General features: G+C 44.7%; 2 protein-coding genes across 13 annotated transcripts in view; one reads left to right on the top strand and one right to left on the bottom strand.

The window, feature by feature from the left end:
* Positions 1-13,546, top strand: part of MTUS2 (microtubule associated scaffold protein 2) — a 249,671-nt gene extending 236,125 nt beyond the window's left edge. For all 9 annotated transcript variants that reach the window (XM_027677805.1, XM_027677803.1, XM_027677802.1 and 6 more), the window contains 6 exons: positions 56-161; positions 1,975-2,048; positions 3,477-3,575; positions 5,025-5,144; positions 7,530-7,627; positions 11,938-13,546. In XM_027677805.1, coding sequence (XP_027533606.1) covers positions 56-161; positions 1,975-2,048; positions 3,477-3,575; positions 5,025-5,144; positions 7,530-7,627; positions 11,938-12,154 — 714 coding nt within the window. In that variant the 3' untranslated portion in view covers positions 12,155-13,546. The remainder of the gene's footprint in view (positions 1-55; positions 162-1,974; positions 2,049-3,476; positions 3,576-5,024; positions 5,145-7,529; positions 7,628-11,937) is intronic.
* A 10,233-nt stretch (positions 13,547-23,779) lies between these two features.
* On the bottom strand, positions 23,780-63,686 carry SLC7A1 (solute carrier family 7 member 1). Of its 4 annotated transcripts, XM_027677795.1 has the most exons (13): positions 63,563-63,686; positions 54,588-54,687; positions 43,041-43,424; positions 38,715-38,873; positions 36,317-36,491; positions 34,270-34,394; positions 32,480-32,702; positions 31,586-31,725; positions 29,821-29,923; positions 27,872-28,083; positions 27,396-27,541; positions 25,101-25,209; positions 23,780-24,534 (listed from the first exon to the last, which is right to left on the bottom strand). In XM_027677795.1, exons 3-13 carry the CDS (start codon positions 43,408-43,410, stop codon positions 24,425-24,427), a joined length of 1,872 nt encoding a protein of 623 aa, XP_027533596.1. In that variant the 5' UTR covers positions 43,411-43,424; positions 54,588-54,687; positions 63,563-63,686; the 3' UTR covers positions 23,780-24,424. The 4 variants fall into 4 exon arrangements, with proteins under 4 accessions (XP_027533596.1, XP_027533597.1, XP_027533598.1 ...); XM_027677796.1 differs by lacking the exon at positions 54,588-54,687 and having other exon boundaries at positions 63,563-63,679; XM_027677797.1 differs by lacking the exon at positions 54,588-54,687 and having other exon boundaries at positions 63,504-63,601.
* Between the last annotated feature and the right edge of the window lie 7,821 nt (positions 63,687-71,507).

Here is a 71,507-nt window from a genome sequence, read left to right as displayed (position 1 = left end):
TGCCACAGTGTGTCTAATCATGTGTCCATGTCTCCACTCACTATTGTTGGAACAGGTGGAAGATATCACAGCTGTACATGAAGCTGCAATGTTACAGTTGGAAAATAACCACATAGTTGCCATTACGGTACTGCAGGATGAGAATGACTGCAAGATTCAAGGTAAGCCAGAGACAACCCAACAGCTACACAGCTATTCCAGAGGAAGAATTAATGCTGTAGTGACACTGTGTAAGCCTGGATTTTCTTCCTCCAGAGCAGATGATACAGAAAAATTTGTGTTGGTCTAGCGCTTTCACATGAGATGGACCGCTGAGTTCGTGCTAGGGCAAAGGGAGAGCTGTCTGCAGTGTGTACAGCATCTAACTTTGACCTGAGATTATCTGAGGGGGATTTCTGGGTCAAAGATAAGACTTTCTCCATAGGTTGCTGAAAGTAGAGTCCAAATTCCACCTCACTTCACACACATACTCTTCTCAAGAGGCTAATCCTTGGGTATTCAGGAGGCTAAAGCCCATTGGATATCTCTGAATTTAGGTGCTTAAATGCTCACACTGCTTCTAAAAACAAGACTCGTCATTTTCAGCAGCAAACGTCTGGCCATGCTGAGCAGACCAAAGCCACACACTCATGCAAATCTGTACCTCAGCATTGTTATCTTTATTCTGTGTTACAGTTTTGACATGGGACTGATGCTGCAGACAGAGCTGTTTCCTCCCTTCCAGTTCAGTCTCAAAACACGTCTTTGTGAATGCTTTGGCTGACATTTAACAGCTATCTGTACAATCTCCCTCTTTTTTTTTTTTTAACAGTCTACTTTTTAAATAACTCTAGTAGGTTTTCCCACATTTTCCAAACCAGACCATATTGCTTAGTTCTGTATTGTGTCAATTAGAGACACAGTCCAGAGCATAACATGAACTGAGAACAGTCTATTCCCCTCTCCCATAGGCAGAGAAGGTGTCTAGCATACCATCTGTAAATTAACATATGCAATTTTGAAAATAATTAGGTAAAAAGCTGTTTCTTGTTTGAGGATATTCTTATCTGTCCTGTTTTGTTGGTATTTTTTGATGATAAAATTTAGTTGTGGTTTATCAAGAGTCTGGTGGCCAAAGTTTGTGCTCCCTGATCCTAGTGCGGATATGAAATGCCCTCCTGTGCCTGGAAAAGGCACTGCAGCAGCTGCGGGATAGTGCGCTGTGCAGTACACAGGAGCACTGGTATTATCGCTGCTGTTACTGTGGCAGGGGTCAGAGGGCAGAATCCCATGGGCTTGGGGGTGAAAACACAACAAATAGAGTGTCTGTAGACTAAAAAGGTAGGTGCTCCTACTGCATTGAATGACATTTTGATTGCATTGCTTTAGAAATTAAACTTTATTTCTCTTTGTTTATTAAACTTCTGGTTATTTGTAAGTCCAGGATTAGTTATTCTAGCGGAGAAACATTTAACCATGTTTTTTGTCTTCTCTGTCAGTCTCACTACTGAAATAAACCTCAAAGCTCATCTGCCACGGCTTGGGGAGAAGCACTATCATTTGCATTTTTGCACCTGAGGTGGTGGCCCTCCTCTCTATCTTCCCCAAAAAATTGCAAGCCAAGATTTTAAATATATCTAATTTAAAAATCTTTGATCTGGGGATACTCACTCTGTGTTGGTAAATGACCCATTGTCAGACTGATCCTTTTCAGAGTACCTGGGAGCTGCGACTTTTGAGCAGTTCTGAAACCACTGAATGACCATAATATGGTCACATAAAAATAGAGGTATCTGCAACCAGTGAGAGATCAGGAAATCCTGATCCTCAAAACAACTCACCTAAGGTCACAGAGTATATTTCTAGCAGTTTCCTACTCCACCTCCATGTCCTAAAACTGCATCCCGAATTGCACTTGGCTCAAGATTTGTGTGCTCTCGGACCCTGGTTTGACAGACTTCACTTAGTAATATCATGTCTGTGCAACTTCCCCAGAACTGAATACTGCTCACAAACTGGAAAAGGAACAACTAGAAGAGACTTTCGAAAAACTGCGACTGTCGCTCCAGGTTAGCAGTTTCTTTGTTTCCCACCCCTGTAATGATGTTGCAGAGCAGCTGATGGGGCAGCCCCAGTCCCTTTGCCGGCTGCCAGCACACCAGGCTCTTGCTTCTTACCAGCTATAGCACCTCTTGTCCTCTGCCTGTCCAAACTGGGATCTACCAGCAAACCCTCAGGATTTTTCCTCCCCCTTGGGTGGTTCAGGAGAGAAGACAAACGTAAAGGGACAAAAGGGCATCTGGATAAAACAAGGAATGTCCTTTTGACCCTGCTGACTGTTGGTAAATTTGAGCTCTTCCCTGCGTGGTGGGCTGGGCTCTGGCATCTGTAGTGGCTGCGAGCATCACCTTGTCTACATGGTACTCTCCAGCAGGCACCCCCAGGGCTCAGAAATGCTGACGTCTCCTTGGCTGGCCCTGTACCTTTGCTTTAAACTCTTCCCTGCTGCCTGAAAGTGGGAAAGCCGTTCCCATGCTGTAGACGCATCTCCAGTCCCACCGGAGGGCAATGTGGTCCCTGATGCGGATTGCCCAAGGCTGGCCCTGCTGTGCAGCTAGGCTATGGCCAGTCACGGTCAGCCCTGCACATCACATCTCCCACATCCCACTATTTAACACCACGCTCTCAAGATGAAGAAATTCCAAGGAATGGAGGGCAGAAGTATGACTGTGACACATGTTAAGTTTGGAATTCTTGTGTGAACAAGTAAAGATGCCACAGCAAATAATGCAAGTCCCGTTTGATTTCACAGGCAGAGATAAATTACAATTTTAAACCCTCTAACTAGCACATATTTTTGCACTGCTGCAACAGCTTGAGGTGTGTCAGCAGTTTTGCAATAAGCGCTGATGTAATTTTGCAGCCAAGAAATCATGACTGTGAAAGATAAGAACACAAATTTCACAGCAACTGTGGATTTTACAGGTGTTGTATAGACAAGGGTACAGATATGCCTTTGATGGTAACAGAAATATGATTGCTTACAATAACGTGTTGTTCCAGTGTATAGCTCTGAGATGAAATGACAATCATTTAAAGTCCACACCACGAATTTATCATTCTTGTTACTGTATTTGAAGCCTAGAAAGGTGAAAGAAGTGGGGGGGCGGTATCTACTGTCTCATTCAGACTTCAGGGACTGCACAATCATCCATATGATGTAAATGCCAGCTCTCCTAAGGAAGAACATATTCATTCTCATCCAGCACAAGGTGATGGGATGATTTAGCATCAGCCACAGGTGTCGCAAGGATTTTGTGATTCTCTGAGGCTTGTCAAACACTCCATTGTATGTTCAAGTGTCCTTACATAAAAAATACTGCTTTGCAGGGGTTTCTAAGCCTTGTTCAGATTTCCTGGTAGTTTCACAATGCAGACTGACTTGGATGAAGGTCAATAAGACAGTTGGTGTATTAATCTGTATGTCTCCTCTCCAGGACCAGATAGACACCCTCACGTTCCAGAATCAATCTCTTAAGGCCAAAGCAGACCGATTTGAAGAGGCTCTGAAGAAAAACACTGAGGAACAACTGAAGGTAGATGACAACTCTAACTATACAGTCATCAAGATACATGTTTCTAAATATGACTCACATGACCCAATTCAATGAATAGCAATGGGATCCTCACCCCAGGGATGAGGTGGCAAGTCTCAACTGAGGCTTCAAATATTGAGCTCTGGGGAAGAGTCAGAAATCTTAGCCTTAGGTCCATCATTTTGTGATTTTGTTTCTTTTTCTTTATTTCACCCAGCATTTGGAAGCTCTGCTTCCAAAACATTTCATTAACTCTATCTAGTATATCCTTTCTGCTGTCTATTCTTCTTTCCCTTTTTCGTCTCTTTCACTTTTTCCTCTTTATCTTTTCACATTTTCTTTTTTTTCTTTTTTTTTGTGCCTTCTGAACCAACTTCTTTGATATTCCTTCTATTCCCTCTTTTTTTTTCTGGATTTGCAGGGGATAGCCCTGTCATATGAAATATTTATTCAACTGTTGCCTACTGAGTCCATGCTGTTTATTTATAGTGTGTAAGTAAACACACACTGCTATTATTTATCTGAAATGAAATAACCCTGAAATGACCCTCCAAAAAGAGTTTTCTTTCACCTTGGGGCATTTCAGGGTGTTCATAGCACAACCTCATGGGCAGCTCTATCAACATGACAGAAAGGACAGAATTAAAATAGTGGGGTGTGCAAGGGGCTCAGTGAATTTTTAGGTAACAGAGCTCCTTAGAAAAGAAGCATAAATGTCTAAAACAGGCTTGGCCATGGGAAACAGGTAGCATCAGTCCTTTTCTGCCTCCAGTGCAGTATTTAATTTATGTGCAAGAACAAATTCTGCTGTGTCACAGTGTTGTTAGAGCCAAGTACCACCAGGCAGTTTACTGGAGTGAGTTACACTGGGAAAAATCCAGAGCAGCGAAAGTCAGGGACAGTATTTCATCAGTATAATTCAGAGCACAAATATTGCCCATGAGCTGAACACTAGTATCCCCTACATACCTACATCTGAAGTTCTTGAGCAGAGGGGGAACTTTTACCCACCAGATCTGACCTTTGCTAACAGGCACTATGATGCATTGTTGCAGTGAAGACAGAACACTGTAGTTTTCACCTCCACCCCACTTGTCCAGTTTCCTCAGTTTCATGTTTGTACTTTTCCCAAGGCAAAATCCCTGCAGAAGCATAAAACACCTCATGTGGTTGCCAAGGTATGATTAGGAATGGGATTGCTGAACAAGCTGGCATCCCATCCTTCTATCCATGAGGCTGGTCAAAAAAAGGGTATTGTTAGCTATCCAGCCAAAGGGGTGTCAAGGGAGACAACATCATAGTGTTCTGGTGTGCTGCAGAAGACCAGAGGTCCAGGTGGTTTTCACACCACTGAGACTCCTAAACCAGTGTGTACACAAAGGAATTTTTCTCTTATAGCTGAAGATGCATTTTTGGCTGACATATCCAAATCTCTGACATATTTCCTAGATTGTGCGAGCTCCATATCTGCACTTAGAAAAAGATTTGAAGAGCTTAAAACATGTTCTTGAAATGAAGAACTTCCAGATTCACCAGCAGGAGAAGATGATTATGGAGCTGGAAAAACAGGTGAGTTATCATTTTTCCTGCAGAGGTAATAAAGTAAAAGTTTGGTTACAGCAGATGAACTTCGGAGAGGTGAGTAAACACAGGAGGTTGGGGCAAGACACAGTCAAAGATTTTCACATCATTGATCTGGTTTGGTTTTTTCAGTCAATACCTGCTCAGTCTGTTAAGTTAGACAATGAGGCGAGTGGTGTAGGAAGAATGGAGGAAGGGAAACTTTGTGGTAGCCCAGGGCCTGCATCATAAGCCCCTACAGGAGTCAGGTAGCCATTTAGGGTTGGGGAGGGCACATGGGGAAGATTGGGCCATGGTGTTTCTTGCTGCTGCTCCTGAAGACATTTTAGGAAGCTATGTATGAATTAGCAATATTCAGCAAGTAACCCCTAGCAAGGCTTACTCTTGGAAAGGTCTCTCCAACCCACCAGTAATGCTTTTCTGCAGCCTACACTGTTTTCTTATCCTTTGCTTGTGGGAATCCCTAACAAAGAACTCCCCAGTTCACTATCAATTACATTTTTTGTTGGAAAGGGGATTCATTTTGTGAATAACCTGCAGTGACAGTAAAAGTGCAGTATGGTGACAGGATGAGGCAATACCTCAGCTGGGAGCTGGGGCAGCTGGCTGAGCACAGCATTCAGCAAGATTTGCTTCCATTTACAGGGAAATTTGAGAACTCCGATGATTATTTTGCTGAGCAGATGCTTGAGTAAGTAGATGTAGAGAAAAGTGCCTCTTTACAATTGAGGCTTGTTATCTGTGCTCCTTCCAATGTGCTGCTCCTGGAGCTAAGCCAGCATCTGGAAGCATGCACTGTAGGGTTATACTAGGAAAAAAAAGAGTCCCAAACAACAGCCTATAATAGTTCCTGGTCATTCAACTGCTTTTGCTGATTAACCACATACAAGCACCCTTTATCACAGTAAAACACTGTGTCTACTGTGGTCCAAAGGCACAACTGCTTTCTGTTTAAAGATATACCTTTGTAAGTACCAGAACATCTACATGGCATCTCCAAATGCTCTGAAAGAAGAGGTGCCTCATGAGGGACCAAGAGGGTATTCAAATACAGGGTCAGGCTTGGCTCCTTGGCTGCTGAAAGGGAGACTGGAAATGAAGGTGGCATAGGTACTTCTTACTTATGAAAACTATTGAGGAAGCAGAGAGGGTGCCCATGACAGTGATTCCTCTCTCAGAGCCAGAAAACTGGGCCAGAATCCACATTGTGCTCTAACAAAATACACTGGGCCAGGCCAGAATATCTGGGAATCAGGAGTATCCTTTGCAATTACCTGCATAGACTGGAAAACACTACATAAAAGTGACATCTCCCCCATTAAGTGAGAGTTATTGGTAACTCCAGTGCACAGTACTTTGGGTCTTTATAAAAGGTTGGGAAATTCAATAACCGAGCTCACACAGAGATAAGGTTACTCTGTGCTATCTTATTTTCTTTCAAAGTTGTTGAATTCAGCAAAATTCCAACTGTTGGAAAACCAAGAGCTAAGGTGATAAAGTATGTCAAATTCAAAGCTTGGGAAAAACGGGGCATCTGAGGCTGTGGAACATGCCTGTAAACATCTTACTGATGTTCTAATACACAGCTATTGATACCCTCAAACTCTGTCCTTGAACTCTCCTGAACACAAGCTGCCTGTGCTTGGGATAGGATTCATTTCAATTAATTACAGCTTGAAGTTAAATGTCTAGTTTAAGCTGGTTATTCAAGCTGACATTGTTAGCAGTAGTGAGAAGAGTCTCCAAATGGCAACCCTCCTCATATGAATGCAGCAGCAATCTAAGGCTGCTGCTGGGCATCCTCTGCCCTGCTGGGTGATGTCGTTCGTTCCCATAACTGAGGAATCATAATCCTAAAGGCTGGATGCCAGACTGTTATGTCTGATGAGACTAGTTGAGCTGGATAATGTGCATCATAGCACCTTGCACTCCTCCTTCATCACATGATGAAGGACCACTTATGCCACAATGTCCTTTCCATGCTGGGCACCCCCATGCTCCCCAAGTGCCACCAGCTTCCTGTCCAAGAACAACAGCCCATAATGCTGGCTCCTTGAGAGATGAAAATTGGGGGGGCACCACAGAGGAAAACCTTTATTTGCACTGAACAAAACTAAGACCTTCCTCCTCTTCAGTTAGAAGTAAAGGCTAGTTCAGCTCTGCCCCTGCTCAGTGCTCTGCTGATGACCCCACTTACTTCACCAGTATGATGTGGTGGTGTGAGTCAGACCTCCAAGTCTTAGCTGCAGTCAAGATGACCACCTTCATCTATCCTCAAATTTTAGAAGTTGCTCTATGGACAAAAAAAGAAAAAATTATCTTGGATCAGGTGTTGGGTGTTCTTCAGACTTAACAAACCTTCTTTTGTTGCAGGTTGAAAAAAATTTAAAACTGGAAGAAAAAATCACCATGCTGCAACAGCAGAACGAAGAACTCAGAGCCAGGATTGAGCAAAATACTGTCATAACAAGGTTTGTGCTGATATTTGCAATCTGTCTTAGCTTGAAAGAAGGCTCCAGATCTTAATTGCACAAGGCTGACACTTATTTCAGAAGGGGAAAAACTTATCTCACCCTGAAAGTGTATTTGTGTCCTTTTCTGCTTGTTTTATTAAAAAATCCTTTTTATATTGGGGTTTGCTTACTTTAACATAAGGAAGGCCACATATCTGTCCATGTATTTTCATGATTTTGATATGCTGCTGAGAGCAAACTTGCTGGTGGTTCTGATCTCAGTATCAGTGCCCTGAAACCCATTAGTCAGTGGGAATGAGGATGGGAATGGGATGTTTTCAGGAAAGACATGCTACAAATGCCACTGTCACCCAGGCAGGGTTATCCATAGGTGGTTTCGTTCATTGCCTCTTTGCACCTTTGTCACAACTTGGCAAAGGTGTCAAGGCTCCTTGTGTTAGTTAGGTGGTATATAAAGAGAAGGGTAGAACAGTCCCTGTCCCAGAGTTCATAGTCTGCTATAAGGCCAGAGACCACAGCTGGAGCCAGACAGAAAGGGTGCCAGAGGGAGACACTAGAGCTGGTCTTGTGCCAACGCCACAGCTGCCTAAGCTGTCATTGCAGCCATTGGCCAAAAATTAAATTTAATTTTTAGCTGACTTTTAAACTGTCAGTGTCTCATCTCTGATTTTAGTTTTTGTCTTTCGAGTGCTTCGTTTGTTAATGATTCAGCCTTTTGAAATTGTCTCCAGCATGCAGATATTTTTAAAAGGCAGCATTACATGCACTAACATTCACATGGGGTGAGGATTATGTTTCCTCTCACCTGATTGTAAATACCTGTAATACACATGTCACTGTCTGAGATGGGTGTCTACAGTGTTTCTGTGCTTGGGGAGGAAAACTAGGAATTTTTAAGGTCTGGTTCATGAGACTAGTTTGAGACACCTGCTTTAGGGCTGGATGAATTGTGGCCTGGAAGTGGCAGTCTCTCTCCACGCCTGACAGCAGCCAGAGTTCCTGGTTCAGTGCTTGGCATCTCTGCATTGCAGCTACCTGTCTCTGGCTGAGTGAATAGCATCCTCCCTCCACTCCCTGCCAGCATCCAGCTGTAGTACTTTGTTTCTTGCCTGTAACTGTGTAGGTACTGGTTTCAAGAACATCTTTTGGGAGAAATTCTGAATTTGAGGTCAGTCTGCAAAGTCATCTTTGAGGACAGTAATTTTCAGCAGTAACTATTTGAGAATAGCTATGGGCCAGCTATAGGGACAGCCAGGGCTTTAAATTTGGAGTTATTAAGACTTGCATTTTCCCGGCAGCAGTAACCACGCAGATGCTCATTTCTGTTGTACTGGCACTGCCTGGGAAGTGCAGCATGAATGAGCTCTGGGAGCTGCCCTCACTGAGGAACAACAAGGATTGGAGCTATTTCTGCCAGTTTGCAGTTTGGGTGCCCAAGCAGCTGTGAGAGCCCAACAGCAGCAAGAGGAGGGAGGGAAGCCAGAGAAAAGCCAGTCTTTGCAGCATGGTCAGGAGGGGTGTTCCAGAGGTACTGGGGGCCTGAGGGGTGCACCACAGAGAAATTTTCAATTATAGCCAAAAGCAGGTACAAAGGACAAGAGCCTTACTATGCCCCAGCTTTGGATGCAGGAGTTTCACAGAGCCTCTGCTGGAACTTCCCCAAGCACTTGAAAAAATCATCTGATTTCCCAGCATTTCAGATCCTCCCTCCAATCAACCAACATTTTTTTGGTCCATTGGACTGGAGATGTTTGAAGAATGGTAACTTCCAGCACCCAAAGCTGAACATGACCAGATCTGGTCTCTGTTGGCATAGCCCGGGAACCCACTGATCTCTGGACCTTTTGGGTCGAGGGCACGACTCAAGCACCTTCTCCCACATCTCTATCATGTTGGTGTGCCCCTCCAGATCTCTATGGGTTTATGGCTGTGATTTGTTACAGCTACTTAAATAGTTGGGAGACTAGGAGAGAAACACATCTGATCATGTCTGCTCCTGTCTAAGTAGTGCCTTTAGCAGAGGAGGGAGTTGAGCCCTTCATTATGCTCTGCAGTCTGTGCTGTTGTGACTAGCCTGTTCCCAATACCCAGATGAGCTTTACCAACCAGTTACACACTAAGAGACACACAAAGGCAGAGAAAGCATGTGCTTTTTTATTTTTTTCTCAGCAAATGCTGTCTGAAATGGATGTACTGGGGCTTTGCATATAATTTTTATGGTTGTCTTGTTTGACATTGCAAAAGAAAGTAATTCCGTGTGTAGCAAGAGTTATTTCTTCAGGGTGAGCTCCCATGTGGACTTTCTCATGACTCTTAGACTGTGAGCTCATGCTACAGCTGGTTCCCCATTAGGACCATGATAGGATTTTTCTTCTCTACCGGGCAAGTAGCTTTCTGAAAACTTCTGTCAACTTGTGTTTTAATATTTCAACTTTGCTAGCTGCTGCTCCATGATTCAGAACTTTCAGGGACTAAGAGAAGAAACATACATATTCTTGATTACCTGAACCACATTTCTGTAGGAATCAAGACGAAAAAAGCAGAAATTCTTAAAAAAAATGGTTTTTAAACAGAATCAGAAATGCCAACCCCACCATCTCAGAGGCTTTTGTTGAGTGCACCAGCAGCCCATGTCATCTGCTATAAGCTTCAGGCTACACCCAGAAAAGAAGTTGTACAGAATTTTTTGTGTGCATCCAAAATCCACACCCAGCTGCTGCTGAATACTAGAAACACCTAGGGGAAGGTCAGGTTCCTCCCTGTTCATTTCTATAAAATCCTAAATTGCCTGTAAATCAGGTTAGGTACCTGCCCAGAGCTGCCCCAGGTTGATCACATCAGAACCTGGCTCCTGCCCAAGCGTAATGGGGCTGCAGAATCCTGGTGCTCCTTCATGCATCCTTCAGTATGTAGTTGTTGTCAGCACATGCCCAAAACACATTTTAATCAGGTCCCATATTCTACTTGCACTGCTCCATTTGTTTCAAAAGCAGTCACCTGGTGCAAACTCACTAAGGCTGGTACCCATAGATAAACCCATTAAGTTACTGGACATTCTGGGAGAACACCTCCCTGGTCCTTGCTGATCAAGTTTCTCTAGCATTGCAGTCAGGAATAGTGGCTTTTTTGGGACCAAGGAGGAAGGAGCTGGAGAAGGACCTATAGCCTCATGAGCTTTTACAAAGGAGAGAGAAGGCCTTGAAGCTGATCTGCATCCTGCATCAGGACTAAGCTAAAGCTGGGAGCATTGAAAGGGCAGAATCCTTTTCCTTTGCATGCAGTAGCAGTGAGTTGAAAAAGTCAATGGATGCAACTGCTTTCTCTCCTCTTTGCACTCTCTCTGACACTCCACAAGTGCTCTCTCACTCATTGCACAACTTTGGCATCTAAGCTGAGAAACAAGGGCAGGGGATTTATTGGCCCATTCCCATGTAGAAACTACTGTGCCAGTGAACAGGTTGTGCAGAAGCCACAACCCCATGCTGTGCACCTGCTTCCTCCATGTGCTGAAAGTGGGGAGAAAACACAGATTGGATTCATTGCATGGTAGCTCTCAGGGAGCCAAAACCAACTCGGCCACAAGCAAATACCAATGCAAGAGGACATCTGAAACTGCTGTGCCTACCTACATCCCCAAGCCAAGTACCTGGGGCCAGCTCTGAAGTCCTCTCTAGACACCAGTGACCAAGGCTGGGCATGCTCTGCAGTCCTAGTTGCCCACTGTGGGACTGATGGTGTTCTCTTCAGCTCCACCCTGTTCACAAACCCACAGCTTCCCAGGGAAGGCCAGCACTTTCAAATATATAAATAAATAAATAAATGCACTACATTCTTCTTTTAGGACTTACTAGTTTTTACTCTGTTGTCTATATGGAAAAATGGCCATTTTTAAAGTGTCTGGAGTGCATGGTCCATGCACAAAGTTCTTGGCACTTTTGCATGCCATACATGATGCTGGCAGTCGCACAAGGCCAGAGAGGAAGGCTGGGGTTCATCCCACCTAAGCTTTGGCAGCTGAGATGCCTCAAAGAGGTAGAGAGCAAAGACACAGGTGCATCTGGAGGCAGAGTCAGACAGTGTGGGAAAGCTGTAACTTGTGGAGATGCCTTTCTCACCCAGCAGTGAAGAGATCTGGTGACAGCTGTGCCCCAGCTTCAGCAGCTCAGGGGCAGGGGGATGAGATGGGATGGGATGTGGCTTGCTGCTCAGTGTTCTGCCTGGTCCTGTCTCTTGTGCAGTGCTGGCTGCATTAATGCAACCATCTTTGCCCTGGTGTGCCTTACATGTTGTCCTGCTTCTCTCTCCAGGCAATTGTCAGAGGAGAATGCTAATCTTCAAGAATACGTTGAGAAAGAAGTGGAGGAGAAGAAGAAGCTCAGCAGGACTAACGAAGAGCTCCTCTGGAAGCTGCAGGAGGGAGATGCCGTAAGCCCTGTCAAACTCCCACCTGCATCATCCACTTCTTTTTATCACTGCTCATCAGAGAACTCCTCTCCAGCAAAAGTCAGAACCTTGCGGCGATGAATCAGCAGCTGTGTGCCGGAGGTTCTCTGCCTTTTATGCATTTCCAATCTGCAAAATGTTACCCTCCAAGGAAGTATAACCATCAACAGGCGCCCAGCGTTCATGGCTGCAAGCATGTTTGGCATAGCTTTACACTAGGCAGGGTACTCTTATAGTCCCCATATAGAAATTCTTGGTTCTGACATGTTGATTAAGGTAGCAAAAAGGATAGCAAAAAGCTAGAACAGCAGAAAGTTAGGATAGCAAAAAGTTGAGTTTGATGTGTGAACATTATAAGTATGGTTAGAGCCAAAAGTTGGAAAATGCTCTAATAATGGTTCATCAGAATGAACTTTTGCTGCAGTATTTCAGGTTAGTTACAAATACAGTTCGAGTTGTGAATATTTCTGTATATGTGTCTGTGTTTATATACATGTATGTATTGTACCTTTATACCTATATATAGACGCACACACATATATATGTAGTTGCAGATGTTCTGAATTGCATTTTTTATATTATTGGATACTACTAAGTGCTGATATATTTTCATGACAGTCAGCAGTTTTATAACTCGTGCCTAAGACTTGTATCTAAACAAAATGCATTTCTGTTTAGACTCCCAGGAATATTTATACCCAACCTAGAAGAAAGTTACACAGAAGTAGAAGCACCTTCCAAATGACCACCAAGTGGTACTCTATGTAACATGAACACCAGCGAATTTGAAATTCTGAGACAGTACTGCCTTTGAAACCATCACCTTTGCATTGAATACCAGATAAGATATGCATACCATCCACTGCTTTTTAACTCTTAGCATTGATATTGTAAGTGGAGATAGGCTAGAGATGAGAAACCTGAGGGGTTTAGCAAATTTGGTAGAGGTTACTGATTAACATGGTTCAATTTTAGTGTCTTTTAATCCTAGTCAGATCTTATCTTGATTTACCTCGGCCTGATTTGGATACAATCAGAATCTCTGGTTGTAGGTTCCTGTCCATTTTGTTTTATTTCAAGTCCCATAAGCAAGAAGGAGAAAAAAAGTTGTTCATCCTTGACCTGTGCTGGGTGAGAGATTTCCAGTATTAGGATGAGATACTGGGCACCAGCTAGGGCTCTAGCCTCCTTCCACCTGAAATGCCAAATAGAGCACAGCCATCTACACAGGCGCATATGAGGTCAGGATTACTTTCCTTCCACATATCTATATTATTTCACATTGCTAAAGCTTACCCAAAGTTACAGAGCACTTTGAAGATTCATGGAAATGAGTGGCTAAACTAACTTTCCCATCTAGAAGCAAAAATGTTGACCCAGGCTTCAGGTGACCCCCCACCCAAGGGAGTGGTGGGGCCGAGAAGTGGCTGTGGTGGGACAGTCTGCAGGGCCCTCATGGGCACTTCTAGCAAGGAAAAAATATCCCTGAGCATAATTTCAAAAACAAAGAGATCTGTGGTATGCTTTTCTACCCAGCTAAGGGCAAAGAGCCTGCATGCAGGCCTGCTTTGTGCACTGGGGTCAAAGTAAGCAGGGAGACAGTACATGAAGCAAACCTCTGAGGTGCAGGAGTGCTGTGGGGAGAGCAGCTCTCCCACCTGGGTGTATGTGGCACTAGCACATCCTGCACCCACAGGGATGAGATTGCACTGCCCTGCAAACTGCTCGAGTGGGAGCTATGCTTCAGCTTTCCTGGGAAGTACTCAGGATTCACAGACTGCAGCTTAGATACAGCTTCAACCACCATCAAAGCACCTGTGGCCTGTTCCACAGTGTTAAAAAAAGGTGATTTTTTGTTCTCCTTTTTAGAGAAATTTATTTTTGTAGCAGCTTTTGCATGATACTGTGATACTGAGTAAATTGAGCATCTTGTTAGAGTAGATCATGCCACACCAGCTACTACTGTTGAAATGCATTACTAGATTTTAGTGTGTCCAGCAAATACAACCTGAAAGTAAGATAGATACCTAGCACATACATGCACACAAAGCCCCTTCTTGCCAAGTACAACTTTGATACTCACTAGCTGCACAGACACCTGCAATACCTACTGCATTGTCATCTTTCATCCCATCAATACAATTCAGGTAAAATGAGATCATAGAAGCATAGGACGATTTGAGTTAGAAGGAGTCTTTAAGATCATCTGGTCCAAGCACCCTGCCATGCACAGGGACACCTTTCACTAGATCAGGTTGCTCAGAGCTTCATCCAACCTGGCCTTGAACAGTACCAGGGACAGGGGGCATCTACAACTTCTCTGGACAACCTGTTCCAGTGTCCTACCACTCTCATTGTAAGAAAATCTCTTCCTTATGTCCATTCTGAACCTATCATTTTCCATTCTAAAACTGTTGTCCTTTGTACTGTCACTAGAGGCCCTGGTAAAAAGTCCATCTCCATCTTTCTTACAGGCCCCCTTTAAATACTGGAAGGTGCTACAAGATCTCCCTGGAGCCTTATCTTCTCCAGGCTGAAGAACCCAAACTCTCAGCCTGTCTTCATAGGAGAGATGCTCCAGCCCTCTGGTTCATCTTTGTGGCCCTATTCTAGACTTGCTCCAGCAGGTCGATGTCCTTCCTGTGCCGAGGAACCCAGAGCTGGATGCAGCACTGCAGAGTGGAGTAGAGGGGAAGAATGCCCTCCCTCGACCTGCTGGTCATGTTTCTTCTGATGCAGCCCAGGATATGATTGGCTTCCTGGGCTTCGAACACTCACATCCAGCCTCTCATCCACCAGTATCCCCAAGTCTTTCTCCTCAGGGTTGCTCTTGATCCATTCATCCCCCAGCCTGTATTGATACCAGGGGTTGCCCCGATCCAGGTGCAGCACCTTGCACTTGACCTTACTGAACCTCATGATTTTCACATGGACCCACCTCTCAAGCCTGTCAAGGTCCCTCTGAATGGCATCCTTTTCCTCCAATGTATCAACTGCATCACTCAGCTTGGTGTCATCCGCAAACTTGTTGAGGGTATACCTGATCCCACTGTCCATGTCATTGATGAAGATATTAAACAGTTCTGGCTTTAATATGGACCCCTGAGGGCCACAACTTGTTACTGATTTCCATTTGGACATGGAAATCAATGCAACCATCCAGCCAATTCCGTATCTAACTTCCATCCATCAAACCCATATCTCCCTAATTTGGTGACAAGGATGTTGTGTGGAACTGTGTCAAAGACCTTACGGAGTCCAGGTAGATGACATCAGTTGCTCATCCCTCATCCACCAGTGCAGTCACACCATTGCAGAAGGCCACCAGATTAGTCAGACTTGTTGATAGTTTCTAGAATCCTCCTTTTTACCCTTTGTAAATTGGTTGAGATGATACAACCAGAGTTGTTACCATGATGCTCCTCTAAACTTTTCTGTGGTAAACACACTAAAGCATACTATTGGCCCAGGACAGTCTGGCTGAGCCTGTTTTAATTTATTAATCCTTTCCCTCTTTTTCTGGTGCTTTCTTTATCACTTTGTTGTTTTAAAGTCATAGCAAGAGATGCTTCCAGCAGTGAATTGGGAGTGGGACTTTTACAGTGGGAAAACTGGTATTGAACTCAGCTCCACCATCATTTGGTATCATTGCCAATCCCTTTCCCATCTAATTTTTGTGTCCCAAACCTGCCTCTCACTGGATTCTTCCTTGGCACGGGCTCTGGGGTCTGCCCAATCACTAGTAAAGCTGCAGGAAATTTTGCCTGACCAGAAGGGACCCAGCAACCCATCCCTGTGGGGGGTGTTAAGGGTGGCTCCTCCTGATGCGAGCCCAGAAACACGGACTTTTTTCCCCTAAAAAAGGTTAATCCTTTCTCCTGTTTTTCCTGTCCTGTCCCTGTTTGCCTCTACATGCTGGAATAGGTGTGAAACAAAAGCCGAGGTCACTCAGACAGTGGGAGGAAGGGAGCAGCCCCTGAGTGGGGCACTCATTCCTGGGGAATGAACACCCCCAAGTGCATGGCCAAGCCTGTAACCTCTGCTCTTGCCATAGAGGTGTGACCATGAAATGTGAGCTTGGCATTCCCAGTGGTGTAGGGGCCATATCTCTAGTCTGTGCTCACTGGCTGTCCCTGCTCAAAGGCAAGCAATGGGAAGTAATTGCTTTTGCAAGGCTGGAGACTTCCCGAATGCCATGGCCACTGCAGGGACTTTCCCATTTGGTAGGGTAGGGCAGCCTTTGGCAGGAGAGGGAACGTAGCCAGGACTAAGCAGGAAATGGTTTTATCGCCTCTGTCTTTAAAAAGAAGCTGTTTGATTTGGTTAATCTTTAATCAATGCAGAAGGGTGCAGCGGCAATAAAACTAGCCTACAGCTGCTCTGGAGGGGCTCAAGAGACAGGCACTGGGAGCAGGTATCAGCCATGGGATGGCAGGAGAGCCAGCAGCAAGTGGGGGCCACAGAATTTTCTGTGGAAAGATACCATTTGGCCCTGTTGGGATGGGACCTTCTGAAGCTGCCAGCAGAGATATGTTAACTCGGTCAATGCACAGCAGCAAAGGCTTGTGGTGGTGGTGGGCAGGGGAAGGAAAGGAGAAACTATCAAGTGCAAAATCAGGTATTTTACGTCTCTGCACTGATGGTGGTTGTGTCCCATGGACACGCTGAGGAGCCTCTGTACAGTTTCCCGCGCAGCAGGAGTTCTGTGGTCCTGTTTACTATGTGGCTAATGATTACAGGAAGAGTTTGTATAATTTCAGTTACGATGTACAGATAAGTGTAATATATTCCTGATTAATAAATACATGCGCCAGTGCACCTATGGGCTGACGCATACAGACCAGCACGTCCTGCCATGTTTTCTCTGCACACAGAAACTGAGATGAATGGAAAACAAAGCAAAACTCCATTATAGGGTTATCCCATTAAGGTAAAGACTGAAGCTAGACAGTCACTTAGCCTCTGGGCAGCGGGGCTGGTCGGCTTGGTTTCCTAACTGTGGCTCACATGCTATTAAGTTCCCATGGATTCATTTTCTAAAGGTGCTTCCAGTATGACTGGGGCTCCCAGATCAGGGATTGTGGTCTGCAATGTTTCTATTAAGGTGTCACGCTGCAGCATGTGGTAACAGGAACATTTCTGCTGGTGGTTCAGGCACAGCGGCAAAAACCTGCACTCTCTATTAGAGTGCCAGTTCACTAACTTTCAACACCCCATCCCCTGTGCCCTCACCCTGCCCTCCCGCTGAGAGCCACAGAACTGCTTGGGCTTTGCCACAAGGATTAAAAAGGGACCAGGACACATCCCACCTCAGAAACGTGCCTGATAACATCCTCCTGAAAGATTTTTCACCAGGCCCCTGGCTTGCTTAGCACACAGGAAGCTGTGGCAAGGACCAGGACTAAAGGAAGAAGCAAAGCGGTGTTCGGGGGCCACTGGCTCATCTGCCACAGGACACAAGTGGTGGAGGCAGAGGCACGCAGCAGACAAGCCTTCTCCTGCTTGGTGGTTTCTGTGTTGTCCTGCAGGCCCTATCCTGGAAAACCCCACAAGCAGTACTCTTCATTCACTACACAGTCCTAATTTCCTGAGGCAACCAAACTTTGTAATGTGAGCAAAATTTATATCACCTGGGTCAATTTTAAGTTACCTCTGCAGGTTCTTGAAGTCCCACCTAATACCTGAACTGGTAGTACAAGACAGGGGCTGAGTCACCTTACTGTCAGCAGCAACAACCTGCTCAGCACTGAGCACAGACCCAGTCTGCAGCAAATTCCCCAAATTATGTAGTGTCCCACCTATCTCAGCAAATCCAAAAGACAGGGCAGAGTTACCACAAGCAGCTCCCTGAGTAAGTGCTCTCCTGCAGACATTGAAACAAGGTGGAAAACAGAGGCAGGCTTGCAAATGAGGGCAAACAATAGGCATAATTTCTTTGGATATTAAGAAATATGTTTTAATGCTGTACCAGATAATTACAAGTGAATTTCCAAATTCCAAAAGCATTGCTGAGGGGAGAAGTATTTACAGTGTTGCCAGGATTAGAAGTAGCCACACACCTGCGCTGTGCTCTAGGGGCAAGGTTCACATTTTAAAACTTAAGGCTTTAATTGCTACATGAACTTGGTAAAAAAGGCAAAACAAAAAAAAGCAAACCGAAACAAAGATAAAGAAGACAAAAAATAGATTTGATTACTGAACAAGCATTAAAACTACTTATCACACCCATAAAAAGTTCTGAGAAAATCATTAGGAAAATAGACCATCAGACAACGGAAAGGTATTTACATTTTGCTTAATAATTTTAATAATTGAAAAATAAAAATATACACTCTTCCATGGCTTCAGTCAGAAAAATTGCTTTACCAGCTCCTCCTGCTCCTTGCACCCAGCACAGCTGGAACACACAAATGTTTCCCACTGTTGTCCCGAAAATAGGAGTCACTTTGCCAAAGCCACTGTCCCACACAGCACTGGGATGAAAAGGTGCTTCTTGCTGGTTGGAGCCTGCCAGGTCTCAGATGAACCCCATGTTTTGCAGTGTGAGCCAAGAGCAAATACCCTGAGAAAAATCGAGGTCTGGCTCTTGCTAGCAGAGACATTCCAGGATCATCTGTTTTCCAGTTGGGTGTCAGACTCCCAGTGGGACCTCAGCTGCAACTGTAAGGTAGAGCATAAGGCAGCCCAGGGGGGTTATGGCAAAGGCATTGCTGCTGGAATGGGAAATGAATGATAAACCACAAGACGAGTGGCAACAGGCAGCACAACTGATATGGCACCATCGAGGCAGCCTTGCCTTCAGCTTGCTTTTGGGATGCAGGCAGGCTGGCATCCCACATCAGGCTGGCAGCCCTGCATAAAGGTGAGGTGGCTATGAGGAGAAAGCATCAGTTCACTGTGTATGTATAGATTTAGCCTTGAACAAGTGCAAATTTTTCACAAAGAGAAGGAAGAAATAAGACCTGCTTGGAAAGTCAATCCCAGCAAACATCGCAAGGTTATCCAAGGCTTTAGGAAGAGATGCTTTTTTTGCCATAGGGAAGAGGTTTGCTTTGAAAGGGGAGGGTGTTGAGATGCATGTAGGGAAGGGATTTCAGGGGAGCCTGCTGCATGAAAACCAGCCTCGTTCCTGCTCCTCCCTGTCAATGCAAGCCCCTCACACCTGCCAGACCTGCCTGTCGCTCTTCCTTCATTTGGGCAGATGACAGCAATGTTTACTTGTACGTGGCTTTCCTCAGCGGTGGATTTAAGAATTTTCACTGGAATTCATTAGTATATAAAATGCAATCACTAAAGAAGCAGATTTTACAAATATAAACATAATATTCTATCATATCACTTTCTGGTCTCTGAATAAGTAGGAACGGAGGCAGCAGGCAGTAACAGGCACTCTCTGTACACCAGGAATAGTATGGCCAGTCTTCGCGAACGAAGATTTTGGGAAAGGTCTTTTACCTTTCAAGCCTGCGCAATGGATTTTTTAGGTGAGACACAGCATGTGCTGAACTGAGCCCACCCTTTAATCCTAAGGTTCATCTGCCAGGGCCAAGCGAGCTTGGACAATGGCAGTGAGGTCCTCAGGACGTAGGTTTGTTTAGTGACCTTCCCGGGGGAGTATCCCTGACCGGGAATCGAACCTGGGCCACGGTGAACAGCCCCTCTGCAGTGCTTGCCAACACACCTGGGGCTGAGCTGGTGGTCCCTGCTACATTCCTTATCATTTACCACAGTGGCTGTTTTCTTCTTGATAAACCCTTCCCAGCTGCAGAACAGATCTTTCACTTCACTGAGACGTATCTCTGATAGGTTGCATTTTAAAATGTGACTTCTAATATATTAAATTTAGCCAGATTTTTTACACCAGGAATAGGAGCTTGTTTTTGTGGAATGGACGAAGAGTAAGACCATCTATGGCAGGCACTGCCAGCTAAAACTTTACCCTTCTAAAACCCTGGCAGTAAACAGCAGTGTGTGGTGTCAGTACCAGCAGCAGTTCCACCAGTGTGTTTCCTTTCAGCCCCCTCTCCCCTGCTGTGACCAAGCACATATGGCTCTGAACCAGAAGCAGTCTGCTTGCAGCACACCCCAGCCCCCACGATGGCCAAACATTACGGGGGGGGGGGCAGCCCCATACCCCCTCAGGCAGCAAAGCTGTTCGACTCCCAGCACAGGCACACTCTGCCCAGAAAAGCATCAAACTCCACCCTGAGGGATGAGAAAAGGGTAAAGTGAAGTTGAAAACCAGTCAGTAATGACTTTCAGTGACAAAAGAATGAAAATTGTAAGCAAGTAATCAAAAGCTAGTCATTTTTGAACCAAAAAAATTTCTTTGTTTTGGGGGGGGGAAGGAAAACTGTTTTGACAGTAATTTTCCATTGAGAAGGGCTGGCTGGCTACATACTCAGACTTGCTATATAACTGCGAGTTGCAGCCTCAGTGCTGCCAACCTCTGCCCACCATGCACCAGCAGTCAGTAGGACCCTTCCAACAGCTTTCCCAGAAGGAAACTTCAAGTGAGCAGACTGGGAGCAACCAAATATGCTGAAACAAGGTCACTCTTTTGGGCCAGAGCCTGCCCCTAAATATCAAGCATGCCAGGATCTATTTTTGTGCCAAGCAAAGGCATTGCTTCTCCATTCCCAACTCTTCATGCAACAAAATGCTCTACAAAATATTTGCATCATAAAATTATGATTAAACTATTCACAAAGGAAAGCTCAAATGAATGAAAATGTATCATCCACAACAGCAAGGTTATAGCAGCAGTTGCATGACTCCAAAGATACTTGGCTTGATCTATGTTACATGCACACATTAGCAGGGAGGCAGAAGATGGCAAAACCCCATAAAATAGTAAAAAACCCTCTATTCAGCAAAGTCCTTGACTTTGTCCTGGAAAGAGGCAGTCAGACTTGCCTTTTAGCTTAAAAAAATGAACAAGCAAGGGGTAGATGCAGGCAGGAGAAGATGAGGCAGAAGTATGCAGCTGTGTCAAACTCATCACCTCCTCACCAGTCCACTCCCTGGGTCAAAACATGTGAAGAGGAGGCCAGGAGGTCCCCGTGTCCAGCTGGACACAGGAGAAGCAGGTACACAGAGAGCCAGAGAGACACCTGCACTTCCCAGTCACTCTGCAGGGCTGCAGATTCCCTCCACCTCCTTGTATCTGATGAGTAGCAACAACAAACAAGAGCAACAGCAGCACTCACCACCAGGGAACTGATGGGTTGAAGAAGTCATGATGGAGCAGTGGGAGACAGAGCTAAAGACTCTCACCTCTACCAGCAAATTTATGGCATGTGACTCTGGGGCTGGTACAATTAAGGACACATTTAAATATCAAATCTGTTGACACAGAATGGTTTTCCTATGAACCTTCTCAGAGAAACAGCAACTGAAGAAAAATGGCCCCCATCAGGACTTTCTCTTCTTCTACGTGTTGCTATTATATGTTACAAAAGCTGAAACAAAGTAATGGAATATAAAAACCAGAACAGATCTCTAAGCAGACAACACAAATAAGTTAACACTTACATAAAAAAATTTTACATACAGCAAGAAATCTGTATATGTTAAAATAATTTTCTTTGGAAACACACTTCCAGTCAGAATTCACCCCTAAATGGTCATTGCTTAATGCTATAATTGTTTAGAAGCTGGTACCCAGGTACAGAAAAACATCCTTACATTTTTAGTACAATAGGAAACTTTGCTCCCCTCTGAGTTTTCATCTTCTTGCCTCTCACCACATCTTCAGTGTCTTTGGGAGGCTGTGGAGTGCGTTGACCTTGCCTGTGTTTAAACAAAATAGATTTCAACATAGTGGCTTCTAATTTCTATATTCATCTCTCCCTGCTTGAGTAAGACTTTGTATATGCATAAGGTGCAAAGGCTTGGCAGATGGTCAAGACCCACTGACTGGAGCAGACCCCAACTTCATTTTTGGGGGGAAACTGCACTCAAAACACACCCTGAAGTGCACCTGGGAAGCAATGAACACATTGCCTTCACTCCCTCAAATTCCAATCCTGCCAAGAAGAGCCTCCCAGTGCACTAGAAAGAAGCCAAGATTAAAACTCCTCAGTGGACAGAAAGGCTACAAAGTCTTTCTTGGAAACGTGAGAGATGGTCCACAGTCTGGCCACATAATCCAGGAAGTTGTCTGATTCTCCTTTCTACTGCACCAGATGCCCGGTGAGACCCTGGGCAAGTCATGCAGGGGTCCGTTCTTCAGTTCTCCAACTGAATGATGGGGACAAGAGCCTGTCGCTTCATCAGCAAGAGCCATGCTGACAAACAGATTAAAGATTGTCCAGTGTTCAGAGACAGTAGTACGGAGGCCACCTAGGAAAGCATCCACTCAGTCAGGAAAGGGGGTTTCCGCAGTATCTGTTTGGGATGCTCCATCCCTGGAAGCATTTGAGGTCTGGGTTTTGAGCAATCTCATCTAGTGAAATATGTCCTTGCCCACAGAAGGGAGGTTGGACTAATAATAATAATGGCCCATCTTCGCGAACGAAGATTTGGGGAAAGGTCTTTTTACCTTTCCAGCCTGCGCAATGGATTTTTTTAGGTGAGACACAGCCTGCGCTGAACTGAGCCCACCCTTTAATCCTAAGGTTCATCTGCCGGGGCCAAGCAAGCTTGGACAATGGCAGTGAGGTCCTCAGGACGTAGGTTTGTTTAGAGTGTCCTTCTCATAGATGGATGGCCACACAGGGCTAACGACCTCCATCAGGCCAGGAGACCGGGGAATCGAACCCGTGGTCGCAGCAGTGAAAGTCCTGCACGCTAACCACTAGGCCACCAGGGGTCTCATGAGGTTGGACTAGATGATCTTCAAAAGGTCCCTTCCAACCCAAACCATTCCATGATTCTATGATTTGTTTTTCAGTACAAGTTGAAGCATGAATTTAAATCAGTGGCATTACATGGGCATGGCCCACCTTCATGATGCTTTAACAAGCCTTTTTTAGGGTAGTGGATGAATTTGGCTGGGGAAAGCTATTAGAGAGAATTTTAAAAAACAAACACCATCTTGCAGCAAAACCAAGGCATTGCCAATGAAACACAGCCCCTGGTCTCAACTCCAAATTTCCAACCTTTCACAGCCAGGCTCTGGAGATGATCTCCAGCCCCAAATGGAAAGTTCCCCTCAAGCAAGTCAGACCCTAGAGCTTAGCGGTGTTTTCTGGGCTGCATGCTCTGCTGGGACTTGAGAAGCCCCTGCACCTCCCCACAGCCTCCCCTGGGCAGGGGGCAGACACCACCACTGCTCATGAATGAACTCCATGACCCTGAGGATTCTTCTGTGCTTCCCTTCCCAAGGCAGAAACGTGTTCCTCCCACCAACACCAAATGGAAGTATCACAGCCAAATCCTTTGCTAATGCCACGTGGCCAGCACACAGAACTGATGCAGGGAGAGGAAAACAGGACTCCACTTGCTGTCAGAGCTGGACTTACTTCTGCCAGCCACCCCACCACTGCAGCCACACCGGTGATTTCCAAGGCAAAGAGGTAGGACGTCTCTTTGGAGGCACCCATTCCTTTCAAGCCTTTCAAGTACTTGCACCACACAGTTTCCTCACTAAACCTGGCAATCCTTCTGTGGAGTGTACAGGCAGCAGCAATATATACTGGCATTCCCTGTGTGCTGGCAAGTGACCGTTCACCTGACAAACAGCAACCACAAACCTTCCCAACATTTCACAGCAGTGGTGTGCTTTAAATCATATGAGTAAGTAGTTAAAAGAACAAGTTAAATACAACAAAAACTATGAGACCTAATAATTTAAAGAATTAAAATCTTGCAGGTGCTTTCTTAACCCAGTGAAATCTGGTGTTTGGCGAAAGCCTTTTTTTGTGCGTACACGTGGGGTAGGGGTCACATAGGGTGAAGGATGGATCTGGTCTACACTTGACAGTAGCACTGCAAAATCTGCTCCATGTATAATCAGGTAGAGTATCTGTGGGGAGGTAATTCTCAGGGCTACTGAGAAAGACCTTTGTGAGGCTTGGTTTCATAGCAGCATTTAAGGTTAACTGGCACACAGAAGCAGTTCTCTTTCTACATACTAGGGAAAAAAACAAAACAGGAGAGAGGGAAGCACATAGCCCCAGGTGAGCTGACAGTGCCGCCAGGAGTATTCCAGAGATATGTCTTTTTTCCTTGTGATCCCTTTTAACTGTGCTACTAAACAAACCGCAAGCTGCAGCAAAAGGGTTGGGGAGGCCTGCATTAGGCTTTCTTATTCCTGCATTACTGATTGATCAGGTGCAATCTGATTCAGGATCCCCACCACAAAGCTTCTTTCACTGCAGCTACCAGTTGCCCGTAAGCCAAACACAGTCATTTACAGCTGCCTGAGCCAGCATCTGTGTTTCTCTCCACATCTCCTGACGCTGCGTAGGTGGCTTCCACGCTATGCCGTATTCCATAGGCAAAGTAGATGATAAAGCCTGTGGAAGCCAAGGGGAGAGGTTACCATTAGCTCTGTAAGGAAACAGAAAACCCTACTCACACCCACTGACACAAGTTACACCAGTGTAAGCCCAGTCATCCTGATCGTTAGCTTCTCGTGGACAGCTACTACCATCCTTAGGGAAAAAAAAGCCCAATTTATCCCAGCCCCAAATGGGGTGCTCATTTGAGCATTTCAGGCAATTCAGCCTTATCCACATGGCTACTGGGAACATCTTGGGATATAGCTCAGCTTCTTCAGCTCCAAAACCATAAGCCCCACCACGTGGACAGCATGTGGCCAGCCAACAAAAAATGCTCTATGGTTTCTTGTTGGCAATAAGACCCATAAGATGGTTCATGGGTCGTTATGCTGTCCTCACAAAGGCTTCAAGACCCTTGAATTTGAAACAAAGCTTGAGACTGCCTAAATGGCTTTAGTGAAGTCACCAGGGTTGCCCAGGGATGATCAGAATTCAGAATCCCTCCCTGGAATGCTACAATAAATTTCTGGTTAACAAAACCCAGTAACTTTGAACACAGCATTTTTTACTCTCTAACTCACCTAGGAGCATCCAGACTGCAAACCGTATCCATGTGCCTACGTCTAGCTGCATCATGAGGTAAACATTCACAAAAATACTCACAACAGGAAGAAAGGGCAAAAGAGGTACCTGAAAAAGAATGAGGGATACGTTACATCCACAGGGACGGAACAGTGGGCAGGAAAGAACATCACATTCTTTGTAAATGGGAAGTGATGGTTGTTACCAAATCTTCAGCTGCCAAATCTGAGAAAAAGCAAGGTTAAACCCAAAAGGAGGACATCAGTCCACCATGGAAGCGGGATGTAAACAATGCTGTTCATCTGTTTTAAGAAGCTTGTTTTGTCATCTGTAAGGAGGCAAGAGGTGAATTTTAGCAAGGAGGAGAATTTTGTGGGGTGAAGGAGAGAAGAGGAAAAACCAAGGAGAGGCACCTATTGAAGAGCAAGAGAGGAAGGTAAGGGGAATGTCAGAGGAGGGATCTAAGGAACTTCATTCAACAGATACCAAGGTAATTTAGCAATAGAGAGAAAATTATCCCAAAGCAGAAGAAAATCAGCAAATATTGCAAGAGATGACTGCAGCTGTGCCAAGAATGCCTTAGTGGTCTGAGAGTCAAAGAAGAATGAGATAGTAAAGCCAAAATGCCAAATAAGAATATAAAAAAAATAGCACTGGCATGTAAAGATAAAATCAAACAAGAGAAATTATAACAATAGAAAGCTTTGTGAATATGGTGGAACTAAGAGGACAGTGAACTTCGCTTCTAAGGGAAAAGATTTACAAAAAGAAACAGGCTGAAATGTTGTGGGCCTTTCTTGATCTAAGCATTGCCAAAAAGAAAGAACTTACGGTAAGCAGCTGCTCACATCACTAAAGAAAGGAGATAGGCACACAAATCAGAAAAGAAAAGAAGAATATTTTTCTAAATTTGGCTTTGTCAAGTCAGTAAGGACAAATAAAATTTCCCTAGGTGGGTGAGTTATGTACCCAGATATTGCAGTAGTGATCTCTGTACTATTAATAACCATCTCTGAGAGCTCTTGGTAGAATTGTAAGGTGTCTAAAGACTGGAGAAGGGAGAAAAACTATCTATTAAAAAATACAGAAAAACAACTGGGGAACAAACAGGTCAGCCTTGGATTTCCAGAGTGACTTAGGAGAAAAATCATAGTTGGGTTGTGAATGTCTAAAGAACAGCAAGGAGATAAGTAACAGGGTTGTCAGGCTACCCAGGGAAGTGGTGGAATCACCATCCCTGGAGGTATTTAAAAGACGTGTAGATGTGGCACTGAGGGACACGGTTTAGTGGTGGACTTGGCAGTGCTGGGTTAATGGTTGGACTTGACGAACTTAAAGTTCTTTTCCAACCTAAATGATTCTATGATTACAGATTTAGCAGTGATAGGTCTAATTTTCTTTTTTCTTGGACAGGGTAGTTAGTGGCTGAGGGGAAAAAAAGGAGGTAAAATACCTTCAGTGAAAGGTGAAGAGACCTCCTCAGAAGCAAGTTTAGAAAATACAGCCTAGATAAGAGTTCCTGAGTTTTCTGCTCATGGACATTTCTGTTTCTACTTCTGGGACCATAACACTCAAATGAGCTGGAAACACTACCTTGGAAAACTCTGGCTGGATTAAGTTATTAAAATCAGTGAATTTACTGAAAAACTGTATTTGAAAAGCAGTCACAATGAAAGCAGTTTAGAGGATGGAATTAGAATCCAAAATTAATTTAATAAATTGGGGAACTAGCCTGAAATCAACACAATAAAACACGACTTGCAGGATTATACTGGAGGGAAAAAAACATCCCAGTGTTGGTTTAATATTGAAAAGATGGTGTACTTGTACAGGGCAGGAAAACAACAGTTTCTCACACTTAAGGTGGTTAAAGAGAGAATGGTCATCCCTTAGCCTCCATGGGGACTAAGGAGGACATGAAAGTTCACTTTCTTAGAGTTTTTTAGTGAGTACTCCTCTGATCCTCACACACAAGTTTGCTTCTTGGGTTCTTTCTCCTTCTGTATCCATGATCTGATGTGGCCCTTCACAACTATCCCCTTTCCTCCAGTCTCTGTCTCTACCCTATCTTATAACCATCTGCTTTCAAAAGCAGAGTCTGCCCTTCCCTTCCCTTTCAGCCACACCTCTCTAGCAGGTTCTGCCCTTCCAGCTTCTCCTGGATAGAAAAGTTCATTCACATCATGCCTATATTTGGCTCGGTCCACCCTTCTGACCACAGGCCAACACGCACTTCCTCCTCCAAGCACCTCCCAGAACAGCTCTTTTTTAGCTACACGTCCCAGGACACTCACCTTAAAGGAGAGTTTAGTTTTGCTTTCAGGTTGTTTCCATATAATGCAGCTGACAATGAGAACAAGGATGACACCAATAATCCATACATATATTGCAATATTTGTTATAAGGGCAGTCAGGATACAGCTGCACACAATAAAGAAACCTGTGAACAGATACCAAAGGTTACTGAATTTTTTTTTTAGATACAGGAGAAAACCAACAACAAACCACAAGCAGAATCTGAGAGGTCGGTAAACAAAACAGCAACTCATTACAAAACTAACCATAACAGATATGTCTTTCCCCCTATACACCCCCACAAACCCCATCTGTGCATTTCTCTTCAAGTCAGAAATTTAATCTGTAGATCTTCAGTTATTTTGGCCATTACAAGAGCTCATGAAAATCACAGCAAGGAGGTGAGTTTTCCCACCACAGTGAGTACAAAGACCTACCAGCTCTGTGCTCCAGAGACACACTGCCCAGTGCTTACCAATGATGAAGGCTGAGATGTTCACCACTGAGCCGGATAATTTGGAAGGGTCCGAATTTGGGGGAAACAGTACAGCTTTGAAGGAGCACTTCTCCTCTTCCTCTGGCAAAAATCCAGTCTGTGACTCACTGGTGCTCACAGACTCATTGTTATCTGTCTCCTCTGTTGACCTAGCCATTTGGTATGCCAAATTAGGCTGCTCTGGCTGGTACCTAGGAAAAAGGAAATGACACAAAGAGCCACTCAGTTTGGCACAGGTTCATTTAAAAGCCACACGCATAGTCATGGCTGCTCCCCAGATCACTACAGCACCAGAACAGGCCCATGTAAGTCTACACCCTTCTCTTTCAGAGGGATATTTGATAAATAACATCATAATGATGTAAGCAAATATGGTCAGCTCTTATCACCTACAGCTTGGTTGTAACGTCAAGTGTTTTAAAGAGGACAGTGCTCTTTCATAAACACTGTCAACACTGTCATCCTTGTCACCGAAACATGATGAGTTGATAGGACTGGAGAAGAAAGTGACAGAGGGACAGATAGATAGTCATAACCAGGCTGTTGTGTTATCAGTGGCAGTTCAGCTCTTGCCTTTTGGAAAGGAGGTGGTTGAGCTAACAGTTCAGCAGATATCACACCCAGCAGAGACATTCCTGGTGCCTCATACTCCTCCATCCCAGTCTCTTCTGCTACCTTGTCTGCTGCCACACAGGGAAGGAAGAGATGGTTGTTGCCTGTGTGAACAGCACATTCAAAAGGGCTGTGACACACAACCATGTGGATCCATAAAGAAAAACCACTCTTCCAGCCTCGGCTCTCTTGTTACAGAATGTTTTGTGTTGTGACTCACCTAAAATTCTAACTAAAGGATTGGGCCATTTTGAAAGACCTTAAAACTGCTCCCATGGGGGCGTGTGTACAACGAGGACATTTGTGAAACACTGCAAATTGAGAAATGCAGTGAAATCCTTGGGTCCAATCACAGCAAGAAACTAGTAGCAGGATCTTATAGCTTTGAAAACAATTCACCTGCTACATCATTAGGCAGTCAACAGGGCAGACAAATCAGCTGCCTGAGCCACTACAAGACAGGCTGTCAGCTCTGCCAATCCGTGATGGGGGAAATGTCATGCAATAGGTACCGCAACTGGCAAAAAAAAATTAAAAAGCTATTTCTAGCTCTGAGGAAAAGACTGGGCTGGGAAATCAGGAAAAGTAACAAGGGCAAGGAAAATTGGCAAGAGTTTTTAAGGGGCAGGGAGGAGAGTACAAACATGAAGCAATGATACTACAGTACAGCACTGGTCCTTCACCTGCTGCAAGACTCTTCTTAGTTCAGTGCATATGCTGTGTGCTTGTAGAAAGCCTCCAACTGACTTTGAATAAGTCATTGAACACACAAAGGTATTTTTCAGTAACATGATCTTCATAGTACAGTTTTCATTGGTAGAGTGCTGTCATCTGTGAGGTGCCAAGCACTGAAGACACTCAATTTTCAGCTTAGGTTTGGGAAGCTATGGGAGCTCAGCACTTCTAAAAGACACAGAGGCACTGATCTTGTAAACACACGCTCAGCTTTTTTGCTGCTGCTGCTGTTAGACTTTACCTTGAACCCCCTTTCAAAAATAAGACAACCTGAAAGTATATCCCCAGTGAGAACAAGAGTGGTAACAAGGACCACACATCTCTCATCCCTATCCATTGGCATATTTCCCAGGGCATTCAGAGTTGACCGCAGCAGGAGTGGCATGGACCAAGGGTTAACCAAGTTCAGAGGACCCCACTGTAGATACAACTAACACAGCCCCCCATGAGCTCAGAGAAACAAGCTCTTCATATGCTTATAGCTGGAGATGTTTTAGTAGGCCTATAGAAAGTATGAGGGCATCTGATCACTGTGTGGATTTCTGCCAGTGTGACAAGAAAGGCAGCTTCTACATTCTTACCTCAGTACCAACACACAGGCTGCTACCAAAGAGTAAGCCAGGAGGGTCCCGATGGACATGAGGTCCACAAGATCTTTCAAGTCAAAAAGAAAGGCCATAACAGCTGTAGGAGAAGAAGGTGAGAGAGAAGAAAAACGAGTAACACAGCAGAACACGCAAATCTCAGGAGTGCTAACAACGACGCAGCACACGTGTGACTGTTGCTCAGGACTTGGCAGGGGAGCTCAAGATGTCCTGAGATGAGGAGAGGCAGGCCTCAGCACATGAATACCCCAAGCCCCCGCATGCTGTCCCAGCCCAGTCTCGCTAGCTGAAACAAGAGGAACCACTTACTACAGTAAATACCAGCCTGTTTGTCTCATACGGGTATGTTCACCCAAGCACCAACAATGAGCAGCAGTTTAAGCCACAACCTCATTGCTGGAGTCCCCCAGTGGGCTAAAGCCACCCCTAAAGCCACAATTATTTCCTGGAAGTAGCTACAGGGGAGAGAGGATAAGCAGTACATTGCTGCCTTGTGTCTCAGCTCAGCTTGTGCACACAATGGGACCAAGCATCAAGGAGGGCATCTTGAAGGTAGCATGTCTTGTCATGGGGGTTTCCAGAAAAAGTTATAGACTGCCATCCCTTAGGGATTACCCTGCTTACACACCCTCACCAGGCAACCCTGGTTGTACAGAATTTTGTATAGGGGCCTTCAGAAGGCAAGTAAGCAGAGAAGGCATAGTCAGACATCAGGTAACGCAAACAGTCATATGAGAGTGCAGGGACCTCAGAGCTGAGCCTGGCCCAGCCTGTCCTTAATGCATAACTCAGCTGGCAAGTGCTGTCCCTGGATCTTCATGTGGGGTTTGGTCCTAGGCACTATGGACCATTCAGATAAGACCGGAAGGGACTGCAAAGCACTTTTTTATACTTTATATGGCTCTTTTTCCTATCCCACCACAGTATGGACCCAAGAATACCTGAAGAGAAAGGTGTGGGAGAAGCAGCTGTGAGGAGGCTCTGCGAGTCTCAGCAACAGGAGCTAAGCCCTTTCATAGGAGCTCAGAGCCCAGAGCAGCAGTCTGGCAGCAACTCCCCACCAAAGGTGGCACATTCTTGTACCAATGGCTCATCCCAGCAGAATGCTCATTGCAGCAGCAGGTAAAGAAGAAGCAGCAAGGCTCCCCTCTTTGCTAGGCATTGTGAGGAAGGGGGAGGCTGCAAGAACAGGGTAAGCCGCTCATCCTTGCTGTTTGGGAGGTTTAATTCTGATATTTCTGGGGGGCCAGGAGAAAGAAGAGAACAGGATGGCTGCCAGCTGTGACTAACTGATTAACAAATGCCAGTGCCACAGGGGCCATCTGCCTGTCTCCAGCTGCTCTGGCATCTTCCGCAGACCTGCTACCCACAGGTGGTGAGGTGTCTTCAGCCAAGCCGGACCAGCAGCCACAAGGACGCTGGGGCACCACTGGCTTCCACCTTGCGGGGAGTTAATTATTTTTAAGGCCTGCAGAGCACCCAGGGAGCAGATAAAGGCAATTCCTGGCATGAGACAGGATGGTAGCAATGAGCTCTAAGAAAGAGGGACAAGCACACAGCAAGCTACTCATGCTCACCCAGACCCTCCAAGGCATGCCCTGGAAACCCAGGGCACCCTCTGGGATGTCGTGCTGTGCAACAGATCCGATTAGTAAGTGGGCTAGAGTCAGGCGGACTTATCTGCCCCAAGGATGAGCTTATGTCTCCTTTCCTCAGATTCATGCAAGTCTTTTGATCCTACCTGCAACAGCTCCTGATGTCATTGTTGCAATTCTTGGAGTTTTTCTCTTCTCGTCAACTTTAGCCAAGAATTTAAAGAGAAGTCCATCTTCTGCCATAGCGTAAATTATTCGAGGCATCGGAAACATGGAGCCAAGGAGACTACAGACATAGGAGGGAGAAATAATCTACTTATATCACTTCCTGCTGAGCACAGGCACACAAACAAAAGCAAGTTTATGGCAGTATGAACACAGGTGGCTTTCGCTCACTTCAGCTTCTCCTTCATGGGCCCCCTTCAAACACCCATGTTACTGATAGTTGGCAAACGAGGCGCAGCTCTCTGATTTCAGATGCCTAAACTTAGCCATGGGGCATGAAACCAGCCTGACTTTCAGGTAGTAAAAGAGCTGTAACTTCTATGAGACTCTAGAGTTGCTCACCTAATTGAATATGTCTAAGTTGATCTGAAATGGGCCTCCCGAGTGCAGGAGAAGATGACATATTCTGCCTCCAGCCTGCCCTGCCTCCCATGCAGATGGTTGTCCTGCAGATAATCTGCAGACAGATGGCTTGGATATGGTAAGCCCCACATGCTGCTGAAGATGCACCCTGCACTACCTGACACAAGTCTGCTCTCCATCCAGCATGCCAGGATGTCCACTGCGTAGTTGCCTCCATGACTTAGTCACTCAATCCATATTTATATTCCTGAAATGCACCTGCTGGGTCTTCTGTTAAGATGGGAATTTCTGAAGTGATACTGGTTACGTGCATCTCTGATATCTATCACAGGGTGAAATCCTGGTCCTTTTGAAGTCAATAGCTCTGAATTTCATGCCTGATCTCTGCTCCATGTTTTATAGGAGTTGGAGATTTGCCTTGAGAGATGCAAAAAGGAAGAGCAGTGTCTTACCTTGTAGAAAGGGCACACAAGGAACCGACAGCCACTGCATAATTGGCTCCATCCCAACCCACATATTTAAAGGCATTGGGTAAAGGGCTATTGGTATCCAGCTGGTAGTAAGGCATCATGAGAGTCAGGGCAGCCGACACACCAAAATAAGCCACAAAGCAAATGAGCAGAGATGCCACGATGCCAATAGGAATGGCCTTCTGAGGGTTTTTTACCTCCTCGCCTAAAAGAAAGAAATTTAAATATCAGCTACATGACAAGCAAGAACTTTATCCCAATCTAGGGCATGCTGGCTGGGGCCTTCAAAGGTTTTGTGGGCACTGAGGTGCTCTTTGACCATAATGCTGTCAACAGACTGCTCCATCCACTTGGCCTACCACAGCTGTTTGCTCCCATTTCTGCTGCTCCTGTCAATCCTTCTGATAGACACTTGTGGAAGCCTTGTAAATGCAGTCACAGAAACAGGCTGGATTGAAAACAGTCCTTTCCCCAAAACAGATTATCCTTGTATACTCCTTCTATCCCACTGATGGTGCAGACCCAAGAAGAGTTCAATGATCACAAATGATGGAACAAGAAATTATTGTGCAGTTGTAGGACAAATCCTTGGATGACCTTTCAGTAGCATCTCCACCAGAATTAATATACCATGAACATGGCACCATAGGTGCCCAGTTCCGGGAAAAGGCGGAGAATCTGAAAATCATATGGGGTCTTCAAAAATCCCTCCTGAAAAAAGGACCCCCCCATAGTTTTTATGGAAAATTTTCAACAACCAAGTAGGCATAAATGTGTAAAAAACCAAAATTCATCAAAATTCAGGCACTGATTAATTATGAAACAGATTTGTGCCATCCCTGTCCTAAAAAGCTGCTCTGAAAGCAAGTGCTCTTGAGGTTTAACATTTCAGGAGAATGAACTAATAAACACAGATCCATACACCCAGAAGTCAAAGGCAGATGAACATGTTTCTCCTACAAGGAGAGACTCTAGGGCTGGCTGGAGTAATGGAGCCAGCACTTCTGAAATTCCTTGCTTGGAACAACAAGCAGTATTGCTTTATCTGTCTTTGTCATGATTTCCTTCTTCCTCTGCTCCAACTTTGAAGCAACTCAATTCATGTCTAACGCGAAATCAAGGATCACCTCCTTTCTCCAGGGAACTGAGATTCTTCTTAGCCAGAAGAAATACGACAATGCTGATGGCTTCTCTCTCTAAATGAGGTATCCTAACCTTTAGAGATTAAAACTCCCCCTGATCCTGAGGGTGCAGATGACTCCTCAGAGGCTTCCTCTTTCTTTGGCTCTTTAAATACTCCAAGCCATCAGAGCTTTTTCAGCTGAAGGCCCTGAAGAACCCTATTCTAAAATAACCTCTTGATTAAAACATCAGTTAGAGTTAGAGGCTCAAACTTCCCCAGTCGTACCAAGTATCTGAATCTGGGCCTTCCCTGTTTGCCTAACTGATAAAACTGGACATGATGGATCATCAGTGACCATCCACAAGAGTGGGCCCTACAGGCAAAGAAGGAGGGAGGAAGCTTGTGGGTTACACGGTCTATTGGCCTGCCACAGCAGCTAGAAGTCAGCACTCAGGCACCCAGGGACTTGGACAAACCCAGCACTTTCACTGTTAGGAGGAGATGAGCCAAAAATCTACTTTGATCTGAGGTTCAGAGAGACAACGAATGTGGTGCCCTGAATTTCCTATTATCTGTACTCTGCAACATTACTGAAAGCCAATCTACCAGCAACCAGGTTCATAACCACAAAGAACATCTTCCCTCTTACCTGTAGTAGCAATACAGTCAAATCCCACAAAAGCATAAAAACATGTGGCTGCCCCTGAGAGGACTCCATTCCATCCATAAGGCATAAACCCTCCAACACCGTAGAGCTTTTCTTCCTGTGTTTGACTAAAAGGCATGGCACTGGATTAGAAGTGATCCTGCCCTGGTGGGAGTAACAAAGCTATTCACATAGCTCATAACAAAATTCAAAGCTGAAGTTTGAAGGAACAGGCTCTCCCTTTCACATGCTAGCGTACAAATACCAGGCAAAATGCTAAGCCCTACCCACTGCTGAGCTCTGGACTGGCCTGCAACAGGCTAGGGAATGCACAGAATAAAAATGGTTTGTGGTTTGTTCCGACCACCCATTTTGTGGGGTGGATAAAAATGTCTTGCTAAGACGAGGAGAAAATTGCATGAATCTTAAAAATTCTCTCCTAATATTACTGTATGTGTGTAGATATATATATTCATTTGAACAGAAGCTTTTGAAAAAGCACAAGATGTAATTCTAAAAGCTGAAGACTGAGAAACATGTAAACCATACACTTTTCACTTAAGAAGAATTCAGGATAAAGTGTAGGTGAGTAGACATAAGAGAGGAATGCAAGGTGCCACGACTGTCTAAAAGCCATCCAATCCTCTATTCTCAACTTCAAAATTCCTTATGCCAAGCTAATACTAAAACCATGCTTGCAGCCCTAAGGGAGAAGTGGAGCCTGCATCCCTGACACACCAAATGCTTTGCTGAGCCTTATTCAAAGTTAATTTAAGTCAACATACAGACGCATGCTGATCCCAGTGCACTCTGGATTGGGAGCCCAGATCCATGCGCCTGTGTTGAGTGACAAATACAAAACATATCCTTCAGTTCAAGTGACTTAAGTCACCTTTTTCAGTGAAAAGCCTTGGTAAGGATGAATTAAGGAAATTAAACTAAAGCAAATGCCAAATCTGCAAGTCTTATCAGGTGTAAGCATTTGAACTCTCTCAAAGAAACTCTGTTGAGACTTAGATGAAAATTGGCCCACAGAAACAGCACAACCCAAACATGGATTACTCTGGAAATAGTGATAAAGTAAAGTAAAGTAAAGTAAACCCCAGACAGATTTTACAAAAATATGAAATGCTACAGGTCAAAGAGCTACACTTTGAAACTACTTCACTAATTGCTCCTTGCATGGGAATAACAGCAGGAAAGGAGGGGGGACCTGTCCTATAGAAGCAATTTGTTTGCAGCAGGTTGAGTTTTGCAGAGGCTCAAGAAGTGGTTTTTACACAAGCTAAATTTGATTCACACAACATTTATGAATCTTGACAGACTGTGCCAAACTTTGCTTCTTGCAGGCCAGCATAAAGGGTTACATAGCAAGCCAGGACTGAGCTGATGTATATGGAGATATTTAAAGGCCCTCATTCTGTGTTGCAGAGTCTCAAGCAAAAACGAATAGCTTTGTCTAACTAGTAAGCTAACTAAATTGTAAGCTCCTTAATTTTAATCTCGTATAGGATGACAGAATTTTGGCCAAGAAGAAAAATGTCATTAAAAACAGATTTGTGATATGCTTACTGCAATGCATTAAAATTATCTGCAACTTGCCTTCATTTTATTGAGGCATTTGGAACAAAGTCTGCAAGAGGTACAACAATGCCCCAAGGATATTGCCCAAGCATCCAAAGAAAGTACACAGTATACTCAGACATGGCTTCATACAGGCACCAGAGCCAGCCTGGCAAAGCCTTGAGTAGGAGGTTGTCTAAAGAGCTCTTTTCTCTCAAATTTGGATGTCATATTGGTCACGAGGCTAGAAACGGTCAGTTCTGCAGCAGGGCCCACGTTGACACAGCCTATTCCTAGCAGTTTCAGCCCATCAGTACAGACCACTTTCAGCAAGCACCCACCAAAGCCAGCTTTGCCTCCAAGGTATTTGGCAAAGGAGGCAGCAATCCCATTCACTGGTTTTCTAATTCACCCCACAACCCCCCCCTACAAACTTCCTATTGAAAATGCACCAGCTTCTGAGATAAGAAGAAAAGATCCAACCTACTTGTCTCCATAAACGCTGTGGCTGGTGTTGTAAATGTCCTGTTCAGTCAGATGCCAGTTTTTAACAGATCCTTTCACGAAACCAGAGATCACGACGAAGCCAAGGACAAGGACGTTGATACAGGTGAACACTTTGTTCACCAGGGCAGATTCTTTCACGCCAAATATTAAAAGCCCTGGGGAAAACACAGCAGTCAGGTATTTTGCCACCAGCAGCAGGCGTTGGGGACTCACAGACATAGCCAACTCTGTTCATGCTGTGCTCTGCCCAACTTACCACACCTCATTTCTCCATAAAGCCAAGTAGCCCAGGTGTAACTCATCCAGAAGTAGGATGAGGACTCCAGCCCAGACATTACTACTGCAGAACGTGACACATCTTCCCACCCAGCACGCCCATGTGGCACGTGCCGCTGGTAAAGTGCTTTGCTAACACAGCTAAACTTCCAGCACATTCAACGCCAGCTCTGGTCACCTCATGCTGCTACACTCTGCCACCTAGACACAGCCTGGAACTCTACCCAGAGACACAGAGAAAGCACCACAGGTGGTTTTTTATGAAGGAACATTGTCTTAGAGTTCTTGGCCAAATGCAGAAGTTATGAACAACAGTCAACTTTCCTTAGAAACAGGGGGAAATACGAGCAAGGACCAAATCCAGGAGGATTCTACTTTTAGCAGCCATTTCTAGTGCTGAAGACACAGAAGAAGGTGGCATCTTGGGAATTCTGCTCCCATTTAAATCAGCAGGAGCTTTGCCAGTGAGTTCAGCAAGAGCATGATTTCAGCCTGGTCTTAAGACAATCTATCTGAAGAAGAGCATGGTCACAGGCTTTGGCAAACACAATCTCACTGAGGCATAGCTTGGCTCCTCAGAACGACAAGCTCTCATAACTTGCATTTACTCTTCAGGTGCCCAATTTTTAAGAATTGAAACCTTTAATCCAAATGTAAGGCTAGGGGAGAAGGTAACAAAACTTCACACAGGCTTCAGGGAGAAGACAAGAACAACACGGTTTTTTCCTTTTACTGCTACTCCAAAGGACTTCAAGGAGAGGGGAGCATCCTGCGCACTCACCTTTCCTTCTTTTAAGACAGGAAATAAGCTGACACAGCCATATCAGGGAAGCATTTCAAAAGATTGCATACCTGCCCATGAAAACTTGTAAGGTGCCTAGTAGAACTCTGAAGCTCAAGATAGTGCAAGTAAAAATAAACTTGTGGTGCTTATATTTGAGATTAAAGCTGCTCATTCAGCAGCTTTTTTGAGAGAAGACTGGCTTGCATTTTTTATTAAAATCAAGGGAATTTGCTTCATGCAGAGGCATAAAGCCATCAGTAATCTGTATAATTTTACACCTTGGTATTGTTAAAGTAAGAAGTCCTAAATTTTCTAAATTGTATCTGAGATGAAAGACCAGAATCTAACTTGAAATTAGAGCAATTATATATAAATGAACAATGAGGAAAATCTTTTCTCCCATTCAAATGTAATCCTGAAAACAAAGGGCTACTACTGACTTCAGCAGCCCTTGATCCAAATGCAAATCCAGATCTCAAAGCATCCCTTGCTTATGAGGCCTGTGCTCACGAGCACAGCTCAGGCTGTGAAAAGGCCATTCTGATCAGTGGGAAACGTCAGGATAACCTTGCCAGTGTGGCACTGCAGCTTCTGTGTTCTGGAAACCACAAAGGAGTACGTAAGAAGCATAATCTTTCAAATTTGCCTAAACTTGGTAACGCTTTGCAAGATCCAGTTGGAGCAGAAGTAAACACTCAGAATGATTTTGATCTTACAAGTTTTCAAAACTTTTCCAAATTATGATCAAAGCCTTGGCACAACAGACATCTTGACTGTTTATTACACATTTATTTCTCTGGAGACTTGTATTCACTTCTGCAAACTGAAGCCCATATATATTTTTAAAAAAACAAAACAGTAGTATATGAGACTGTAACTGAGTTTGTGGGGTTTTTTCCTCACTTTTCTATCTCAAGGCAGCAAAAACTGGCAGATTATTGTAGGGGGAATAAGGTTAATAGACCAACTGTATGAAATTCTTGTGTAATAGGATTTGTGGAGGGAAGGATTAAACTTCCATACCTGATTGAGGATAACAAGTCACCTTTTCTTTTCCTCCTTATATAAAATTTGATTGAAGGTTTTGAAAGTGGCTCAAAAATATTGAGAATGCTCCCCTCTAATTAAAAATCTTGTAAACAGGCTATGTCCTGTGCTAACTCCATAGCAGCTATATAGGTCAATCCAAAACTTGTAGGAAAGAAAGAGTCTCTAATATGTTGTCCAAAATAAATCAGGACTTCGTGCTCATTCCAAAAGCAAACAATGAAATTACAGGAGAAGGAGGTCCAAAACTCACAACCCCCCAGTGTTTCACCTGTTAGAATGATGATTATCACCACGGCAAAGATGTCTGGGTATTTTGCTAGCACTCCAGGAGCATCCATCGTCATGTACTTTTTACAAAATTCTTCAATGTGCTTCCCTATGATTTCATCAAATGTTGCGCTCCAGGCTCTGGCCACGCTTGAGGTTCCTGCCAGAGGACAGAAAGGACAGAGATCACCCTTTGTGGCTGGCACATATTCCAAACTAGGGGCATCTTGCAAGGCTTTTTGGCATGGAGGGCCTCAAAGCAACATTACGTGTGCTCCCACGTGCTGGGAGTAGCCTTTCCTCCGCATACCCAGCTCACAGCCTGTGTTCATGCCTGGCATCTGCTCTGATGGTAACACACACAGGTGGTGGCTCTCAGACTGATGCCCAGCTGACAAGATGAAAAATATCCTTTTAGTTTGACTTCTTCATAAACCTCAACTTTGCCTTAGATACTGCCCAGACCGACCTTTTCCTTACACCCCCAGCAGCCTCACTTTCCCCCATACTTGGTAATTTCTGTTACCAGAGAGGTCCAAGTGTTGTGCTGGCAGAGGACCCTGGTAGCCCCAGTGGGGTGACTGCAGGCCAGGCAGAGGGACCTCACAGAAGCCAGCTGCCCTCCAGCAGCGCAGTGCTGGAGCACCAGAGCCTGGACCACACCACTTGCCCAGCTCTGCATGCTCTGCTCTCTGGTGACTTGCAGGTCTGCTCTGACCTCCAGTGCTAGAGCATCCAAGCAAGATAAAGACTCAGATACAATTTACAGGTTATCTGAGCATAAGTCAGCCTACTGCAGGATGCTGGTGATGATCCCAGCAAGTGCCATGACTCCTGCCTGCAGCAAGTGCTCAGACTTTGCCCTCTGGGTTCGCTGTTTGCTGCAGTTCCGAGAGCACCCAACCACGTGCAGCTTGCTGGCATGAGGAGTGAATCTGCAGTCTTAAGACAATCAAGTTAGGGACATTGTCTGGGCCATAAGAGTCAGTTCAGAGAACTGAAATAGTAACAATGAAGAGCTACCACCAGACAGGGACAGCATTTTGTAAAATAAGTAGGTTTGGGTAAAAGCCAATTTCTCCATCTCCTGTGTTAAAGTTACCATCATACTCCCCATGTCTCATACAGTACACTATATATAACTGCACCTAATTGCATGATATAATTACTACTGTACATAATTACCTAATTAAAAAAAGAGGTTGGCTTGGTTTTGGTTTGCAGAGCAGTTCCTCAGAGGATGCCATCAGGGGCCCCCTTCCACCCAGAACAGTTTGTTCTGAGACACTCACCTGTGTGTGGGTGTTCAGGTCCCAACTCCGGCACCTGCAATCATGTCAAACAATGTCCGTGCTCACCTACAGCTAAATCCTCTGCAGCGGCGGCGGGCAGCACCTGCAGCACAGCTGGGAACACTCACCGCCCCAATCCAGCTTTGCAACAGCATAAAAATAAGCTGCAGAACAGACCTGTTCGGAGACTCTTCTGTTCACTGAGACAGCAAAGTGCACAGTGTGAACACCTTTAATGAGGTGGGACATCATTGCCATCAATTTAATCTTGAAAAATTCCAAAAGTTAGTGTATACCACATTACAATTTTTTGGCTTAACTTTGGCACTATTTGAGGAAAAAGACCATTTTAACGCTAATTTTTTTGTCCTAGCTCTAATATTTCATGTTCTAGGACAGGAACAACCAGCTCCTGCATGTGTTATATTAGATGCCAGTTGCTTGGATGCCAGTTCCATGTAGTTATCAGCTGTTTACCATGAACTCTCTGTAACCAACAGCCTTGAGGGAGCAGGGGGAATCTGACATTCTTCCAACATCGCAGACACCTGGATAATCTCTTGCTGTTTCTAAGAGAGCACAGTGCAAAGACATTCAACTTGTACCCAGGAGGACTGGGTCAGCATAACCTTGCCAGATTTGATCTTGTTCCTGCCTGCAGCTCACCACCCCCAGGAGAACTGCTGAGCGCAGGTGTCAGACTCACAGCAGGAACAGGTACAGGCTAGAAGGTCACCAAGTGCCAGAAACCCAGCAGCAGCCATTCACCAAGGATGCTGTTACTCATCATACTCATTATACTACCAGCTTCCACCAGCTTCCAGTTCCTGAAATGCCTCCCACAATCTGGCATGGTTCCCCAAACTCACATCATCCCAGAAGAAAGGTCACAGCAGATCCTGGTCCTGGACACCTTCTTCCTTCTCTCTAGACCTTAACTGATCAGTTACACACCCATTTTTTCCTCATCACCCACCTCCAGGACCTCACATCAGCCTTCCCCCAAGCCAAGTCACTTCAATTAATTAAAAGCTATTGGCCACCCAACCCGGGACCCCAGGATTTCTTTTTCCACCCCCACAATACTTTCTGAATAGATGCCTGAGAACTTCAGCATGAAAACATCAAGTAGACTGAGCCCCTTAGAGATGCAAGCTCAGTTTCAGTGGCACTGCTTGGCATTTTCTCAGCACAAATGAGAAAAAAATTGGCTTTCTGCCTCTCTCAACCCCTGGCTCTGAAGTGCAGCATGTGCCTGCCAATACATCTTTCTCCTCCACACCCTTGAAGCTGCTGGGAGTTGTCCTTGCTCACAGGAGGGGCAATTAGCACTGGGAAAAAGGCTGGATAAGACAAAGAAACAGCGACCTTCTATACCTCATATCCTCCCCCAGTTGTTTTTCCTCCTTAGCCACCCTTCCTCACAAATTATGAGGAAGCCAGTTTGCAAACACACATTTTTGACACAGGAATGAAATAAAAGCAAAAAAGTTGTGTTTGAACACATTAATAGATTGTATCTACTTATTTTTTACAGAATTTTCTGCCTTGTGACAATACACTGAGCAGCCAACTCTGAAATAAAAACTGAGGCAGTCATTCAAAAGCCATTATGACAGGGCAAAAAAAAAAGTCTCAGAAATACCACTCTGAGCCCAGATCCTGAGCATATAACATTCAGTAGGCAAATCTTTTCATCGTGCATTTGCAGAATCAGGTTTTGGGACAGCATCCACAGTTATGTCAGTCATTTTGGTCGTCCAGTATCATGGTGGGAAGGGACCCAAAACCAATTAGATGAGGAGCACGAAGGAGACGATTTATCATTACCTTTCTGGAACAGAAGAAAAATCACCAAGAAGTCTGTTCAAATTTTCTATATGTAGCCTAAGCAGAGTCCATTTTAGAATTCTGGAGGAAATTACATGCTCACTTTTTAAAAAAATTATTTTTATCCCCTCCTTGCAGTGAATATTATTCACAAAAAAACAGCAGGACTCAGATTTCCTAAGGAGATGAGTTTAATGACTCTGGCTTTTCATCTCATTTCTTTCTTTTTTTTTCTTTTTTTTTTACAAAAAAAAAAAAGAAAAAAAGAGGAGGAGGAAAGGAGGAAAATGTTTCAGGTAACACACAGAGCAGAGCCAACATGACCTCAGACAAACAGCTGCTAAGCCACTATGTTGTTCTTGATATGATCTTACCCTCCATGGGAAGGTGAATTCCATGGAAACTAAATTCCAAAGTAATACTTACATATCCCATAAAATGCACTAAAAAAACCGCCCATTCCTTTAATAATTTAGCATACAATCAGTTTTCACTTCAACTAGTAAGCTTTCACTCTCAACTGGCAAGTTGGTTGCAGACTTAATTACAGGCATGATGACAAGCAGCCTGCCCAGAATGTGCTTGAAAAGACATGAATCCTTAATTAGCAAAGTGTGGCTTAGTTTTAATGTACCAGCTGAGTTGTATAGCACATGCTCTGAGCTTCATCCAGGGCCTCTCCTAGTGGGAGTCAAGGGCTTAGAAGGGATTTGGTTTGTACTTTCCAGAGACTGTGAATCTGCAGATCATCCTCAGCTTAATTCTGCAGGCATTCACAAGGCAAAACTCTGATCTCCAGATACTTTAAATAGATCCCAAAGGGACCAGAATTAATCCTTGATCAGCTGTGAGTACAAATGCTCTGTATAAAAGCATCTTTCCATCAGCAATTCCTTTCTCAGCAGAGGGAACACTCTTTTGCATCCTGGCAAGTGTGCAGCAGCTAGGGGATGCCAAAGGGATGAGATTCAGAAGTCACAACAGCAATAAGCCTGCATCAGGACAAACCCTCAGCCAGCAGCACACCACTCACGTAGCTGACTGACAGGAGCCAGCAACAACACACTCCACAGATGAGTCCTGAAATCCTCTCTGAGTGCAAGAGTGAACCATCTATTTTGTAACAGTAGCACAGGCTGACCTTACAAACCAGGCTGCCACCCTGAACTAAATCTAGGGTGTCACAGCCCACCCACCATACTTACCAATAATATAGGAGAGGATTAGATTCCAACCTGTGATGAAGGCCCACAGCTCGCCCACAGTCACGTAGCTGTAGAGATAAGCTGATCCTGTCTTAGGAACTCGAGCACCGAATTCTCCATAGCAGAGTCCGGCCAGCACTGAAGCCAAGGCAGCAATCAAGAAGGAGATAACGATGGCAGGTCCCGCATTTTCCCGTGCCACAGCTCCAGCCAGTACATAGACACCGGCACCCAAAGTGCTGCCTACACCCAGAGCCACCAAGTCAAACGTGTTGAGGCACCGTGAAAGCCGACTGTCTTCTCGAGTGCAGTCAACATTCTTCCGGCGAAGAAGCTGGTTTCCAAAATCGGTAATTTTCTGACACTCCATCTTTGTGTTTGAGCCTGCAAGAAAGATGCTGCCATCATTATCTAGCTCAGAATACCCTCCCAAAACAGCATCGCTGCACAGGTACAATGCTATGGCACTGTTATATTTCACCAAATGAAACTGCCCACTTTCTACCTTTTGACATGGCAAAGTGTCTCCTTTCCCATTTTACCTACACTTAGCACAGGCAATTAAAACAAACAAACCCAAAGTATTTTCTGCTTCCAGCTCCCAGTCATGCTGCAAAGCCTGTGTGATTCCAGGGGAGAGGCAGCACTTTAGTCTAGCTCCCACCCAGTCAACACACAAGTGGGCAAGCCAAAAATGCAAAGTCCACCTTTCAGATTTCAGAGGGGTTTTCCTGTTCTAGGCATAAGAGTACTTTAAAAGTGAATGTCCCAGTTGCCCCATTTACCACACTTTGGGTCACACTGCAGAGAGCTTGTGAAGTGCACAAAACAGATACTACTGGGATGAACTTGAACCTGAGGATGTTGTAGGGGTATACATAACATATCCCAACCTGATGGGTGCTCAGTCTGCAGGAAGAGCTACTCCAGGATAAATTCCCCTATCAGATGTATTATGCAGACATCAGATTCTCAGAAACAACTGCTTTGCTCTACAAATTTACAGACTGTGTGGACACAGCCTACAAGGATGAACCTCATCTTCCATCTTAGACAGCATCCTGTAGCTCTGAGAGCCCAACCCCAATATCCACACCGCACCATTAGGCCTGGCTTCAGCAACAAGGCTTTAAAAATGTTTCTTCATTTATTACGGAAAAGGAAAAGGTTCTTTTATTTTGATGCAATGCTGGACTGCGGTGTACACTTTCCAGAAGTACACATTGCGCATTAACATCAATACTATGATGAGAATAATGTGTAGGCAAAAATATTGCTAAATGCAATTTATAACACGATTCAGTGAGATTGGTACTTCATCAGCTCCACAAAAAACCCAGTGTAAAAGGTGGGAAAATACATGCTAAGAAACTTAATAAACTGTTAAATCCGTACTTCAGTTTTGTCACCATAACATCAACTACAAAACCAAAAATCCTCTTCCCTTTTCCAAGACATCAGTCCTAAGTCCTGGCTTAAATCCCTTTCTCGTGGCTTTATGCTAACTCCCCAACTACGAGAAAGTAATTACAACTGCAGGAACAGGGCTGAGGATTTACAAGTCCCACTGTGTCAGGAATTGTCTCCCACCAATATGCTCCCAACAGACATGGATTTAGACAAATGGAGAAAGGCAGGTTTGAGGCCAATCAGAAAAATCTCATTTCACTAACCATGGGAGTTCCCAGTGCATACAGAGGGAAAACTATCTTCTCCCTTCAGTATGAAGACAGACCTAAGTTTTTAAGTAAGTGCATTCATATGTCAGATTGTTCATGCAGCCCACTTGAACCTTACACAAATTTGTATCAGCCAGGATTGCTTTTGGCTGGACACCTGCCCACCCCCCCAAGTCTAGGAAAGGACAGTTCTGAACTCTGAACTGGATTAAACAGACAAGAAGAGTGTAGCACTGGAGCATTCCCTAGGAATTTTGTTGGTTTCTAGGACAACACAAGTCCTAGGTTTTGCCTAACTCTCATCAGAGTGATGCAGAGATCCCACTGATCCCTCTATCCTATGAAGACCACAGCAATAGGGCTAACTCATCCACTCTGCTCAGCAGTGGTTCTGGTTTACATTCAGCCTGGAGCTCCAGGAAACGGGAAGAATCCCAGTGCCATCCACCAAGAAGAAAATGCTGCAGAAGATACAAAAAAACCCCTCCAAATGAAAACAAAGAAATCCCTGTCATAAACTACAGCCAACTGTGAGAAAGATACACACAGAAGATGTGCTAATGAATTTATTTTCCAAAGTCAGTGTCAAAGGCAAGACCAGTTTGACTCAGAATCAAACTCAGGATTTCAGGACAAACATGGGTTTATTCTGAGGTATACAGAAACATCAAGACATGCCAAAGGACTGCTGAAAAACAGTTTACTTCTTGCTAAGTCAATATTTATGACAAGGTTTAGACATTCAATGGCCCGAACAGAAGAGTTAGAAGCAGCATAGAAGACTACAGGGAAGTCCCAGCTGAGGCTATTAATAAAGACAGAAAAAGGAAAGAAGGTAAAGAGATGATCCAGCTCAGGGAGAAGCTGAGCAATGCGCCAGAGAGGTCTACAGAGACGCAGTGTAGGTGGGCGGGGCTCACATACCCTTTGCACAGAGCCCTGGTCAGGCCTGGATGGACCCCTGTGGCTGAGCTGGACAAACAATAGGGAGAAAACTCAGAGATTTTCCTGAGACATTTAATTCTTGGTGAGGCTACAAGTCCAGGCCTCCCCAGATCTCAGCAATTTATGCAATGTTTCATATTCCTTGGGATTTGCACCTCCAAGTTGACATCAACCTTGCTGAGGACACTGGGTTTCATCCTACAAGGTGCTGAACACTTCTCACACGGAAAAGCAAGATGAGGGAGGAGGGTTGGACCATGTAACGTGCAGAAGGAAAAGGTTTGTGATATGCACTCTTTCAACAACACATGGGTTTCTATGATCCTCACGCAATGGGAACAGGGCTGAACGTAATTGCTAAATGGCACTAATAATATGCTTGCTTGCAGAGTGTAAGTGACCTACTGTCCCCACACAGTGCACAAAGCTCCAAGGAGGACATGCTCTGTGGTGGACAAAAGAAAAAGGCAGAGGTCAGGCTGTGCAGTCTGACATTATCTTTGTCTAGGCAAGTGCCTTTAGGTGGAGGTGGACCAAAGTTCCCTGCAGGTGAGAGCCACTCTTCTTCCTCCTTCCACCACCACTGACACCCAAGGAGCTGTGCATGCTAAGCCTCTTTCAGGATTTGGCTCAAGGACTTTCTGGCTTCAAAAACAGGCCACTTAATAATAATGGTAGACCTTTTATTTCTTACATAGCCATTTACCTTAACTAAATCTGGTGTCTTGCAAAATAAACATGACTTAGTGATCCCGAATCAATGGGAGTTTTAGCTCTGCATTGAAAATGGAGGTGTATCTGATACCCAATGCCCTCCCGTCACACACATCATAAGAAATCACTTCCTTGGCAACAACAGGGCTGGAGAGGGGCAACGGCCCCAGGAGAAAAACAGCCCTTTAGTGCAGGGATGGAGGATCAGGGCATGAACTTGGCAGGGTTTTTGGGGGCAGAGTGATGAACAATTTATTCTTTAAAAAAAATAAAAAAATCTAGTGATTTACTTCAAGTTTATGTATCACTCGAGTATCCCACAAGAAACTTATTTCAAAATTATTTCATTTTGAAGCTCCCTCTGGCATATCTACAAGTATTCACAGATGTACTACAGCTATCAAGAATAAAGCAGAACTGCCTCTTATGGATAATTTGTTTAGAAGAGGAGCTATTTAATTACGACAGACCTGGAAATTAAGATCAGCATCCTGCAATTGGCTTAATTCCAGTGGACAACATTGTTCTAGCTCATCTCCAGATCAAGATATCAACTTGCTCCTGCTCCAAAAGCCTCTCAAAATCTGAGCATCTCTGTTATGCATAAAATGCTTCCTACAGCTGCAGGTAACAGCCAGGGAGCTGCGTGCAGGGTATGGTACCCACACTGCAGCCATGTTCTGCGGCCCTTGAACACAGAACTGTCGTTCATCTCACAGGCAACTGATCACCATCCTACGCACCTCTTACATGTTTTCACTGCTTTTGAAACAGCAGGTACCAAATCAACCTTTCACTTTCAATTATATTCACTGTAGCCTGACAAAGAGATCTTCAATAAAGACAAGTAGGATTTTTTTCAGGAGAACAATCTTTTCCTTTGCAGGATGCAGTACGGGGGTCATTACACCTTTGCCCAAAACCCTTCCTCTGTATCATTTGTTATCTTTGCAACTGTATCAAAGGGTGACTTTGGCAGAGATTATTATTTTTCCCTTCTTAGAAGTTGGATCCAGCTGTGATCTGACTGTTTCAGACAGCGATCCTTGCCTTTGAAGTGAGGAAACATGTTCTGGGCTGGTTCCTCTCACTCCCACTCCCAACCCCACTCGACACGATGAGACATTTTTTGAATGTACAGTCAGTATTCCCATGGTATAATGCAGTCCTAGTAACATAAAACAATATAAATTATTCCAGAAATGTGACCTGATGGTACATAACCACCTTCCGATTGAGGAAACTTGATCTGAATGAACGGCGATCAGCTTTCTTCTGCACACGCCTAGCTCTCACCCCTGCTTTAGCTTTGGTTTCTCCAATGAGAAACAACAAGCTGCAAGCCTCGACCACTCAGACCCTGGGTAGGAAATGCCTTCACCCCAAGGCTCTGGGCACCTCCATGTTTCAGCAGGAGCCAAGGTCTTTGAGAGCACTGGGAAGCAATGACACACTTGGATAACTTAGCAAGGCGCACCCTGGGGCAGGGGCCACATCCTCAGGTGAAATCCTGTCCCACTGAAGTCAATGGCAAAGCTTCCACCAACTTCAATAGCAGCCAAATTCCACCCAGTGCTACTGGTCCTTGTCTTTTATTTACAATGCATTTTATGTTTGTTACTCTTGTTCCCTGTCCAAATTCTTGCGCCTTGACTGTATTGTATTTTCAAATAAAATAAGATATTCTTCCTCCTCTTATCTAGTGGTTAACATACTTATTATATCAGGTCGATAGATTTCCTTCCCCATTAACAACATTTTTAAAAACAACATTCTTCAAAACAAACCCATAAGAAAATAAGCAATCTTGCATGTGGTTAACAGCAAAAAGTAAACCATAACAAACATCTGTCCAGCTAAACATAAAACACCGTGTATAAAAATAAGCTGACAGGGCACCATTTTACATAAGCCGTACTATCACTTCCCCAACAATTACAATTTGTTTCAGCTCCTGAAAAACCAGTCCTTATCTTTTTCAAGGCATTGCTGCTCCTGAGAATTTTCTTCTCCGTGTTGCAGAAGAGCATAAAATTAAAGCTGATTAGGCAGAACAAGGAGTTTTCTACTAAGGAAAAAAGAAAACCTAAGCCTAACCCTGCTGCATGTCTAATGAACTCCTCAGGCACCTCCTTGGAGGAGGCATGAGCAGAAATCCCCATTCAACATTGTCCCACATATGCTTATTTTGAAACATGGAAAATGTGGAAACGTGGAAAATGTCTACTGCCATCAGTATTCTTCTCTCACAGCAAAGTCATGTCCTGTGGACAGTCTCAGATTTGTTGAAGGCCAAAAAGATGCTGAGGAAAAATATCACCCATATAGCTGTATCATCACTGCTACTCGTCTGCAGAACAAAGAGCTTGTGCTCGCACCGTGTTGGTATATTTGCAATGTGGAATGCTTTTAGTTTAAACTAAAAACTGTATTTTCAGTTTAAACACAGTCAGCTCCTTGATCAGGCATGTAGTGATGACATCTTTTTGATCAACACATGGGTAACAAACCCACTTGGGAGCCCTTTCCAAAAGGCTGATTTTGCTACTTCCATCCCCAAGGTAGCATCATTCACAGAGAAGTCCTATGCAGAAAAAGAAGAGGTGGAAAATCTCAATTCCTACTACTGCTGCGAGCATTACAGATATTTTGGGGGTGTCAGATCTGACTGCAGACTCCTAAATGCAAAGAGATCATGTTGTAAGGGATGAAACTAGAACCACTGAATGTTTTTTGAAGCATTATTCAGACAGTCAAAAGTCACCAAGGCACGTAAGTCCTGGGTGCAATACTTTACAGTATAAAGCAGGAATTGTGTCAGATACGTCCTTCCAAAATGTCTTGCCTTGAAAATCTCCAATATTTTGTTATATTACTCTGCAACAAACAACAGAGAGGAGACAAGATGGCTACAGAAGATGCTGAACTTTCCCAGCAGACATTTGAATACCTACCTCAAGACTTTTAGAAACAGAAGCAAAGGATGTGGCATCAGCCCCCAAGGTGCATCTGGCTGTGTCCCTGAAGCTGTTGCAAGTGTCTCCACCACCTGTGCTGAGCAGGGCAGGCAGTTTAGAGAAGACATGCTTGGGACAAGTGCTGAGAACTGACTCAGAGGCCGGGACCATAGCCATTTGCAGATGCCAGCCACCAGCAAAAAGGTTGACGAAAGTAAAGGCATGACCAAGCGTTCACATTATGCAAAACTGGAAGGCATCTCACCACAGCAGCAGCAATGATAAGGAGTCCAAGCCAAAAGCCACCAAAGTAGCTGTAATTCTTTGCATTTGTTTCACTGTGCGTAGAGAGATGCTGTCTTGACGAACTATTTTAACCAGACAAGGAATGTATTGTCCATGTGCTGTTAAACTGTTCCCTCCTTGATTATAATAATTTTATATTTTTTCTTTTTCACACTGTGCATATGTATGACTATATCTCAATATACATTAATCTAGATTACATCACAATATATATATATATATATATATATGGACATTATTGTTATATTCTTTGCCAACTCTGTCATTAAAAATTAAGATCAACCACTAGCAAGGCATTTGCTACTCAAAAGAAGGAAGCCATCCAGTTAAATATAAACTCACACTAAATTAAGAAAAGGGCACACACATGTGGGGGTGTGAAGTGTATACAACATGCAGTCTTATTCACCTGCTTAATGGCACGCTGCCCATATGAAGGAGACCCTATTACTCTGCTGAGTGCAGATCTTTAACACCACAGCAGAGATGGTACTGGGGGACCAGCACACTGTCACAGAAGGTTGGGCATGGTGCAGGTTCTGTTACTCAAGCTCCTGAGTGTTAGGGACATTTCTGAGGCAGTATCTCCCAGTCCTCTCCAAGTGTCTCATAGACCTGGAGGATTTCTTCATTGGAAAAGGAACAGTGAGGTGCTCTCTCTAATCCCTACACCACCCACTTACTGGCAATCAGTTACTGAAGTGAACAACAAGTCCCACTGGACATGAAGTAGGTGTTGATGCTCTGGTACCACCTTGGGAGAATGTCAGGGTGCTGCAGCTTACCCATCTGCTTTCCATACTGTTACAGCTACCAACTGTATCAAGGTCAAAAAATCCACTCCCATCCCAAGATAACTTTCAAGATGGCAAAGACAATCCTTTTCCCCAAGTCCAGGCAAGAAGTCTCAACTTCCCCAAAATTTCAAAGCAGGCAAACTTCAATGTTTTGTCTCAACACCTGCAGAAAACTCCATCCGGGTTATTTGTGATGATACACAAAATCCATTTTGAAGAGAGCAGCCATTTTTGACCAAAACAAAGGAGAGAGGTTCCTGCTGTGAAAGTCATTGTAAGAATGCTTCAAACTCTCAGAATTCAACCTTCAAAATCTCCAAAATGGAAGCTGTGATGCCCAAAGCTCCAGCTGTGATTAACATCAAAAGTGGCCCATAGTAAGCCATTCAACAGATAAAAGGTTGGGTAGACATTAATTCCCCTGCTTAGCTACTGCAGAAATACACATCCTATCATGCTTAAATTGCAGTGAGGAATTCGATGTTACAACTGCTTTCCAGCTGCGGACACGATGAAAGGCTAGGACAGGATACCACCCAAGTGTTGCAAGAACATGTTAGAGAAAAACCTTTTAGACACAAACTGGATATAGTGCACCCTGCCTCAAAGCAGGAAAGACTCAGGTGCAGCAAGAGAGCATGTTTGCTTTGGCAGGGTTAAATCATGAAATCAGACCTTCCTCTCCCCAGGCTACTGCGCATCACCCCGTAGCTGTACCACAATAACCACTGGGGAATTGTTCTGAAAACAGCACCACTGAAACAAACTCAACCCTCTGTCTACAGCTGACTGGGTAGCAAGCCACTGCAGACAGCAGCCAGGGCAGAGGAGAGGGATGCAACTTTCCAAGATGGATTCCCACCCAAGAAGTACCATCCAGCAAAAAGTGCCTTCAGTGCTCTCAGCCCTTTCAGTCCACACTTCAAATTTCAGCTACTGAGGATCCTCTGTCAGCTCAAAACAACACCCAGATGTTTGGAGAAGGACAACATCGCATTTGCCATCCACAGCTCCTCAGCGATCAGTAAGTTGAAAAAATGTCTTCCTGCCTAGCCAAAGGGCATCACACCTCTCCAACTGCATGAATCAGTATTTTCTGATGAAAAAGCGTCTAATTGAAAAGTCTCCCACCAGGTCTAGAACAGTCTCCTCAAACAGTTCCTCAGCATGACTTCAAATTACACTTTGTAAGAAAATTGCTTGATTTAACTCCCTCAATTTGTCATAAAACCCAAGGGGATCTCCACCAATAATTAAACTTCCCAAACGAGAGCCTGAGACAGACTGCCAGGAATTCAAGTGAGGTGACCCATAGTCTGCCAGGGACTCAGCCTACATATCGAGCAGAAAGAAACTTATGCTCTGGGAAACAATATCAAATAAGTGAGTTTCTCTCTCCTTAAAACCAGATAAAATGAAGACAAATCTTTGCTTAGCCAGAAGTCATTCAGCTGTGTCATTCAGCATGCTCCAGTTGTGGTTCTTGGACAAGAGTCCTTGGAAAAAGGTGGAAGAATGTCCCTTAGAGGATGAGGAAGCAAGTCAGACAGAGACAGAAGTTGGCTGTTATTAAAACAATAGTGGGGAAACAAACAAAACATTAAGAGCCCCAACCTTCATATAGAACAAAAATATTATCCTGCACAGTCATGGGACACATCCAATGACTCTGACAGATGGAAGGAAGGAAAAGACTTCTCCAAACACCGCCATTTCACCAGGACAAAGGGCAGAGCTGCGTAGGGATTTTCAGGTGTAGACAAGGGGCAAATCAAAATGGGTATAAATCAGTGTATTTTGCTATGTCTCTGAGCAGTGGGGAGCAGGTGGAGGCCAGCACGTAGGTTACAGTGAGCAGTGGCAGCTCTAGCTGGAGGCAGGGCCACGTGGCAGCAACAGACCTTGGTCACCCTTGCCAAGCAACCCATGAGCATCCTGCCAAGTGACAGGCTGGACCATGGACCTGGGTTTGGCCACCCCCATGGACCAGCATGTCTGCAGGTCAGTGTTCAGTGTTTCTCTAACAGGCACACTCCAGCACTGTTGCACCTGTGCTGCTGTTCCAATTAAAAGCTTCCTCCATTCCCATAACAGATACCGACTTGAAATAAAGGATCTCTTTACTGGGAAAGCAGGAACATTGTTTCTGTGCATAAGGTGGAAGTGTTTGAAGAGCTTTTTCAGAGGAAATGCTCTGTAACAGACCTCAGTAACAGACCTCAGAGGAACTGCTCACACAAGGGAGACCTCAGCCTGTGCTGCACACACACTTGTTCGGGGAGGAAGGAGAGCAGAAATCCTATGTGGCCAAGTCACGGGGCTCCCTTGCCTTATGCCCAGATGATTCCAGGCTTCTGGAATCTGGAGAGAAAGGTTTCGCTATCCTTGGTAACTGTGTATGCAATTTAAGTATTCAGAGTCAGCATGGACGGAGCTTTGAGTAAATCCATGGCAGGATTGGGTTATATGGATCTTCAAAGGTCCCTTCCAATCCAAACCATTCTAAGATTCTATGAAACATCAAAGTATGCCACACCATTCCTTTAGGCTTATGCAATCAAAACAAAGTCATTAGAAAGTAATTAGAATACATTTATTAATTTAGGAGTTTTTCCAATGATTTGCAGGCTATTGAAGGGCTTGCCCTAGGCAGAACTGCCAGCCCTGCACTCTCATGTGGCTTTTGGATAGTGACTCAACATAGTGGAAGAATTAAGAAAAACTTCCCTGTTCTGAAGAAGCCAAAATTAATTTCTCATTGAAAATGCCAGATGAATTCAAAATATTATAACCTTCTGAGGGCACTTGCATGACTACAGATCAAATACTAAAGCTTTCTGCGAACATGATTTACACCATATGAAAGAGAAGCCTAGTGTGAAAGGAGCTAAAGTTTTTGCTTTTAGTCTCAGTATTCCCACATTCCAGCCATAACTCAAGGGCTGAGGAGGGATCAGCTTCTTCCAAGCCTTACATGTTCATCATTGCAGGCACAGACAAGCACTTCACACCCTCCTTGGCTGGTATGTGCAGCCACCTACTCTCCTGCAGCAGAGAGGGTGCTGCGGGACTGCAGTTTCAGGGGTGGTTCTTCCAAGTAACTCCCACTAGAGAGTTCCTCAGAAGGGCCTTTCCCTGAGAGACAGTGGCCTGAGCACACTGGAATAAAAGCAATGACTGAATGCTGATCAAACTAGTACTGCCCTTTGACCAGACATACCCCACTAACCAAGGTCACTCACTGCTGAAGGAGAAAACAGTGCATGACTTGGATGTGCCACTGATGCCCCAGCAGTCTGGAAATAGCATGAGGAGCTCTGCCAGGAGGAAGCTCTAACTGAGGCAGTTTGGGCAGCCCAATCCAAGGCAGAGGGGCATGCTGAGCACCAATGGTGTGGCCACACTCCCAGTGTAGCTGGGATATGGCAACTTGCTGATGGTTAACAACCCCCTTTCCCTGCCAGTCCATGACACATGCCTCACTGGGGACTGTTGTTTTGGGATGGGAATTGGGTTGGGCAGGGCAGTCATGGAGCCTGGCTGCCAGGACTACAGGATATGTCCACATCAATGTAGTCTAGACATACACCGACAGAAAAATGGGAGCTGAGGATGGTGCAAGGCAGTAGAGAAGAGGAGATAAAGTATGGGTCTGTGTGAGGGACAAAGAGAGGGCAGGTGACAAAAGCCACCTGGCACCCCCCACCCCATTCCCTCCAGCAACGCAGCCAGCACGTGCAGGGATGACGGACACCAAGCTTACCTCCCAGGCTGCAACAAAGCACAGCTTGTTCAGCCATCCCTCACCACGGCAAGGTTGGAGGGCAGACACTCCTGGCCTGAGATCAAACCATCCCAGCCATGACTGCCCACCCTGGCTCTCCCAGCCTGGCCAACACCGCTACCTGTCATCAGGCTTACAACAAGGTGCTCACATTGCATCATCTTCCCACCTTCCTCCCCTTTCCCGGCAGCTACTCTCCCACCATCAAGAGCAGAGAGGGTGGCTAAAAATGCACTAGTGTTTAGGAGTAGCAGTGATTCAGAGTTTGTGGGGTTTCTGAAAGCACTACACTCAGTTTCCATGGCAGCTTCGCCCACGCTCTTTCCTGCTGTTAGAACTTCACGCTCCATGAATCACCCACTTATGTTTCAGTGTTTGACCCAATCCTGCCTGTCTTCTACAGTTGCTCAGTGCCACACTCCACCACTAGTAAAATCCCTTATTCAGAAGGACAGGAGCATCCAACTAGTAAAAAAAAAAAAAAAAAAAAAAAAAGGAAGGCTTATAAAATGGGATTACTAGTCTGACTGTGAGGAAGAAAACACAGTCTCAGAAGTGTTTTGCCAATAATCCCACAACCCATCATGGTAAAGACTTCACAGCTCCTAAACTGATGGATTTACAAAAAAATGCCTTAGAAAACTGCATCGATTTTAGGCATTTAAGTCTAAAATAAGTAGAGTATAGTAAATGATACAAGCACGATGTTTGATCAGTATGTCAATGGGGTAACCAACCCCTGTTTGCACACACAGATAGAGACCAGTTTTGATATATTCTACCTAAATAAATCTTACCAGAAAAGAGGTAAAACGCTGACGTGCAATTAAATTTTACAGTGAGGTAGGCATGGAGGTTCTTTTGCTTTGGGTAAATATTCTTTTCTTAGCCATGAGTTTACCATTCAGCTACTTCCTCCTCCCTGACAGGAGAGCTATTGTCTAGGGAGAGTTCTGCCTCCACCTAACCCAAATGCTCAAGGCTGCAAGGCTGCTGACAGGGAAGGGCTGGAGAAAAGAGGTGTCCGAGGCACAGCGTTTTTCATATTTCTCTCAGAACTTTTATCAAAAGCACGATAAAAGGCTTCCCACTCCTGTCTGGGATCAAATCAAGACTTGCTGAAGTTTGTGGGGGTTTGGGGTTCCCCCACCAAAAAAGCAAGGATGACACTGACCAGCCAAACTGTGAGCCAGACCACAAGCCACATGTTTCAGGTCTCACCGGTGCCAATGCCATGCAGAGGGATCCTGCAGCCCCTCAACACAGGGCTCCACACTGGCCAGCCCAAAGAGGGAATTGGGCAGAAAGCTCATGGATGTGAGAGCTGAAGGAGCAGTGAGAGCAGGGATGATGCAAAGATACCAGGAAGTAAGAAATGCAAAAAGTTGGCAGGTTTGGCCTAAGCCTAGCCATCAGGCTGCTGCAAAATACAGTGCAGACTCAGCCCTATTTTGCACAAGGAGAGGCATTACCTTGTAGTCAGCCTTACACTTTATTGTGCTGTCTGTGTGGTAGAAAGCCAGCTCTCGCAACCCACATTTCTCCATGAAGAGAGCTTGTTCTGGTTCCCTGGGAAGCACAAGTCAATTTACAGACGAGATTACTCCCGTGAGCAAAAAAACCAGATTTGACATCTACTTTTTATTTAACCCCATCAGCCTAGTACTTGCCCGATTGGTAGGCTAAAATCTCACTCACATTTCTGAATTTACTGGAATTGCCACTTGCACCTCCCTGCCCTTCATGCAGAAGCCTGGTCTGCCCCAAAACCTGCACCCAGAGCCCAGTGACAGAGATATGAGAAGCCATCCAGCACATAGCCCTGTCAAGAGAAGCTATATTGCTATACTTAAAAATAATTGTGTCCCTATCGGCAAATTACAGTATTTGGAGTAAGTACGCACTTTTTATTGGGAGAAAAATTACTAATATCATCCAGTCTGCTAAACTTTTTCAAAACATTATTATATTTTTCCACACCATCATTCTGGCATCAAAGGAAATCGCTCCTAATTATATTTATGGGAGTACACAGAGAGACCTAAATATGACAGTCTCAGAGAAGTATGTCGAAATGTATAATGCAACATCTCTCAGAACACGTACACAGTGTCATCTCTCCCCATGTCACTTACCTAGAACAAGAAACTTTGAAGTATAATAAGTTCTGCTGCTGCTAGGCATTTTAACTGACGGCAAGAAGGAAACAAACTACTGGCTGTAAATATTCTGATTAGCTCCACTGTGCTGGGACTTGCAAAGGAAAATAGGTGGTTTTAAAACAAAATATGTGAAACAAATGATAAATAGCATTTCCCCCCCAAGAGTCTGAACAGGAGCATGAAAAGCAAGGAGCTGCTGTTGTGCTTTTGATGGTGCCCTGCCCCGTGCTGTTCTGCTCTCTAGGTATTTCCTTCAAAGGAAAAAACAGGTTCAAAAGTACTCTAACATCTGTGATGGTTTATTTGGAGCAGCCAAAGCACATCAGAGTGGCTTCATTACTTACACAAGTTTCTTTGGGGGACATCCTTGTATTTCTTCACATGCCAACCAGGTTATGAGGGGTAGGATTCCTCCTGACCAGCTTCAGCCCACTCCAAAGCAGACATTTGGACTTAGGGTATCACCTCATCCCCCTCTGTAACCAGCTGGCAAAGACAGGCACTTCCAGGTATAAACTTATCTCTTTGAATGAGAGATGGGAGCTATGGCCCTCCAGAGTCACCTGCTTTCCCTAGCTACTGCAGGGCTCTAGCAGATATCTACAAAAACTTCACCAGACTGATGCTTGAGAGAGAAGGCAGGACCATACCTAAGGCCAGCTGAAGCAAAAACACCTCAACAAATTTCAACTACTCTTTCTGTGGACGGTTAATAAAAAGATGTGAACTCTCTGAATTGTCTTTCAAACTTTAGCAATTCAGACGTGTACTTCTTTCACAAGAGCAACAACTCTTCCTTACACTTGTGTTACTCAAAAATAAGAGTGCTTTCTGGACAAAACTTTGCATTTCAGGACTGTCCAAGCACTGATCCTAGACCCTTCAGAGCAAAGCATAAATATTTTGCTTCTCTTCTTCTCCAGTTACTTAGTTGTTACATTTTTCACTCTATTGCTTGTGTTGGTACCTTTCCTGAACTGAAAAGCTGCTAGAGGCCAAATTTCCGCTCCAATCTCACAGAAATTCTCACTTCCAAAATCCCAACAAACACCTATTGTATTTCTCCTCCAAGATGTAGCACCTCCACCCTGATCCATCATCCAGCTGATGACTTCTGGGTGTTGTGCCGCCTTCTCACTGAGAACACGAGAACATTTTGCTCCTTTCTTCCAGCTGATTGCACAGCCTAATGCACCTGGAGTCAGCATAGACAGATATACAACAGTACAGCACCTTTGCGCTGCAAACCTGTATCAGCCAAGTGCTGTATTTTTCTCAGTGCTCTCAGCTTTTGGAAGTTATAAGCACACAAACCAGCCTGATGCACAGACTGTCCCTGCAACGTGAGACAAAGAATAAAAATCTTCACATGTATACAGGTCACCCTGTTTTGTGAACTTTTTGGAGGGAAGAAAAATAAAGCAGCATGCAGCAGCATCCTTTGCTTGAGAATGATTTCACACAGGTCATCAAACAGCTGTCAGGCAGTGTGCAACCCCAAGGAGAGTTTAATCAGCAACCTAAGGATGAAAGACTATATTCTAGTTACCTGAGCCAACTAATCCCCTCTGGAATATTTTCTAAAGATACAACACCTTATTTACTTTGCTAGCTGAAACTGCATTATAAAAGAGTCACTTCAATAAAACAACATAATTCTACAAACTCAACGCATTTTTTCCAACCAGTTTAGTTCAAGAATTTTCACCTGACAAAAGCAAGCTCTTCTTCAGCTTAATGAAACAGTTCATTTATCAAATCACAGTAATTTCTTGTACAGTACCATTACTCTTGCTGCATACACATCCAAATAAACCTCCCACGTCAGCTGGGACTGAATGAAACTGTGACTAGTATTAACAGTGAACTGATTTTGTTATGGTTTAAAGCTTGTACTTTATCCCTTCCTTTCTTATTTTTCAGAATTGGTTTTGCTTACTGACTCCAGATTTCATAGTAAGCAATTTGGGGAAGCAGACCCTTTGGAAGCAAGTTCTCCCAAGCCCTGATCTCAGCATGCTTTACCCATAAAATTAAAAGGTGATTTTGCACGGTATTTCTTTTATAGCAATGGAAAGCAGCACTAAACCACACCCCACAAACACCCCACAAACTCAAAGCAAACTCACCTTTGGCTTAATCAAACCACTGAACCAATGTGGTCCACTGCCAACATTCAGAGCAGCACCTTTACCAGTGCAGACTGCTTTTCTTACAGTTCCAAGTGCACCAGCTGCAGAGGTAAATGCTCTGTGCACTGAGCTATCTGTACAGCACCCTGAATCACTTCACTCAAACACTGCTAACCCGAGTTAAAAATATTTTCTAGAGAAACACCATACTATTTACTTTGCCAGCTGAAACTTCAAAGCTATAACCTAGTTGCTAACTCAAGTTAGCAAAGACCTACCAGTGAGGCAGCCTGTGCTTCCAAGCCTCACCTGAGCTGACACAAATTTGAGGGGAGCTCTCTCAAGTGTATCAGCCAGAAAACTGAAGCAGCGATTGCCTCTGCAGCTGGGATGCCAGCGAGCAGCTGCCAGAAGCAAACTTCTCTGTAGGCACAACTGCAGCCAGAGATGGTGTGCATCTGCCCTACACTGTGGTTCTTCTCACTTATACTAAACTATCTGGTAATGATTTATAGTCAGGCCCACATACGTCCATCTTAATCATAGCATACACTTCTCTTTGAACAGAATGAGTTCCAGGAATACATAAATTACCTGAATCAGAACCAGGGACAAACTCAGTTAAACAAAAAGCTCATTGTTAATTTTCATTTTTTTAAACTCTAGAGTGGCTTATAATAAACTTTCAGAAGTGGATGACTGAAATAGGCACTAAATTTCAATAAAAGCATAGCTTGCTCAGTAACTAAGGATAGTAATTAATTGCTAGTCCTCAAATCCAATATAACAAGTGAAATCCTTATCCTTGTAATTTTAAAATTAAATGGGCCAGTAAGACCTACAAGGAAAGATACAAAGAAATTACAAGGAGGCAGAAAACAATGAGGCAAAAGTGAATTGTGAAATCTCTACAGCTCGGAAAAGCCTGCTGGAATATTTCTCTGGTAATCTTGCAAAAGAGAACCCAAGAGTTATTCCTCATCTCAGAAAGAGGCAGGAGAAAGAGGAGTAAGAAAATACAAAGCTGAATACTATCATTAAGTAGACTAATAAATACTAAAACTAAGTAGACTAATAAATTTAGTGTTTCAGTAAATATAGCAATCATATGGATTCCCCAGAAAAGGGGCCAAGACATGGCATGGAAGGCACTGAGGAACAGATAAGATTAAGAGGAAAATTTAATGAAGGATCCTGCTCAGCAAAGAAGCTAGCAGCACATTTTTTTCTACAGTAGTTACTGCAGCTCCTGAACACACCAAATAAAATTTTCCAAACAGTTTTTTACTTGAGAACAAACAAACAAACAGAAACAAAACCAAACAGAAATGGAAAAATATACCTGGAACCAAACACTTCACAGTATTCTATTTTAGAAACTCTGAAATAAGGCACTTCTGTACCAGATACCATTCACAGGATTTATGACTCCACCACCTTGGTGATCTCCAGCAGAGTCAGGGACCCTGGCAATGGTAGCAGGTGCTGACTGAGCATCAAGGGAAGGCAGCTACAGCTAGTGCTGCCAGGGCAAGCAGCATCCCTAGATTTCTACAAACCACAACAGAAGATGGGAGCCCCAGCTCCTGATCCCCAACACCCCCAAACTGCCCAGTAACCACAGACAGTTGTCAAGAATCCTGCAACCAGTGGGAGCATCATATGGCAAGTGACAGCCCCCATGTTTTGTTTGACCATTGGATTCAGCTATGCCTTTCTCTTTCTTTTTTTTTTTCCTGGTATGTTTTAGTAGTCAGTGACATTGCAACAACTGCACTAAGGAGGGAGTGCTCAAATACCAAAACGAACCCACTCTTACTGCAAACTGCCAGTCACTGAGGCTTCTGAAAACCTCACAAGTTTGAGATAAACACTTAGACATTTATGCTTCCTTTTACAGTCATCAGAAAGCACATGTCAGGTCTCAACTAATTTGCTTTACTGTACTGGGCTGAGATGAATCACATGCCAGGAACATCCTGGCTAACCATAAAAGGAGATGGAGCTGAATACCTGGGCATGGAGGACTACATCTGCTCAGACAAATGCTACCTTCAACACCATTTAGCACATGAGAGATTTGCAAGGATAATGAAGGGATAATGAAGAAAAAATCTAGGGTACTGCCAAACACTGATACACATAGAAGATCCCCTCTGGGTTACTAACTGTGGGTCAGCACTGACTGCAGCTGAGCCCAACCAACGCTGCCCAGAAGCACTCACCTAGCTCTCCACACCACGCAGCTTCACCGTTCTGTTGTCAACACCACTTATTTCTCCACATATATGGTTACATCAGCAGGACTTCTTAGCTCATCCTTCAGGATAGGCAAAGAGGCCTTGTCACACCCCTAGCTGCTATTTGGCACCACAACGGCACAGTCCATAAGTCACCAGGAACAAGCCAGCATTCACCTGGCACAACTGCAGACAAAGTAACTCACCCTCTTTTCCTCCTGCCCTACTCCACACAGATGCTTTTAGCATCACAGATATGGGTCAAGAAAAGAGAATTAAAGGTACCACTTTGTTGCTCTCTGAAAGCTGAGATACAATTTGAAGTGACATTTCTGAAAGGCCACTAAAGTGTCATTAACCTGTCATGGTGGATCAAGGTTGAGGAACTTGGCAGATCAAGAGTGAACAAAAGGTAGTAGAAGCAGTAATTGCAACAAGATCTCTGCCCTTCTTCACCAAACCATATCTCTCCCTTTCTTCTTTCCCATCTTAGACTAAATAACCATCAACACTCATTTACTCTTTCCCTCCTGCACACACTAGGCCATCAGCTGCACTCAATGCCAGCTAAATTGGCACTCACTCATGTTGTCTCAGAATCATACAATTGTTAAGGCCGGAAAAGAACTGCAAGATCACGGAAAAGAACTGCAAGATCACTGAACCCAACCTTTAGCAGAGACACAGAGTTCAGGCACACCTCCATATGAGGATGAACACTGCCTGCAATCTGGCAATAGATTACACAGGAAAAAGGAGGAAGAAAAAAAAAAAGGAGTGATCCATGTTTCAATAAAAATACTACTCGGAACTGGTTACTCCAGTAACTGGTTTAAGTTACGAGTTTCCTCTTGTCTAAGCTAATTGCTTCCGTACAGTAAATCCTGCTCGCTCCACGTGGAGTCAAGAGCATATTGTATTTATGCAATCACATGTTTCACCCACGCTCACAACTAACCACTTGAATTAGAAGCCTAGTAGGCCACAGGTTTCTGTCACAGCCGCCTCAAAACAAGGAGTGCCACTGATAAGCACAACCCTACAAGCAGCAAGGCTCAAGACTTTACAAATACCAGCAAAGTGGCATAAATCAGGGACTAAACATCCAGTAGTTCCTCTGCTCAGGAAAAGGCTTTATTTCAAAGCCAATGAGACAATCTAAAGCATGCATGTGACCTGTCCCTGTCAGATCACTCAAAATGCAGGATACTAAAAATACCCGAAAGCAAAATAACTTTCAAGCAATGAGTTTGCTCCTTCTTTGTGCCAGGGTCAGCACTTATAGCTACAGAGCCTGTGTAATTACACAGCCCCTCCTCTTTTGTACTATATTGAAAACTTGTCTAAAAAACAAGTCAGTTGACTGCTGAAGGCAACAGAAGTCCACAGAGTATCTGACCAGAAAGGTAAATTTCCGCCTGTTTTTTTTCCCAAGTCTTCATGGTATTTGTTTCTAAGTTGGAGACAGCAGAGACAGTCACGCATGAGCGAGTGAATAGCTTCAAGACTGAAGAGCTGTCCCACTGCAGAGGTGCACACGACACCTACATGTGTGACCACATCTTCACCACTTGCCCTGCTGGCTTTGCAGAGTCCGCAGAGGTGGGCAGAGGGAGGCAAGGTAGGGTGTCCACTGGTTCACCTCATGCTCGACATCACCATGAAGTTGTTGCTCAAGCACAAAGGTAACACTTGCAAATGACCACACACAAGTGACAAAACCACTTAGCTACGAGCCAGCTAACTCATAAAGCTGCAGCACCATGATCACCTCAGCTCTTCTACCCAGATCTGCAGCTTGGACACTCTACAGAGCTGCAAACCTTTCTGTCATGAGTTTGTGCACCACCTACAAAAACACCACCCTGCTCTAAATCCAAGGCTTCTAGCAGCTGACAACACAACTAAGTAGCAATTTTGTTTGTAGTCCCAAACTTTTGGTCCACCTTTAGTTATATACGAATTTCCTCTTAAGGTTTTTCAGTCGGTTCCCCCTGCTCTGGCTATACCCCATCTGCCACAAACATTTACACATACATACACAAAAAAGAAGAGACAGTCAGGACAGCTGCCTGCAAAATACTGACAAACCAAACGGAGACAAGCCCCTGTCCTGGTCACAGGAGCAGGCTCAGGAGCAGCAGACTTTGGCAACTCACAGGGTACGAGGCTGGCTCCAGAGCTATGGATGATACCAGCATTTTTGGTAAATTCTTAGTCTCTTTTTAAATTTGAAAAAGGAAGCAAAACACAAGACGGCAGTCCCTCGGGAGCTACCCTGGGCATGGAAAGGCCATCAGGGACATGGCCCAGGGTTTCTCCTTGATACCTGGGCCTTCATCTCCATCACTGCATGTTCCCTATGGCGCTCCTCGCATCGCAGAGGGAATATAAGCAAGAAAAGAGATTAGCTGGGGAACACGCACGCACAGATCTGAGCTTTCCAACTCTGCCCTGGCCCGCTGCATCCTGGCCGGAGACGGCGACGCCAACCTTCGCGGGAGAACTGCCGATGGTGGCAGGTCCCATCCCCTCACCAAGCAAAGGCCCTTCCCGCCGGCATTGTGGGGGATCCCGCCCTCGGCAGATGGGCTCCGCCAGCCCGGGGTGGGGGACAGAGGAGGGGAAGGGAGCGCTCAGGGAGGGACCTGCCGCGGGAGAGCGCGGAGGGACGGCAGTGCTGGCGGGCGGGGAGGCAGCCCACCCGTTCCGCGCCACCCCGGTTGCATCATGCAAAATGGACGCACCGCGTGGGGCCGCCGCCGCAGCCCGGCCGGCCCCGGCTCCGGCCTGGCCCTGCACTCACCCGTGCCGAGCGAGGGGCAGCCCGGCGCCGGCGGGCTCGGGCGACAGGCGAGGCGACTGAACGGCGTCCCCCGCTCCCCGCCACCGCTTTAGATCTTCAGAGAGGGCCCGCCCCGCTCCCCGCACCAATGGATGCGGCCGCGCGCCACGGCTCTTCCGGCGCTGCGCTGGGCCGGGCCGGGCCGGGGGCAGCATCGGGTGTGATGGAGGGGGGGGAGGGAGGGGGAGGCCGGGCCCGGGAGGATCGGCAGCCCCCGGGGACAGCGCATTGCCCACAGGACAGCTGGGAGCGCATGACTGGAGAACCGCGCGGTTGGTCGTGGCCACGCGTGGCCAAGGGACAAGGAGGAGGTCACCTCCCTGGGGCAAGGGGCTTGTTCTTCACATGCGAGCAGTTCGTGCCTTAGTTCGGCATGAACTGAGAACCTACTCGGGGTTTTTTTGTCCCTCAGACTCCCAGGGAGTGAGAATTGAGGGGCTGGGCTGGAGCGAATCATCTCTGCAGCTGTACCGCGCACCATGCACTGACAACTGATGGATTCTGCTGAACATGGCTGAGCAAGTGATGCCATGGTGAAATGGATGCAGTAGATAATCACAGAATGTTAAGGGGTTGGAATGGACCTTAAAAGTCGTTTAGTCACAACCTGCCCTGCCATGAGCAAAGACAGTTCCCACTACACCAGGTTGCTCCAGGCCTTACTCAACCTTGCGTTGAACACTTTCAGGGCTGGGGCATCCACAGCCTCCCTCGGCAACTTGTTCCAGTGTCTCACCACCCTCACAGTAATAAATTTCTTCCTAACTTCCAACCTAAATTTCTCCTTTTTCAATTTGTACCTATTACTCCTTGTCCTGTCCCTACAGTTCCTGACAGAGACCCTCTCCAGCTTCCCTGTAGGCCCCCTTTAAATAGTGTAAGGTTGCTATGAAGTCTCCACACAACCTTCTCCAGGCTGAACAGACATGACTTTCTCAATCTGTCTTCATAGGGGAGCTGCTCCAGTCCTTTTATTAACTTTGTGGTCCTGCTCTGGACTCACTTCAGTAGTTCCATGTCCTTCTCATGTTGGGGACACCAGAACTGGTTGCTACTCCAGGTGGGGTCTCACAAGAGCAGAGTAGAGGGGAAGAATCACCCCCTTCGACCTGCTAGTAACACTGCTTTTCATGAAGCCCAGGATTCAATAGTGGTGAACACCGGTGGACTTGGATTAGCCTTCTGACATTGCCACCCATGAAGCACGATGCCCTCAACCAAGGAAATACACTGTTGATGAAATTGCCATGGTTGTACCCAAAACTGGGGCAAACAGCCCAAAAGAGCTCTGGATGTCAAAAGGAGAACAGCACGGGGTCTGCGCCAGGCTTGGCTAGATCCCATTTCCATTACCATTCATAAGGTCCATGGTGAGACCACTATGGGAAAAGTTTCCAGTGTGCTGCAGGATGAGACAGCATCTGAACATGGATCCTGAAGAAAATGTCCAAAATAAAGTGGAATTTTAGAAAGAAGAAGAGTGATAGTTTAGGAAAGAAACCCAAATAAGCAGTGGAGAACAGTTGGCTGAGAAACCAATTCAATTTTACTGGGGAGGTTTAGATCGCATATTAAGAAAAATTTCTTCACCAAAAGAGCTTCCAAGCATTGAACAGGCTGTTCAAGGAAATGGTGGACTTACTATCCCTGGAAGTACTGAAAAGATGTGTAGATGTGGCATTGAGTTTAGTGGTGGACTTGGTGGTGCTGGGCTAACAGTTGGACTTGATGATCCTAAAGGTCTTTTATAACCTAAATGACTTTATGATTAGACAAATGTTGGGAAATTACAGTGGATCCCAAAAGTCACATGAGACTGCTGCATGGGACTAATGGTACTAATGAAAAAAAAAGCCACCCAAAAGAACGGTATCTTTCTAGTAGAGCACCTCAGTGAAAACATATGGGGGTTGTAGAAAGTAATTATGAAGCTGTAATCAATAGTGCTGAAACCTCTGCTGGAGTACTTTGCTTATTTTGACATTTAACCATAAAGAAATACACCTACTTGAGGGAATCCTGAAAAAAAAAAGCTAGTAAGAAACATATTCATTAAGGAAAGTGTAAGGAATTGTTTTTCCTTTCCAGAACAAAGGTAGAGTAGTAGAACAATCCTTCAGTGAATAAGCAGTCAAAGGCATAAAAATAAAGACAGAAAGAAATTGTTTATTGTCAATTAAACAATGCACCATGCTCATTAAGGATTACCCACTGGAAAGGCTGGAGGACATTTTGGGGTTAAGCATTAACAAAAAACCTTCTAACTGTGTTTCGTTGCTGTGTTTCTTCATGAGCTGCTGCATGCGAGACCAACAGCTATACCTGTCATGTTTACAGTCTACTTCTGCCTGTCACTGCCATATAGCCCTGGCTCAACTCCTGTGTTTATTAATAGATGTGGGTGCATAAATAAGGGGAATGGTGGTCTGAGATTATGGCTCCTAAAGTTTTTCAGGAAAAAGAAAACCTCTTTTATGCCAAGCTGAGGTACCAAAGAACACCAGGTACCAATTAATAGGCAAAAAACCCACAACCAAACAATTGTTCTGAAATTTCTCTTCTTTTTTCTAGAATTTAAACTCTGTATTCAAAAATCGTTTGTTGCACCTTAATCCTTCCTTGCTTTTTAATTAAGCAGCCGGTCAGCCTGTCCTAGCTCATTTTAATCTGTGGAACCGAGGAATGGTATTATTCTATGTTCTCTTCTATCCTGGGCCTCCTTTTGTTTCTTTTGAACTCGCTATTTGCTAGCTTTCTTTTTCTTGCACTGGAGAAGATAGTAAAAAATTGATCCCTACTTCCATCTCTGTGTTTTGCAGGCTTTTATATGTCTTTGTTAATACATATTTAACAAGATCTTCATTTCTAGTCTGGGAGGACTTATTCTGAGGAAGATACCTGAAGTGCCCTGGATGAATCTTAATTTAGAAAGACCTGGCCATGTCCCAGCCACCTACTAGGAATGGTCCTGGGGCATACCATCATCCAAAACATGCCTATGTGTTGTTCAAGAGAGGGCTAGTTGTTACATACAAAAACTGCCAGGAATGACACAAACAGTGTGATGCTGACTCCATCTATACTTGTAATTTAAACAAAGCTAAGGAATACTCATGGAACTTAATCACCCTTATGTTAAAATTTTTAAAAGGCTGATAGCACAGTTTTCATCCATGCCAAGTAACAGTGTCCCAAATAATCCTTAGACACAAGATCTGTTAGCACAAACCTGTGGCCATTCCCTGTTTACATAGAACTACTTTTTTTTTTTTTTTGGAGGGTAGGAGGATTTAATAGTGTGGACATCAACCATTCTGTTCCATATGCATTTTCTGTCTTGGGCAAGCTTAGTAGTCTAATACAAAAACAGTCAATACAGCTGCTTGTGGAACAGTGCTTAGGGACATGCCCTAAGTGCTCTTTCACTACAAAGCACAGATGTGGCTTGGATGTGTGAAATTAAGTGTAAGATGAATAGTGCCTTGTCTACCACAAAAGCGTGATTGAGAAGGCAGTGGGGTGGGCAGAGCTGCTGTGACTTAGCAGTGACTTTGCAGTCTTGCAAAACGTATCTAGCCAAATGTGTAAGATGTAACAGAAACGTGTACATGGGAAAATGGAAAGACTGCAGAGGTAGATGAGCTTTTCAAAAGCTTTGGCTTCACAAAGGCCAGGCACCACCTCAGTGTGGGCTCTTTCAGCATCATGTGGGTGAGAAACCCCCACAACTACAAGGATAACACACAAACCAGCCTGCATGGTGTCAGAGCAAGGAACAAGAACCAGTCAAGGGATCAAGGAAGCGATCCAACAGAAGGCACAGCAGCCTGCAAAGCTGTGTACAGTGTGCGCCCTGGAGGTACAACATCACAGCAAGAGGGGAGAGTCTGGAAGAAATTCAGCCCCTGAGCATTTCCCATGCAAATTAGAGCTAAGTGTATCAGAAGAAAGCCTTGGAACAAAGAGACATTGCCTTTCAAAGAGCCAAAATGCTGGTGGTATTTTTATTCTGGGTGAGGTGGTCACAGAATCACTGAATGAGTAAGGTTGGAAGGGACCACTAGAGGTCACCTAGTCCGACCTCCCAGTTCCTACAGTATTCGAATCTTTACTGGGAGCTGGCAGATGCTCTCTCATAAATGCCTTTCTTGATACACTGGCAGCAGTCCTACTACATGCCACTCAGTATGAGATGAGTATTTGCCACCTATAGCAGAATCCTCTGTCCTGAAGGCTCCACAATGGTGGTTGCAGAAGAAGCTACTTTGCACCAGAGAGTCCATGGACTGGATGGTGGAATTCCACTCCTGGACCTCCCAGTCCCATCTGGGGATGTATCTTGTATTGAGAAGAGTTATGATCAACCTACACATTTTAGTCACCCTTACACTTGCAACTAACAGGATGTTCACTAATCATAGAACCATAGAATGGTTTATATTGGTGTCACAATACGCCACAGGTGAGGGTAAGCCAGGGGAAGTCCACAAACCTCAAAGATTTCATCAGTTATATTCGCTCAGGTTCAGGTGGGAATGCCTAGTACCTCCCCTGGGAGGTGGAGTTTTACACTGGATGATGTAATACTGTGAATCATGGGATACTTTGGGGCTCTGTGATGGTCTAAGTCATTACAGCTGCCTATTACGTCGGTGAAGTTGAGTCCATTATGGCTCATCAGCAGAGATGAATGCCTTTAGGCCACGTGAATGTCTCCGTCTTCCCCCGAGGGGAGTTATCACAGCTGAGTCATTTGTGTATGGAAAAAGAAACACTACCTTGCCTGGTAGGGTTTGCCTCTTTCCTTATCTTCATAGCCAGCTTGTAGCCTGAGGTGTCAGGTATGCATGCCCTCAGCACCTGGGTGGCCCCTCTGCATACTGTAAGTAAAGCACTCTGCTGACTGTTTGAGCCATTAGCATTAACAGCCCAGTCTCTCACGGGAGGGGGAGAGTATGCAAATGAGTCTGTGGACTATGGCCTCCTCCCAGCATTCTCTACTTCTCCTTAAACCTGAGATGATTAGACAATAGTACCACCTTTATCTTACTTCAGATTCCCATCAGGAGGCTTAACTCACAGTCCAATTCCCTGAAATCCACGAGGCATATTCTGGTGGGGAGTGGGCTTCGGTGGTCTTCATAATATTAAGCTATAAACCATTTCAGTCTCTTACAGTTGGAAAGGACCTTAAAGATCATCTAGTTCCAACCCCCCTGCCATGGACAGGAACATCTTGCACTAGACCAGGTTGCTCAAAGCCTCATCTAGCCTGGCCTTGAACACTGCCAGGGATGGGGAATCCACAGCTTTTCTGGGCAACCTATTCCAATGCCTCACCACCCTCACAGTAAATAATTTCTTCCTCATGGGCAATCTAAATCTGCACTCTTTCAGTTTAAAGCTATTCCCCCTTCTCCTGTCACTTATAGCCCTTATTCAAAGTCTCTCTCCAGCTTTTCTCTAAGTCCTGTTTAGATACTGGAAGGTACTATAAGGTCTCCCCAGAGTCTTCTCTTCTCCTGTCTCAACAATCCTAACTCTCTCAGCCTGTCTTCATAGGAGAAGTGCTGCAGACCTCTGATCATCTTCATGGCCCTCCTTTGGACATGCTCGAATGACTCTATGTGTTTCTTTTTTGGGGGCCCCCAAGTTGGACGCAGCACTCTGGGTTGGATCTCATGAAAGCAGAGTAGAGGGGGAGAATCACCTCTCTTGACCACTGTTTGTCTCTTTTTCTTTTCTTTCTTGGTTGCATGAGTGACTTGCTCCCTTCCAAGTTATTTGGCCTTATAATAATAACAGCTGGCAAATAAAACTATTAAAAGATAATTGCAAACAGGTATTTCCATTTCAGTGGGAGGATGTTCTTTCCCGCTGTGGCCAGAGTGATATTCTCATGTTTCATTATTCCTGATTTATTCCATTTATTTTTTTTTCTTTGCTTGTGCATTATAAAATTCAGCAGTAGTTCAGGGACTGAGGAATCAAAGGAGATGTATCAAACAAAACTGATGCAACAAGAGCTAGGCCAAGAGGTCGCCTTTGAATCAGACAGTGGATTTTAAAGTCCTCCTGACCCAATTTTATTCCTTCAATGCTGAAAACAAGGAGACGTGACTGCCAAGAATGGAGTGACTTCAGATTTCAGACAGTAAAATAGCAAGTTACTTGCTTTAATCTAATAGATCAATGAGAACTCGCCTTTGTGTTCCATTTTCCATTTAAATCCAGAACCTTGTATAGGTTTACTTCAAAATGTCTCTTAACATCTTGTGTGCTGCTAAAATCAGAATCCCATGACCGATTTGCTTTTCTCAATATCACTGCTGGAAACTATATCCATTCAGGACAAAATATAAAGGACTTGGCAGCCTAACATGCAGCTGAGTAAAGGCCTCTGCACTCAGACCAATGTTCCTAATCCTCTTCCAGACTTATGGAGGCTCATTAGCTCAGATACCAACTGATCAAATAGCCCCCACCTTCCTATTAGTACTCAAGATGCACTTACATCAGAAGCACTCAGAGAACGATCATAAAATGTTATCACTGAGTTCAGGTAGTGCTGGAAGGGCTTTCCACAGCAGCAACTGAGCCCTAAGAATCCCTCTAGCAATCTCACTGCCCCTGTCACAGAGCAAGTGCCATGTTATCTCCCTCTTGCTCTCCTTTTTCACACAGAATCTTGCACTCCTCTGAGCCTATGGGCTCTGCATAAATGGGTGGACATAAAGTGTCATGCATCCTGCTGCCTAGAGAACTCTCTGAGCAACTCAGACAAGAGCACGTTAAAAGGGTCTAACATTAGGTTATATACAAGAAACCTCAAATATGCTATGCTGCAGTTCTCTACCAATTTAATCAAAACCCAGTTATCCAGTGGTTAATGACCCCTAACAGTACATGACTGAGGTCATCCAAGATGTCCTGATAACATCTGAGTCATTTATATCATCCCAGTCTCAGAGGCTAGACTCATATTACTAAATAGAATGGGCTGTGTCCTGTTATCTGTCTTTGAGGGCAAGCTGCACAGCTTGCATCCATTCAGCAAAACCCTCTTCTTCTCCAAAACAATTCCATAGCAAGGTGACCACCTCCAAACTGCTCACTGAGCAGAGCAATGCCATGCTGTCCCATGAACTGTGCACAGACATTGTCTGGGAGAGGGCTGTCTTGCACAGACCAAAGCTGTAGCAGGAACTGTTAAACACTATGGGCAATTGAGCACTGGTACCCCATCCTAGACCCTCATCACGTTTTATTTACTAAGACAGGTGTAGCCAGGGAGGCTGAAGCTTTGTAATAGACCTAAAACCAGACAAGACAAAGTTTTGGAAAGGTGGCTTTGGCATTTCGTTGTGAGCAGCTCAGACATGACACCAGTTTGTGGTAGATTTTAGTCCCCAAAATGTAACTTTCTTTCATTGACTATAAAAAAGAATAAGACATCTTCCTCATCATTGTAAATTTTGTTCTCAGAGCCATATTAACTTCCTGGCACTACAGCCCTGTGTACCCTCCTAGGTCTGGCCCTTGATCTAAGTGTGATCCAAATACTGTGTTTGATCTCAGCCTGCTGTGCACAGCAGCCCTACTTCCTCCTTTTTGAATTTTGTTTCTATTTATACTGTTAACAAACCTTTACACATTTATCTTCACAGATCTTTGCAAGGTCTAACTCAGCTTGACTTTTGGGCTGAATTCCTACAGTTTTTGACCTTCAAAACATAGCTGCATAGACTGAGTGACCTCTTTATCCGTTCCCATAGACTGTTTACATCTAGCATCCTTCCTTGGACAGTCATCCAGGTAATTCTGGAGAACTTCCTCATTCATTTTCCCCTTGTTGAGCATGCAAATTCCAGAAAGATTTTCTGCTTCTGATGCAAACTCTCATACT

The sequence above is a fragment of the Neopelma chrysocephalum genome, unplaced genomic scaffold (genome assembly GCF_003984885.1).
Source record: "Neopelma chrysocephalum unplaced genomic scaffold, ASM398488v2 Primary Assembly neopelma1_43, whole genome shotgun sequence".
Lineage (NCBI taxonomy): Eukaryota > Metazoa > Chordata > Aves > Passeriformes > Pipridae > Neopelma > Neopelma chrysocephalum.
Note: the sequence above shows the minus strand (reverse complement) of the source record. Positions and strands in the feature narration are given on the sequence as shown.

Bases quoted from the DNA above. Each gene is read 5' to 3' on its own strand.
- SLC7A1 (XM_027677795.1), bottom strand. From the start codon at position 43,410: ATGGAGTGTCAGAAAATTACCGATTTTGGAAACCAGCTTCTTCGCCGG. The intron at 36,492-38,714 runs GTGAAACACTGG...TGTTTTCCCCAG, and splicing joins GATAATCATCATTCTAACAG to GGCTTTTAATATTTGGCGTG. The intron at 28,084-29,820 runs GTAAGAATGTAG...CCTTTTTCCTAG, and splicing joins GCCTGTGTGTTGGTACTGAG to GTACCAGCCAGAGCAGCCTA.